General features: G+C 39.6%; 3 protein-coding genes across 5 annotated transcripts; 1 reads left to right on the top strand and 2 right to left on the bottom strand.

Annotated features, from left to right (window-relative positions):
• Positions 1-7,998: 7,998 nt before the first annotated feature.
• GNG11 (G protein subunit gamma 11) lies at positions 7,999-13,018 on the bottom strand. The gene is given in 2 exon segments (NM_001024523.1): positions 7,999-8,422; positions 12,698-13,018. Coding segments are annotated over 2 exon segments (222 nt in total). The 5' UTR covers positions 12,794-13,018; the 3' UTR covers positions 7,999-8,296.
• A 7,313-nt stretch (positions 13,019-20,331) lies between these two features.
• GNGT1 (G protein subunit gamma transducin 1) lies at positions 20,332-45,380 on the bottom strand. Of its 3 annotated transcripts, XM_024990465.2 has the most exons (4): positions 45,281-45,380; positions 29,125-29,209; positions 26,302-26,407; positions 20,334-20,602 (listed from the first exon to the last, which is right to left on the bottom strand). In XM_024990465.2, the coding sequence occupies exons 2-4, from the start codon at positions 29,130-29,132 to the stop codon at positions 20,474-20,476; spliced, it is 243 nt and encodes an 80-aa protein (XP_024846233.1). In that variant the 5' UTR covers positions 29,133-29,209; positions 45,281-45,380; the 3' UTR covers positions 20,334-20,473. The 3 variants fall into 3 exon arrangements, with proteins under 3 accessions (NP_776752.1, XP_024846233.1, XP_010802285.1); NM_174327.3 differs by lacking the exons at positions 29,125-29,209; positions 45,281-45,380 and adding an exon at positions 26,496-26,555 and having other exon boundaries at positions 20,332-20,602; positions 26,302-26,404; XM_010803983.4 differs by lacking the exons at positions 29,125-29,209; positions 45,281-45,380 and adding an exon at positions 26,496-26,582.
• A 1,782-nt stretch (positions 45,381-47,162) lies between these two features.
• TFPI2 (tissue factor pathway inhibitor 2) lies at positions 47,163-51,471 on the top strand. Its single transcript, NM_182788.1, is given in 5 exon segments — positions 47,163-47,313; positions 47,567-47,749; positions 48,958-49,137; positions 50,301-50,471; positions 50,833-51,471. Coding segments are annotated over 5 exon segments (705 nt in total). The 5' UTR covers positions 47,163-47,225; the 3' UTR covers positions 50,916-51,471.
• The last annotated feature ends 20,618 nt before the right edge of the window (positions 51,472-72,089 follow it).

The following is a 72,089-nucleotide window of genomic DNA, read 5'->3' as shown; positions in this document are numbered from 1 at the left end:
ATCAAATTAAAATGAATGGTTTTAAAATATTTGAATTACTCCCTGCTCCAAAGTGAAAAGTCCAAATATTAATAAATATTATTCTATCTTACATCTGCTTTTATATTAAAATAATATATGTAAATAAGAATGAGTTGAAAACCCAATAGCATACAATCTTTCAACAATTACTTAAAACAATAAAAGAAAAGGCAAGTCTGAACATCGGCAAAGAGTAAGTGCATCCTTATTGTATAATTGACATGTGACTTTCGTTATAAAGAGGTAACATTTAGCAAGAATGGTCTCTGAAATATTTTTAACTAATCAGTGAACTATATCAGTATTTATCAGAATTTTCAGATGATGTTTTTGAAGTATTTAATATTGGTTTAAATGTCTCTTTCCTTTCCTCTTCATTTTGCTCCCTTAAACTGAGACACATGCAGGCTTCAACACTATTTCAAAACATCCAATAAGCAGGTTCAACTTCTTTTCCTTCTCTGTACTCTGAAAGTTGGAGTGACTATGCCAAGTCTGTAGAATAGGTATGTTCTATATAAATTTAATCTAATTACTTCCAAATGGGATTTGAAGGTGTTTGTTGATAAATACTGATCATTGCCAATACATGAGGACTTTTTATGAATTTAAGGAACTCTAACCTCACTAGTCCAGGTTCCATGCATGAGACAGGGTGCTCAGGGCTGGTGCACTGGGATGACCCCGAGGGATGGGATGGGGAGGGAGGTGGGGTGGGGGTTCAGGATGGGGGACACATGTACACCCATGGCTGATTCATGTCAATGTGTGGCAAAACCACTACAATATTGTAAAGCAATTAGCCTCCAATTAAAATAAATAAATTTATATTAAAAAAAAGGAACTCTAACTAAGACAGGCCCATGAATTCCCAAACCGGCTCTGTGAAGTTTGTGTGTTCACATTGTCTGTCTCGAGCTGGCTAATAAGAAAAGGCTGAGATGACTCAAGCTAAAGCCAATGGCTCTCTTTACTGAAGAGCTCAGTTTACAGGACTGAATTGATGACTTTGAACAGATTCTTTGGTACCTATAGACAGTTCTCTAGGGCTGACTATCACTAATAATGCTAATATTTTCTAGAAAGTCTTTATAGATAGAGTTTGATTTCTCTCTTCCTGGCACTTTACCATAATTCATGTAGCTTCTATCAGACAAATTTTGGTACTAACTTATTATATTATTCAGCAAAAGAGCAAATCTTTATTTATCATTATACAATTAGAGTTCATCATTGTTATAATAATTTAGAGTTGTGATATGACTTTAAGAAAGCAAACTGCACCCATTGGATAAGTTAAAATTGTTATGTTAAGTTGTAATTATAAAAAATCAACCAACAAATAAAAACAATTAAAATGAGTGACTTAAAACTCTGTTTCATACACCAGGGCTAAAATTTCTGAGGCTATAGTAGCTGGCTACACCTATGCCAAAAGTTACATCACATAGTTGTTGAGCTAATAGTTCTCTTCACTCTATAAGAGAGGTACTAATTTCAAGAATTTTACTATTTTATACATTGCTCTATGTCCATTAACTAAAAAGTACCTGGAATATAGTAAGTGTTCACTAAATAACTTTTGAATGAATGACAAAAAAAAGAGAGGTACTATTGCATAATGTTTAAGGAACAGTCTCTGTTTTACTAAACTAGGTATATGATTTTGTGAATTACTTACCCAATACATAAGGCACTTGTGAGAATTAGCAGACATAATCTATGTAAAAAGCTTACGCCAGTGGCAGACAAATATTAAGCACTTCATATGTATAAGCCATCATCACCACCATCATCATAATGTATGTGTATATGTGTTAGTCGCTCAGTCGTGTCTGACTCTTTTCGACTCCATGGACTGTAGCCTGCCAGACTCCTCTGTCCATGGAATTCTTCAGGCAAGAATATTGGAGCTACCATTCCCTTCTTCAGGGGATCGAACCCTCTTACATCGCAGGCAGATTCTTCACAGTCTCTTGATCGGGTAGATCCCCTGGAGAAGGAAATGGCAACCTGCTCCAGTATTCTTGCCTGGAGAATTCCAAGGACAGAGGAGCCTTGTGGGTTACAGTCCACTGGGTCACAAAGAGTCAGACATGACTGAGCGACTAACACATACATACATACATACATCATAATATCCTCTGTAATTTCCACCTATATGTGAGTAAGTATAATTTCTGTAAAGTCCATGTTCCTAAGGGCTTTATCTACTTCACTACTGTATTCTTTAGGACTAAACCAGTGCCTGGTACATAAAGGAACCTCCAAATTTTTGTTGTTGAATAAATAAATGCATACATACATTTACATGTATGTCAATACGGATTCTTTTTCATGACTGTTCAATTTTACAAGGATCTGTTTCCTTCACTTTAAGAGTAACTTTTGCACAAGAACTTTGGATCCAATTTCTGAAGTTTATAATCCACTTAGTTTCATCCCTACATGAACATGAACATTTTCATGTTCAATGAAATTATGCACTCTTTAATATTAAGTTTTTATTTTTTAAAGAAAAACAAGTCATCATTTAATGTGTGTGAACCAAAAGGAAAAGAAAGCAACGGCATCAGTGAGTCTCAAGTTTCTCCCAGTGTCAGTGAATGGTTTTTAATAGTCTATGGATTCATTGTTTCAGACCAAGTGTAGCTTGAGTGGAAAAGGTGCTGATGATGCCCTGGGTCTTCCTTGGATGGGGCAGCTCAGTACATAGAGTAGGGTATGAGATCTTGTCCTAACAGGAGACAGCCCCCAGCACTTTCCTTCTGTGACCATCCCACTACTTCTATCAAATAAAAGATAACTTCTCATTGGTCCCTGCTCTCCCAGACTGTTCTGCTAGAAATAGGGGCTCACTTCTCACTGATTATCATCCTTCTAAGACTAAAAATAGAAGGGATAACAGTGAAGTATAACTGTTACTGACTCAATATCTTTGTTTTACTTAGTGGGATAAGCTTAATAGATCAAAATGCATGATGGTTAGTCATATCATGTTGACTATACAAACTTATTCCTGGTTCCTATAATATTAATACCCACATATACTTACTTTTGGGCTTCCCTGGTGGCTCAGAGGTAAAGAATTCACCTGCCAACGCAGGAGTCGTGGGTTCAACCCCTGTGTCAGGAAGATCCCCTGGAGAAGGGAATGGCAACCCACTCCAACATTCTTGCCTGGGAAATCCTGTGGCTAGAGGAACCAGGTGGGCTACAGCCCATGGTGTCACAAGGAGTCAAGCAAAACTGAGTGACTAAACAACAATATTTGCTTTTAAAAGCCTATACATAGAAATATGAATCTTGTTCTATTTTAAAATTATTTTTGCCTCTTAAACTAGATAATATATTTGCCAAGTCCCCACATCAAAATTTTAGAGAAAAATATACAATGAGAAAACTCAACATCATGCTTTCCCACCTGGCACACCCAACATTTGTTCTAATACATAGCAATTTTTATTAGTTCCCCGTTTAACCTTCCAAAGTTTATTTAAACAAAGCAGACACAAATAGGTATAATAAAATGTGCTCAACGTGACTAATCATTAGGAAACTGCAAATCAAAACCACAAAGAGATATAATCTCACACCTGTTAGAATGCCTGTTCTCAAAAAGACTATCAACAACAGTGTTGGTGAGGATGTGGAGAAAAGGGACTCTTCTGCAGTGTTGGTGGGAAAGTGAATTGGTACAGAGACAGAATAACGCTTCATCAATAATTAAAAATAGAATTACCACACAATCCAGCAATTCCACTTCTGGGTGTTTATCCAAAGAAAACGAAACTACAAGCTTATAAAAATATAAGCATTCCCATATTCATTGCATCATCATTTACAGTAGGAAAGATATGGAAATAATCTATGTGTCCATTGATGGTTGAATGGATTAAGAAATTATTTTATAGATACATGATGAAATTATTATTCAGCCATAACAAAAAAAGGAAATCTTACCATGTAACAACATGGATGGAACTTGAGGGTATTATGTTAAGAGATATATCAGACAAAGACAAATATTATATGATCTTATTCACATGTGGAATCTAAAAAAAAAAAAAAGAAAATGAAACTCATAAATACAGAAAACTGAGTCACGGTTGCCAGAGGTGGAGGGTCAGGGAGGTGAAATAGATGAAGATGGTCAACAGGTACATGAAAATCTGCCTGTAAAACTCACAGGAAATCAAGAAAGTTCAAATTTAGATAATAATGAAATACCAGTTTGCATTCAACATACAAAATAAACTGACTTGAAATAGTAAGGATGGGTGAGCTTGGTAATGTTAATCCTGCCTAGAAACAGAGAAGTCAATTTTCCTAATATGAGTTCATAGACTCTAAGTCTCAAAACACAAAACCCAGTAACTATTTAATCAGATACCAAATGATTACAGAACTAGATTCTTGGGAGAAATTGAACACATGATTTAAATCCTAACAAATTCCTACTTGCTGAAGGTTTCTTTCATAATATATCTGAATATATGGTTTTCATATTTTTTCATTTTCTTTCTAATACATGCTAATACATTTTTAGCAGCTGAACACTCTAAAATCAAGATGATTTTATTGCAATTCTATAGGTCTGCTGAGTTACCAAGATGAAACAGTGAGGGAAAAAAGAACATAATTATATTTAGGAGAAACATCTATGATATAGGATACTTATTAAGGAAGAAAACAAAAGTGGACTGACCAATTTGTCATATGGCTGCAGGTGGGTGAAGAGAAAGCTCTAGGCCTCGGAAGCATACGTGACTGCACAGGCGAATGTGACAGAGAAATTCAGCGTCAGCCTTGTAATCCACGACTCTCCAGAAGTTAGAGGATACACGAGAGAAGCAAATGATTTGATCTAGTGGCTCAGCTGGTGAAGAATCTGCCGGCAATGCTGGAGACCTGGGTTTGATCCCTGGGTCAGGAAGATCCCCTGGAGGAGGGAATGGAGGCTCACTCCAATATTCTTGCCTGGAGAATTCCATGCACAGAGGAGCTTGTCTGGGTACAGTCCATGGGGTCACGACTGAACGAGCAACACACACACACACACACCCCTTCCCAATAACCAGAACAGATGTTTGCTTCCCTAAACAACAGAAGAAAACCTTATGACTTGAAAGAAATGAAATAGCTCATTAAAGTTTTTCAAGCACCAAGTGTACTAATTCCATGCCACCTTAAATGCAAATAGTAGCAATACATCCCAAATACTGGTTGTTCCATGGCTGTTGGAAGAGATATATCATTACATTTTTTAACTTCACCATGGAGTAGATCGTGCTTTGGGATAAAAATATCTCAAGACTCCCAGTAATTCCCACTGACGTCAACACTTGGAAAAAGGCAGGAAACTGCAGGAAATGGGTCCTGCTCTTGGGTTGCTGTCACCTCTCTTTCAAAAGCCTGGGTATCCTGTTCCTTCTCTGAGAGGGGAAAGAAAGTAATTTTGGAGTGAGGATGTTGATATACCTCAGGAAACTAGTAGAGTTCACTGGCACATCTCTGGTATAATAAGGTTCACCTATGCATCTAAGCAATTCAATGGATATGAAGTTGGGCAAACTCTGGGAGATAGTGAGGGACAGGGAGGCTTGGCATGTTGCAGTCCATGGGGTCGCAAAGAGTTGGACATGACTTAGCAACTGAACAGCAACACACATCTAAGTAGGGGTTTCCCCAGTGGCTCTGTGGTAACAAAGCTGCCCACAACGCAGGAGACACAGGAGATGCAGGTTCAATTCCTGGGTCTGGAAGATCCCTGGAGAAGGACATGGCAACCCACTCCAGTATTCTTGCCTGAAAAATTCCGTGGACAGAGGAACCTGGTAGGCTACAATCCATGGGGTCGAAAAAGAGTCAGACATGACTGAGTAAGAGCAAGCATCTTAAGCAGGAGGAAAGATCTCACCAAGGAGAAACCTGGGCTTCTATGCCACATTTAAAATTGCACGTTAGTAACTAAACCCATTTGAGTTGGAGCTAACCTGTCAGGGTTTGGCTTCTCTTCCTTCTTACATCAACCTGGAGCAATCTGCATCCAAAAACAGCGGGAAAGGAGAATACGCTCAAAGAAAGGAAGTCTCCTCTCTTTGGGGTTGTGTTCTGGTGCCTTTATGAAAGATGGGAGGCGGCCGTATACTATGCTGTTTTTTGTTCATTTGTTTCCAACAATAGAGACATCAATGGTTTAAAGAATGGGAGACTTACAAGTCTAAAGCAAGGTCCTGGAGCAACAACCCACAGTGTGCAATGAAGGGTAGGCAGCACACAGCAGCAGCCTTTGCCGAAGCAGGAGGGGAAGAAAAGAGGTTGCCAGTTATAGGGGAATTGATATAAGGTGGGTTCATTAATTACCGGGGAAACCAGTAGAGGGGTGCACCTCTCACAACCCCCTTTGCTGAGAATGAGCACTAACTGGGGCCCAGGGCAAGGTCATGGGAAGGTCAGTTGGGTGAGTAGGGTATAGGCGAAGCAAGAAAACAGTCAAGCAGGGGACGTACAGAGAGCAACAGAACAGCCATCCTGAGTGGCCTGATCCTACACTCCACCCCTATATACCCCGTAGGACCCTTACAATCATAGTCTGCCCCTTTTCCGAGATGGTTTCCCTGGTGGCTCAGCTGGTAAAGAATCTGCCTGCAATGCAGGAGACCCTGGTTCGATTCCTGGGTCGGGAAGATTCCCTGGAGAAGGGTTAGGCTACCTACTCCAGTATTCATGGGCTTCCCTGGGGGCTCAGATGGTAAATAATCTGCCCGCAATGCGGGAGACCCAGGTTTGATCCCTGGGTTGGGAAGATCCCCTGGAGGAGGGCATGGCAACCCACTCCAGTATTCTTGCCAGAATTCCATGGACAGAGGAGACTGACAGACTACAGTCCACGGGGTCATAGTCAGACAGAACTGAGTGCCTAAGCACAGCGCACCTTTTCCGAGATCTCCTTGGGGCCAGGCAGTCTTCTTTGGTGTGCTGCACCCTTAGACTCATTAGGACAGCTAGGATCCCATGGTGAAAAGTTAAGCTGTGGACTGGGAGAAAATGTTCATAACACCTGTCACCAGCAAAGGATTGAGTGGCCAGAAAAAAGGAAGAATTCCAACTGAGCAAATGAGAAACAAGGCAAGCTAATTTTAGAAGCTGACAAAAGATTGGTTTGTTCCTTTGGAGAAAGAAAAGAAGTAAGCTTGGCACGGGCCTGCTGGAAAAGGCTGGTTGGCATGGGCACAGAGCCAAGCATCTGTGCCAGTGCTCAATGCCACAGAACTGGATGGTTGCCATGGAAAGACCTGGTGATCACATGTGAGACATGCCTCCCTGTGGGAGGCAGAGCAGGGCTGGACCCAGAGGGGCTCCTCTGGACTCCCTGCATTTCTCCAGCCACCATCACTATAGCAGCACTCTGAACAAAATCTGTACGACGATAAACTGGGAAGTGCTTGAACTAGACGAGGCTTGGTCTAGTTCCTGACTCAATTATCTGACTCTGTCAACATTAAGAATTCTATTCATTCAGTTGTGTGTGTGTGTGTGCTCAGTCATGTCTCTGTGACCCCATGGACTGTAGCCCGCCAGGCTTCTCTGTTCATGGGATTTTCCAGTCAAGAATACTGGAGTGGGTTGCCGTTTCCTTCTCCAGGGCATCTTCCTGACGCAAGAGCAAAACCGTGTCTCCTGCGTCTCCTGCATTGGCAGGAGATTCTTCACACTAGCGCCACCAGACTCACTCAGTTCTCTACTAGTTAATGCTAGATGAAAACATTCTAGGAGTCAGAACTCAGTGCTGTAAACCTCCTGAGATTCGAAGCAGAGAGAGCTGGATCTGAGACCTGGTCTGTCAAACCACTTCATCTTTAGACAGGTCCCAAACAGCTGAAAGGTTATGGGGAGAAGTATCAAAGGTAATACAAAAAAAAAAAAAAAAGAGGGAGAGAGAGAGAAAGCGTTCTGAAGTTGCCAACACTCTTTCTGCAGAGATAAAACTTTATTTGAGGCGTCAAGCAATATACTGAAAGAGGTGTGTCATGCACAAGTGGTGTCCTTATTCCCATAATCGCACATCAGATGCTCTCTGTCCTCTTAAAAGGGGTGTGTGGTGCACAGGGATGAGAGGCATACAGCTTTCAGACAAGACCACATCTAGGTGAGCGCTTAGGAAAGTCTCATTTAAATTTCATTGTTACTCCTTTAAAAGGGGGTTGGTTTTATTTTGGAAAACGACAACAAACGACCTCTTCCACTGAGGAGGAAGTGTCTCCCCAGTTATTCATGAAATAATGCAGCTGCCTTTTTCTTTAAAGGGATTCTTGTCTTCTGGAATTCCTTTCACCAGAGGATCCTCTCTAGAACGTTCTTCAATATAGTTCTTTATTTCTTCTGAACATTTAGACACCTTAAGGAGAAAGGAGGGAAGGAAGAAAAAGAATCAGGATTGTTCAAACTTTGTCACCACCCTTTAGTGAAACTGACATAACTGGATACAACCAGCATTTTAAAAATCAAATAGAACAGACGAAAATATTAGTGTGCAGCACAGAGCCTATACAATATATATGAATGATATAGTCTATATGAAATAGATTTCTTACTACAGTAGCATCAAGAAAGTTTGAAAGTCACTGTATTAAAAATATTATCCCCAGCAGTTTCTATCCACTATGTCTCATGATTTCCTTCCTCTGCTAAAATATAATGATGGCAGGTCCACAATATTTGAGGAACTGAAACATACTCCACTTTCAATTTTCCATGCTAATGAATTGTTGCAGTGCAGCTACTCCCCAAATAGCTTTTGGGGTGTTTCCTGCAAAAATTCTCACTTTACTGAGTATGTGCCAGGTTCTTCAATTTCACAGAATGATAGAAGCATTGGAGAAAGTCTGATCTGGAAAAGTTAAAGTTTGTCCCAAAGTTTCCCCACCCCACGTGCAGCACCCCCAGATCCCTTCATCTTCCTCTCCCCCCAACCCTCCACCTGTGTTTCTGTGCAGAACTGATCATAAGAAAAGGCTTATCTGAGGCTTGTGTTTATGTAAGTAGTGTAAACTTTTTCTGAGTGGAGAAAGGATTGAACAGTTTCTTCAAAAAGCCTATCCTTAAGAGACAGTTTGTAAGAGTGATTGAGGGGAGTAAAAAGGCAAGGAGGAAAAAAAAAAAGATTACTGCTTAATGAGGATCTGCATTAACTAGTAAGAAATAAGTAAAAATTATAGACGTTCCAGAAAATTCTAATGGAGTCCTCTTTTTTTAATTTTATTTTATTTAACTAACTAGGCAATGTTCCCACTGATTTTGTTATCTAGATTAGTAATCTCCAAACTGTTTCAATGTTGATCGCTAAAAAATGTCTGCATATGTAGCCGAGAATGTACATAATTATTCACTTATACCTAAGTGAAGTTACTACTGTGTTAATACATCATGTATAACCATAAAACACAAACTAGAAATTATTAAAAGATCAGACTTTAAGACAACCAAAAAGACATCATTTTGCAATATACACACATATCAAATCACTATGTTATATGCCTAAAATTATTCACACAATGTTTCACGTCTATTGTACTGCAATTAAAATTTTTAAAAAATAAAAAACATTTTACTCTCACACCTCAAAGATTTCTTGGTACATCAGTGTGGAAGCCTCTGAAAATAAAATTTAAAACTAGGCAACACAGTTAAAATGTGGCAAAATAAAATCCTTACAAGTATCATTCTCTCGGGTAACATTTACGGACAATCATTGTGCGGGAATTTTAAGTAAATTCTCAGAGGTGATGACATAAGTATCCATAAGCTGCGCTCTGTGACCACTGAGAAATTTGCAGGTAAGACTCATATTGGGACTTCCCTGGCAGTCCAGTGGTTAAGACTGCCTTCCAGTGCAGGGGGTACAGGTTTGATCCCTGCTTGGGGAGCTAAGAGCTCACATGCCTCCTGGCCAAAAAACCAAAACATAAAGCAGAAGCAATACTGTAACAAATTTAATGAAGACTTTTAAAAATGGTCTATATCAAAAAAGAAAGGCTAAAAAATAGTTTTTAAGAAAATTAGACTCATGTTTCCCTAAATGGTTATGTGTTACCGAGCCTTCTTCATTAAGTGTCCAAAAAGATGTGTAATCTCCAAAAGTGAACAATGGCTTCTCTGATGTATTTCCTTCCATGATCAAGAGGATACGTTTGAACAACAATTAGCTACAAGCCAGAATTCAGCCTGTGAATCTGGCCTGAGCAGAACACACAGCTCAGATATTAACAGTTTATTGACTGGGCATCAGAAGATATGTGTCTTAGTGTTTTAATAATGTCTCTATCATTGTCTCTGGGGTCTCAAATAAGGAGCTAGTTAGCCTTCTTGGAATTCAGGTTGGTTTTTTAATCCTTCAAAGTGAAAGGGTTGAATGATCTCTAAGAGCCATAATGTTTTTCTAGCATGGACATGTTATAATTCAAAGTGCATAATAAAATGGTGGAATCTTACTATTAGGACTTAGATGTTTCTCCCTCTGTCCTCTAAGGTTTCCCTGAAAGTTTTCTTCCTTCTCTTCCTTCTCCCCAAGAAAGTAATTCCAGTAGTATGTGTCCTAAGGAGTGGAGGTGGAGAGCTGGAAGGGGGGAACTGCTGACGAACGATACCTCTAACTTCCACACAGTCTGCTGCATTTAGTGAAGTGTGCAAGTGTTAATTGCTCAGTTGTGTCCAACTCTTTGCAACCCCCATGGACTCCTCTGTCCATGGGATTCTCCAGGCAAGAATACTACAGTGGATTGCCATTCTCTTCTCCAAGGGATCTTCCCCACCCAGGGACTGAACCTTCATCTCTTGAATCTCCTGTGTTGGCGAGCAAGTTCTTTACCACTGCGCTCCTGAGAAGTCCGACAACAGGAGAGATGAGAAATCCTGGACAACTAGGGTAGTAGTAATGATGCGGAAATTACTTCTTGCATTTCTGGTGCCAATGAAGGGGTACAGAACTGAGCAAGACTTTATTTCCTAAGTGGTTTAAGAGACTGTCCTACCTCTGAATGATTTATAAATATATGATTCATTGTCCTCTTTACTGGTAGTTGTTATGAGAAGTGTGGGCAGACCCAGGTCTCCCACATTACAGGCAGATTCTTTATCAGCTGAGCTACCAGGGAAGCCCTAACTGCATCTAGACCCTTGCCCAATTTCTAATTTGAAGCTTTAGGTAAGTGGAGGACACATCTCTTTTTTTTTCCCCCTATAAGTTCTGCATTGTGATACAAAATATTAAAATATTCCAATTTGGCACAGACAACGCTTTACTTCAATCCATGCAACTCTGTTTAATATGTAACCTCTACGATTCACTGTGTCAAAAAGATCTAAGTGGCTAACAGACGGGTTTTGCCATACACAAAATGGGTCTCTTAAAAGTTTCAAGAAACAAGCCTATTCACTTTGTCCTATAACTTTGGTTTTTCCTTTAAACACAGCAGTATTTTTAAAGCTACAAAAACTTTCAACATGTACAGAAAGGACTTTGAACTTCAAAATTCTGGAAGACTAGGGATTTGGAAGTTACAGATTACATTTGAGAAAGGAAGTGTATTAAAAATACCCCCCCAAAGCCTGCATCTTCCAAATATTCAAAATGTGCCTTCTGAATAAAAAGACTTGTCACGAATAGAGTTATCGTAACTAAAGCAGGAAGGTAAGTGAACATATTCTCCATACCCACTTCCTTTCCATTGTTTTCCTTAACTTTTTCTAGTATTAAACCACAAAGTCAGTTTAAATTCTTCTTGCTGGGGAGAAAGAACTACATCATTTATCTTAAAAAATATCTATCCAAAAACCTTTTCCTGGACTACAGGTTGCCTGATTGAGGAAAAGGGGAAGGAATGAAGGCCTGTATTACCAGTAAAAACTTGAAATAAAAATGACAAAGTCTCCAACAAATTTCAGTGGAGACTTCTGAACACTGGCACATACATTCTCACAAAATCTGTGATCACTTCAGTGGTCTCTAAAATTTCTAATCATAATAACAAAAAAGAATGTTTGTATACAGTATATGTATAGTTATTTATAAATAAATACAGATACTACTGTATAGGTATTAGTTCACTGTGCATACTTACAAACCATAAAGTGGAAATTATAAAGGGAAGAAGTTTATAAACAAAGATGGATACTGTAATGTTTTGCTCCCAAGTCCCAGTGGACTGCTCATCACACTGGAGACCCCTGATGAAGACTCAAAACTAGATAATTCAAGACCCATTGTGATTAAGAAAGCCAAAGCCAAAACAAACAAACAAAAACCCATCTAACTTTTAAAAGCTATTCTTTCCCATTATGAAAAAGATCAAGGAACTAAACAGCCATCTGCCTTTTCCCTACAGCTTGGGTTTTTAAAATCAACTATCTAATAGCTGGCAGAATTTCTCGCTTGTTCTCATCCTCAAACATTTGGCTTTAAATTACTCATGATATCCTTGCTCTCCTTAACCTCCTATGATCTCCCCACATCAACAGGCAATTCTCAAGCACCACCGTAGAAACAAACAACTCTCCCCCCCACCCCCCACACCCACCCAAGAGCCAAGAAACTATTTGTTTTACTGCAACAAACTGGACAACACCAATCTTGGTTCATTTCACATAAGGAAATATTCTGGGACATCCAACTTGCCTGCTGTCTCTGCAACTTAACTTCTTTGCGAAGTTGCTCAACTTCCATCTTCAGCTTTTCCTTTTCTGGCAGATCTTCGATGTGAAGAGCCGGCATTTTCGCCCTAGAACTGGGCTCAGGGACAGCTCTGGAAGTGGAGCGGCTGCAAGTGCCGCAAACCAGGGCGCGTCCCGAACTAACTGTGCTGCCTGCGCGCCCCGCCCGCGCAGAAGGTGACCGCCTCTCCCAGCGGCGGTCCCCAGCGCCCGGACGAGATCCCCCCACGCCAGCTCACCCTAGCGTCCCAGGATCTTAAAACTCCTGCCCTTTTGGTCAGGTCCTCACAACACCAGGAGATCTGCCCCTGGGAGCCCGGGGAGGGTTGAGTTTGCAAAGGCGGCCCGAAGAGGCAGAGAGGCTGCGCACTGAGCGGTCTCCCGCGGGGATGCTGGCCCGACCCGGCCGGGCTCCCGACCCTGCCACGCCCGCGGGAGGACCCTCCTGGGCTGCGGCCCAAGGGTAGGAGTTGAGCTAGTCCACTTTCCTGGAGAAACAACAAAAGTTTTACTTTTTGTTCCTTCCCCACCTCCTCTTTTCCCAAGTCACATCCGGGTTTTGTTCGTGAAGCAAGAAAAGGAGGACACTACCAGGCAGGAAATAACGGCCTCTTCACTTCTCCAAGAGTTTCAAAAATACACAGCATGTAACTTTCCCCCCAGCTACACACATGTTTACTGTGGGGAAATGCGGACGCTTAAGAAAAGTCCCAAGAGGAAATCGAAACTGAGCTATAATCTCCGAAACGCGCACCACATCTGTTGATGTGAACACAACCAGTCTGCTAAATGCCTGAAATACATTTACAAATTTGGGATAAAAAGGGCATTGGGATGTGAATATTGTTTATGGCTCTGACGTTAATAAATTGGCATCCTCAAGAGCAGGGATTTTATTCTTTTTTCAGGGGAATGATTGTAGTGTTTGAAGTATAAGCAGATGGTCCTGGAGAAGACCGAAGTAGCAAATTTAAAGCCCTACCAGAAAGTATTTCTCCATTCCCTATCTGTCAAGGTTTGGATGACACTTGACACCAAGGGTTTTGAATTCCTGGCTCAAGCATCTTCCCGTATGTCTGCAGTGGATCCACTTAGTTTTGGTTTTTCCACTTTCTGGAAAGCCATATGAATCTCGCTGCTACTTTGTAAAGCCAGGAAGAAGGATGTGACAAATGTTTGCCTGCCATACAAAGTTACCCTTTAACTATCTAAAACCTTGTTAATGATGCTCAAAAGACTAGAAGAAAAATGAAGCGTGAAGAAAGGAAAATAAAGTATCTCAAGTGGTCAGATGCATATTTCCTTCTCCCCGGAAATGACCTCCTGCCTGTAGAGTCAAATTCAAGTTGAATGGACCTGGGGAGAGGGGAGGAGAGGATGAGATGTATGGAAAGAGTAACATGGAAATTTATATTACCATATGTAAAATAGATAGCCAATAGGAATTTGCTGTATGGGTCAGGAAACTCAAACAGGGGCTCTGTATCAATCCAGAGTGGCGGGATGGGGAGGGAGACAGGTGGGAGTTTCAAAAGGGTGGATTATATGTATACCTATGGCTGATTCATGTTGAGGTTTGACAGAAAACAGCAAAATTCTGTAAAGCAATTATCCTTCAATAAAAATTAAATAAATTAAAAAAAATTCAAGTTGAGTGTAGGCATTAACTGAGTATCTCAGAGTACTTGGCCTTAGACACCATAGCCATTCTCTGTGATGTAAGCAGAGGTTTTTCTGTTCATAATTCCTCACTGGGCTCTACCCACTTATCCTCATTGAATCTGTTAGAATGAAATGAATCTTTGATGACCACCCATGAGTTCCAGTCCTTGCTCTGCCACTGGCCATCACTAGGAAAAGTCACTTATTTTCTTCTGGATTTTGGTTCTCCAATTTGTGAGATATGTGATGGAGTAAGGGAGGGGTGAACTAGCTAAAGTGTGTTTCATTTCTAACTGTTTTTATGTATCTACATCTGATAAACCACTTTCACAAAGAAAAATATTTAGGAGCTTCATTTTCTATATTTGAAATATTACACATTCTAGGAGCTCCCAGGCTCAAAGAAAATTAGATGAACTGCGGGAGCTTTCCCTGTTAGCAAGCAATGAGCCAGGACAAAAAAACCCGAATCTGTCTTCAGAACTGATTCTTTTTTTTTTTAATTTCCCTATTGCTTAAATTTAAAAGCTTGGTTAAAAATAGCTTAAATAAGTTAGTGAAAGTAAGTTAATGTGGCTTGAATTAAATAAGCTCAGCACCCAAATTAAATAGGTTGGTTAAGTAAATTAATGCATGCCTGTTCCAAATCATAAAAGGAGGGTTATTTTGGCCTGGAAATTTCTTCCCTGTGAAATCATCTAGTTGTGTGCAGTGATAGTTATAAAACCATAATGGTTCTTTAACTTTTTCCACAGTATTATCAGACTTAAGTTAGAGATGAAGTGCATATTAGTATACTTAAAAATTCATAGTTTTAATTAAAATCACATGCTAATATCATATTAAGTAAATTGATTACACTAAAATGAGTTGGAAAGTGCTGAAATCTCATGATCACACAGCATTCTGAAAAATGTTTTATTGTTGTTGTTTGATTTTACATGGTAAAATGATGGGTACTTAAAATAAGAGCGGGTATCTCCCCATTCCTAAGCATGGCAATCATCTCTCAGAGAGCAACCATGGTAAGCAATTTCTCATAAATTCTAAAAACATATTTTATCAAGCAAAGATTTTGAATAGACAAATGTTAAAATCCATTATTAATTGTATCCAACTGTAGTGTTGATTTTTACTTGTATATATTACTTTTAATAGAAGTTGTTTTGCAAAATAGTATGTGTAGAAACCATTCTTCAGTGAAGATGACAGACATAATCAGAAACAAACCCATATCAGCCCAATCGCTCCTGACAAATGTTTTAAAGAATCTGACAAAAAAAAAAAAAAACCATGTGGTTATTTTCACTTTTAAAGTATAAAAGGGCAAAGACTATGACATATGTACCTTGACATACAAAGAAAGGGAAAAAGTTCTTTGACTGTTTTTCTAATGTATGCTGTTAAAAATACATATAAAGAAAAGTCTATAAGAAAATATTGAAGTTAGTTGTATTGGAGTTGATTTAATACTAAAGAAAGTGAAGTCGCTCAGTCCTGTCTGACTCTTTGGGACCCCATGGACTGTAGCCTACCAAGTTCCTCCATCCATGGAATTTTCTAGGCAAGAATACTGGAGTGGGTTGCCATTTCCTTCTCCAGGGGGATTGAACCCAGATCTCCAGCATTGCAGGCACTTTACCAGCTGATCCACCAGAGAAGTGATTTAATACTAACTTGAACTCAAAAAAAGCAGGGTTCTTGTTTTGTTTTGCCTTCTAATTTTTATAAGATGTGGATCCTCTCTGCATCTATTTTGTAGGTATAGCTAAAACTAGGTTATCTCCCAAATTCTTCCCTTCTAAAATTTAAAAAGTAAATGGTGACTCTTTAGGTCGTTAAAATGATTGTTTCTTTCAGGAAAATATTTAACCCACATTTGATACACTCGGTTCATTTGATATTGGTTCAATTTATTATAAGATAAGATTCTTCTTCTAAATGAAAAGAATAGGAAATCACAGGATGACCAGGTCTGATACTCCGATTTTCATTAACAGTTACTTATGATTCACGGTATCAAAATGATTTATCAGTCTTGTTCTACTGCATTTCATTTTCATTACTCAGTTTACTGTTTTCCTTGTGGCAATATATTCTTTGAAGAATTTAGGAAGTTTGAAATTAGCCTTGTTTGGAAATCTGGCTAAAGTCAAATCAATCTAAATTAAAATAACATTGAGGTTTTTTCTTTTCCTTTCTTTTTTTTTTTCTGGCTACAGTTTAAACTCACTTAAATGTACAAAACATCAAAGTTCAAGTATCTCGAATGACATAGTAAAAATGTGTACTTAACCCATTTCCACGAATATTAGGAAGTTCTGTTGAAGAGCCAAATACTAAGACTCTGGAGCATTTTTTTGATCATTCCTTTTTAATTCCTTTTAATTCCTTAATTTTTGTTCATTCCTTGGCCCTGAAATAATTTCTGGAAAAAACCCAGAGTCACTCACCACCAGATGTAGCTATGTAGGCTGAGAAACAGTCATGATCTTATTTCCCTCTTCCTGGACCATCTTTCTCTATATTTCCTTCCTATAATTTTTATCTTATTCAAATTTCTGCTGATAATCTGTATTTTAAAGCAACAGGAATTTTTAGTCTCTGGTTGGTTTCATCATTAGATAAGCCAATAGGAATTCTAGATTATCCAATATAAAAAGCACCACCCTTGCCTGCTTTTAATTGAATTAAACACTTATTACGTTAATTAAACTGTACAGACAATTTATTAGTTGTTATGGTAGTTTCAAAGATGAACAGAGCTTCTGGCTTGAGAAATTTACAGTATAGCATTAATACTAAGACAACCATATACATTATAGTAAGAGAAAGCAAGGTTATGTTAAATGACTTAGGAGATATACTCTGGGTATGGAGCGAGAGACAAAGATTGCTTTTAGTGACCATAGAAGAGGAGTAGGATTTATTACCTTTTTCCTGTATGTTTATCTCCTATCTAAATGACTTGAAATAGTCACATAAGGATCCATCTTAATCCATTTTACAAAGTTCAGATGTTGAAATTACTTACCTGAAGGTCTCAACTAGAAAGTGGATTAGTCAGGGTTTTAATTTAGAATCATCTGGCTCCCAAATCTATTTCCAGTTGAGAGATGGACGGTAAGGATGTTGTTAAAACTATACATGTCAGTAAATGCCAAAGCCAAGACTTTGTTTTTTTTTAATCAAGAAAAAAATTAAAAGATATATGGAACACTTAACGAATATTAAATGGCACATGGGAAAAGAGTCTAGAGATAGACCACAATTAAACAAATAGATAAAATATGTAGGATGCTAGAAAATGATGGGTGCTATGGAGGAAAATTAGAATAGGAAAGGGAGATGGGCGGTACTGCGGGGGAGGGGTGTTGGAGAGCGTTTTTATTATTTTCCACAGAGGGGAGAAAAGCCTCTGCAGAAGAAAAAAAGATGAGACTCCTGTAGTCTATCTTGGAATCCCTTAATATAAAAAGCGTATTATATAACGGGGCTTCCCGAGTGGCTCAGTGGTAAAGAATCTGCCTGCCAATGCAGAAGACCAGAGTTCAATCCCTGAATTAGGAAGATACCTTGGAGAAGGACATGGCAACCCACTTCAGTATTCTTGACTGAGAAATCCCATGGACAGAAGAACCCACTGACAGAAGAACCTGGCAGGCTACAGTCCATGGGGTCAAAAAGGAGCTGAACACGACTTAGCAACTAAACAACGTTATGTAATAGGGAAGAACCTTCTGTATTCTATCAACACACAAGAGTTAATCTCTAAAGGGATGTTACCTGTGAACTGAAATTACACAGACTGGCCAATCTCTGAGAACCCTGCCTCCCAGGTAATGAGCATTTAGGGAAAATACTTTTGTTTAGCTTACAGGAAGCATCCTGACCAGGCCCACCTACGGATGACTGCAGGAAGACAGACATGAACACATCCTCTCCAGAGGCTGACGGGAACCAGGAAATGTTTGACTTTACTCTCTCCCCTTTAGTATAAAAGAAGCCTGAATTCTAACTCAGGCAAGATGGTTCTTTGGAGTACAAGTCCACTATCTTCTTGGTATACTGGCTTTCTGAGTAAAGTTGCTATTCCTTGCCCCAACAACTCATTTCTAGATTACTGGTCTGCTGTGCGGTGAGCAGTATGAGCTTGGACTCAGTTTGATACATGTTAAGAAAAAGGGACTGGACAAGAGTCAGTAGCTCTTTGTTGAGCATTTACTCTGGTCAGAGTAGGAGGTCACTGTAGGAGCCAAACCTGAAACAGCCTTTGTGTGCGTGGGGACTCAGTCGTCTCTGACTGTTTGTGACCCCAAGAACTACAGCCCCCCAGGTTCCTCTGTCTATGGGATTTCCCAGGCAAGAATACTGGAGTGGGTTGCCATTTCTTCCTCTCAGGGATCTTCTTGACTTGTCTTTTATGTCTCCTGCATTGGCAGGTGAATTCTTTACCACTGAGCCACCTGGGAAAGCCCTGGAAACAACCTTCGGATTCCCTTGCAGCCCCAAAGGTCTTTTACCTTGTTTTTAAAAGGATGACAATCAATTAGCATTTCTAAGTATTCTGATGTTGATGTATTCAAAAACAGCACTGTAAACGTGGGCTAGCAACAACAACAAAAAATAACAACAAAAATAGTTTCCGAGTTGGAGTAAAAATAGTTTTCAGGTTAACATTCGTCATGTGTTACAGAAGCATGGGCGAGTTATCTCTTAGTCATCAGCACAAAGATGGTGAAATTTGTTTTATGAAAACTCAGTAAGATGCCAGGAAGAAACTGATTAGGAAGATAGTGCAGGTGATAGCTGTTATTCTATCATCTTTACACTGCCACAGAAAAAAAGGACTATATTGGTGAGTCTTCATGGGGAGGGCAGGGAATAGCATGTATCTTAAAGGATTCTGAACATTTTGTCTAGTTCTGTTTCCAGGAATAATACTGGTTAACACTTACTGGATCTTATTACATGCCAGATATTATGTTAAATACTGTAGCTAAACTAGTATATTTTGTTGTTGCTGTTCTGTCCCCGTGGACTGCAGCACGCCAGGCTCCTCTATCTGTAGTCCTCCACTATCTCCTAGAGTTTGCTCAAATTTACATCCATTGAATCTGTGATGCCATCCACCCATCTCATCCTCTCCCGCCCCCTTCTCCTTTTGCCTTCAATCTTTTCCAGCATCAGGGTCTTTTCCAATGAGTTGGCTCTTTATATCAGGTGACCAAGGTATTGAAACTTCAGCTTCAGCAACAGTCCTCCCAATGACTATTCAGGGTTGATTTGCTTTAGGATTGACTATAAAGGGAATTCATTATCCCTATTCTACAGTAGAAGAAACTGAGATTTAGAAAGATTAAGTAATTTATCCAAAGTCAAGAAGGCAGTAAATTGCCAGAGCCAGACCTTTCCAGTTTCTCATAAGCTTTATACATGTGCTGCTTAAATCCACCGTGCTCCATGACCACAGACTGCACACTTAACCCAACTGGGATTCTGGGGGAAAGTCATGTTATTGCTGACAAGTACAATTGGTAATAATGTAGAAAGAGGTTATGTTAAAGCCATTGCTGCTGACTAGGGGTTCAGAAAGGGACACAAAAACCATAGCATCAACAATAAACATCTTCATAGCACACATTCTGCCAATATAGGTCTTCCATGATTCAAAAGAATAGACTTCCTAATCACCCAAGGAAGAGAAAAGTTGAGGAAAATATAGGTCTAACCAGGAAATTTCTAGGTGGAATATTAAGGATGTTGAAAGGGTAATGGATAAACATAAAACATTTACTATATGCTGGCATCCAGAATAATATAAACTCATTATAAAACACATTATTGTTAAAGAAAGGGATCAATCAATATTTGTTGTCAATTATGTGTTAAACCCTGTGGTAAGTACTTTAAGAAAACCATAGACTCACACATTATCACATTCCAAATTTTATTAACCACTTATATTTATAATTTTAAATTTTATGTATATGCTTAACCATATTATTACATGTGACCAAACATTAGTACATCATTAAAGCTCAAGATATTCCACGGGATTCAAAAAAAGAAAAAATTCTTATGAAATCACACAGCCTCCTTTGAGCTCCTTGAAGGGATTTTTGTCCTCTGGGATACCCTTTACTAATGGATCCTCCCCAGATCTTTCTTCAACATAATCCCTGAATTCTTCACAACATTTGGACACCTTAAAGGAAAAAAGAAAGAGATGATTCATTTGGTTTAATGGAGAATACTTCAGAACCCAAGAATGCATTTATAATAACCATTTGTGTGTGTGTGTTCTATCTTTTTAATGTGACTCTGCTTTCGGCCAACACACTCATACTTTGTACAAGAGAAGAAGAAACATTGACAGCGGCTCCCTCCTCTGTCCTTGTGGATATCTTAGAGCAAAGACTAATCAGCTGGCCAAACACCAGCTAAGGGTTCTCAGCAGATACTGCTTCCAGCCTCTTTAAAGGAGACAGGATCCAGGGATCAGAACACGGCTGACAACACAAGTCAAGAATGTTACCAGAGTAAGCATTGATTAAATGTTTTTCCTCATTCCAAAAATGTGACCTGTGAAGGTGGAAGGGAATGAATCATTGTTAAATTCCAGGCTTATCACCACTCCTGGATTCTCAGAAGGATACACTTGTAATTTTATTTTAAGCTTGTCTAATGATTGATCATGATTGTGAACTTGAAGGTAAGCTCCAAAGGGAGCTGACTGACTTGTTCACATGTATCGCAGGCATCTAGAACAGAACCTATTTATTTGTGTGTGTGTATATGTGTGCTCAGTCATGGCTGACTCTTTGCAACCTCATGGACTATAGCCTGCTGGGCTCCTCTGACCGTAGAATTTTCCAGGCAAGAATACTGGAGTGGGTTGCCACTTCCTACTCCAGGGGATCTTCCCTCTCCGTGTCCTGCATTGGCAGTCGGTTCACTATGCCACCTGGGAAGACCCTTACATTTTACTGGTGTTCAGTAAAAAAATAATGGCTGAACCAAATCATTTGTTTTGTTTATGAGCTTGCTCCTTAGTCATCTGCAACCTTATAGTAATGACTTTGTGAAAAATCAGGCTTTAGTATTTTAATTAATGGACTCAGTCAAAGCCTGTTAATGTACCATATAACATACTGTTTAGAGAGAGGCAAAGTTCTATACATGTGTAAATATAAGTGTGTGTGTTGTGTATATGTATACATATGCATATACACACATGGGGCCACGTTATTCATTCCTTTTAATTGTCAACTTGTTTTGTTTTCACTTAATACATCATCATGATATTAACACAAAGGTGTTTTATTTTTGGCAGTCCAGGAAGTAACCATTCTGCAAGTTATCTAACGAATTTATTGTTTTGTTTTAATAAAATCTTCATGCTATTTTTTTTCATGGAAGTTCTAAGCAACATCAGACAGAAGACTTAAAACTACTTATAACTCTGCAAACTCATTATCTGCATATTAGAACAAATCATTTCTAACTGGGGGCCGGGCACTGGTCAGGTGGCTCCTTCATAGGATGATACTTGGAGTTTATGCACACATTTGAACAATATCAATTTGAAATATATAATGATTTAGAATCACATTTTTTCCTCCTCAAAATTCAAACTTGAGATTTAGATTCACTTTTCCCCCTTCTTCCAAACACCAGCTCTTTGGGCCCCAACTGGATGTCAGCAACAGGAATCAGTGAGGGTTAGTTCTGACAGTGTCTGGTTAGGATCTGAGAATACTGAGGAGCAATAATTACCTACAATCCTATGTGAGTGTATGTGGTTCAAAACTCTATTATATACAGTTTAATACAAGTTTACACAGCACGGTGGAAAGAACATGGACACTGGATTCAGGAGATCCCAGGTTTGATTTTGGCTCTGCTCACTTACCAGCTGTATCCTTATTTAAAACAGTTTATCTAAGGTTTAACTACTTCATCTATGAAATAGAAGGAACATAGGTTGCATTAAATACCTGGCATAGATAGTGAAGCAAATGGTAGCTATTAACTACAAAGACTGCCTTTCATTTTTGCTTATTATATTCACTTAAAGTCATCACACGGAGAAAGCAATGGCAACCCACTCCAGTACTCTTGCCTGGAAAATCCCATGGACGGAGAAGCCTGGTAGGCTGCAGTCCATGGGGTCGCTAAGAGTCAAGTACGACTAAGCGACTTCACTTTCACTTTTCACTTTCATGCATTGGAGAAGGAAATGGCAACCCACTCCAGTATTCTTGCCTGGAGAGTCCCAGGGACAGAGGAGCCTAGTGGGCTGCCGTCTATGGGGTCGCACAGAGTCAGACACGACTGAAGCGACTTAGCAGCAGCAGCAGCAGGAAAGTCATTACAAATCTTTTTAGAAGTTGGATGCCAAGAGTTGTCCCAGTTTGACAATGCTGCTGTTTAGTCACTAGGTCATGTCTGATTCCATGTGACCCCATGGAATATAAGCTGCCAGGCTCCCCTGTCCATGGGATTCTCCAGGCAGGAATATTGGAGTGGGTTGCCACTTCCTCCTCCAGGGAGTCTCACAATGCTACCACCTTGATAGCAAGGTTGAGGCATATTATGGATCAGTCTGGTTCATAGATATCAATAATAATTTTTAAAGTAATAATAATTACCTATTGTTACTATTCCCATTTTATAGAAGAAGAAATTGGCATAGCTAAGTTAGCTAACTTAAGTGAATGTTACACAGGGAGAAAGTTGTGGAGCCGGAATCTGAGTCAGATATGGTTCCGGAGGAGACACACTTAACCATACTATGATGGACACTATGCCATCCTATGTCAGAGTTCTGGGTTCAGGCCTGGAAAGTTCTGAGTGTGTGTGTGTGTGTGTGGTTTTGGCAGTCTGATACTAAATTAAATTGACTTCCAAGAGCAAAGACACATTATGTAATAGGAAAAGGAACCAGAAAGCCTGACAAAATGGGGATGTATGTGATGTTTATCCAAAACAATAATTCCCAGGTGAACCTGCCACAGTGAACAGTAAACATGAAGATGACCAAACTGCATATAAAACAATCCTGGCTATATAAATAACAAAACAGCTTTTGGATGTTTCACGTATAAAAGAAAAAATCATTAACTCCTTTATCTCAAAAGTTTATTTTCCCACAAATTATAAAGATAAGGGTTTTAACTTTTTTGGTGTATGTTCCAAGCTTTTGTGCTGTTTAAAGATTTAATTTTTATCTTTACAACAAAGTATGTTTGGCCAGTATGGAAAGGGCAACAGGGAAGTTTGAGACAATTATAAACGTAAGAGAAGCCAAAATTCCAACTTTTACTGGGAGTGAGAGTTTTGAGCAAAGTTTGAAGATAATACAAACTCCTTTTTTCACTTTGGCCTGATAAAACAAGTGTTTTTAAGAAACATGAAATATACTCTTATGACTTGTGGAGGAGTTTTTGTTCTACTGATGTTTCTAAAACGAAGAGATCTGAAATACATATCTACATTTTCCAAGCATCAGTCACTGTTTGTTGGGTGGAAAGCTTTATTTCTTTGCCATTTCTGCTCCTTCTAATGGGAGAGGACTTTGGGTAACGGTTTTTAAGATCTGAGAAATGTTTGTAGGAGAAACCAGCGAGTTCTTGTGCCTGACCTCATTTTTATTTTCAAAGAAGGAATAGAATGTACTCATTCATTACTGGCCGTGACAATGCTGGAGGGGATGACGTCTTGGCTAAGAGCATTTGAACAATATCAAGTAAAGAGAAACATCAATTTAGTAAAGTAAAAACAAAATGCCTATATGCATTGCTTTACTTTATTGCTTAGCTAAAAAATATGATGTCTCATATTCTTCATTTTATTTTTCTCTCTCCACTCCCTTTAAAAAAATAATCTATAAAAATGTAAAAACATTTTAGTTTAGCACCATACAAAAACAAAAACAGGCCAAGGGCTGGATTTGGCTTATGGAACATAGTTTTCCAGGCTGTTAATTTTAACTCTAAATCAAAAGATAATTATGATTATTAATTTTCTTAATTTCTGATGAATTTTATCTGAACAACTTATTTTCAACTATACTGAGCTTCTCCAGTGAGTGATGTGAAAGAGGAAAAATAATTTTCCCTCTACACTTCTAGGTTCTTAACTGAGATTACTCTGCAATAAGAAAGGCAGATTAACAGGAGAAAAACAAGTTTAAAAACATGTATACCCTCTGTATACAAGGGAGAAACTCGGGAAAACTGAGGCACTTCCTGAATTAGTTCAAGTCACCACCTTAAATACTGCTACAATGAAAGACAAAATAAGATGGTGGGTGTGGATGACAGGGGTGTGGACAGCCACTTAAGAGCCTAAGATAATTATCAGACCCTTACCCGAAAAAGTCCCTGGAGGCTCATATGGTAAAGAATCTGCTTGCAATGCAGGAGACTTGCATTCAATCCCTGGGTTGGGAGGATCCCCTGGAGAAGGGAATGGCTATTCACCCCCTCCAGTATTTTTGCCTGGAAAATCCCGTGGACGGAGGAACCTGGCAGGCTATATAGTCCACGGGGTCTCATAGAGTCGGACACAACTAAGCAACTAACACTTTTCATTACCTTAAAATAATTCATGACAACCTATCCCTTAAGGATAAATATTTCCCTTTCTTATGTCAGAATACAACCTCTTAGCTAAGCCCTCATAAGCCCCTGACTTTCTCTTCCCTGGAACACTCTTCAAGTTTTACCCAAATCTGTCTCCTGAATTGTAATATTTAAGAGCCCCAAATAAACATTTTTCGTTAAAGAAAAAAAGGATAAAAGAAAAGCACAGTGTCAAAAAAAAAAAAAGAATAAAAACAACAGGCCCAAATGGAGTCACTTGTGCTAAGCCCCACATCAACAAACCAAAACTTAATATCTAATTTAACTGCAGTTTCAATGTTTCCCAAGAGTAAACCTAACACACCGGAATTTCCCAGTCTGCATGAGCTAATCTGCATGAGAGACCTCCTACCCTTCCCCCAAAGGAAGTTGTTCCTGCCTGAAATAATTGTTTCTTTGTTTATGACTTTCTTGTCCCGCCCCTTTGTCCCTATAAAAACCTTCCATTTTGCACAGCTCCTTGGTGAGCCTTTCTACTTGATAGATGCAATGCTGTTCAATCCATGAATTATTTAATAAGGCCAATTATGTCTTCAAATTTACTCAGTTACATTTTGTTTTTTAACAACAGTAAACAAGGGGATGGTGGTTAAGCAGATTTAAATCCTTTTGTTCCCCACTGATAAGAGTTTCTAGCAACTTAAGAGTCATTCTCAGAGAAGGCAATGGCACCCTACTTCTGTACTCTTGCCTAGAAAATCCCATGGATGCAGGAGCCTGGTAGGCTGCAGTCCATGGGATCGCTAAGAACGACTGAGTGACTTCCCTTTCACTTTTCACTTTCATGCATTGGAGGAGGAACTAGCAACCCATTCCAGTATTCTTGCCTGGAGAATCCCAGGGATGGGGGAGCCTGGTGGGCTGCCATCTATGGGGTCGCACAGAGTTGGACACGACTGAAGTGACTTAGCAGTAGCAGCAAGAGTTATTCTTCTCCTCCTGATACAGAGGAGTGAGTGCTTGTATGCATGCTAAGTCGCTTCAGTCATGCCCGACTCTTTGCAACCCTATGGACCAAAGCTCACCAGGCTCCCCTGTCTATGGGATTCTCCAGGCAAGAATACTGAAGTGGGTTGCCATTTCCTTCTCCAGGGGATCTTCCTGACCCAGGGATCGAACTCACATCTCTTATGTCTCCTGCATTGTCAGGCAGGCTCTTTACCACTGGTGCCACCTGGGAAGCCCCACAGAGAAGGAGACACCCTTACCAATGGAGATGTCCCTTACAAATAAAATTCAAAAGAGGACAGCAGTTTACCAGCATTCTTTCCAGCGTCACTTCTTTCTTGAGCTGGTCGACTTCCATCTTCAATTTGTCCTTTTCTGTCAGGTCCTCAATATTGATCACTGGCATCTTCTGCCTGCTGAAAAAGTATAAAGTTTTATACACCTGAATTGTCAGACTCCCTTCAAGTTAATGTAAGCCAAACCTTTCTTCAGCTCTGAACTTACTAAGCAAACTGTTTGTTTTAACTTCCTTTGATAACCAATTTCTCTTGAATCCCTCCAAACAATACTAGCCTACGCACTAGCCCTGAGATTTTAAGGCTTTCTTATAATCTTCACTAATATGATTAAGTATTTAACTCTAAACACCTGCTAGTAGGTGTGTGGAGAGGTCAGTTTAGTCAGTATATAATCTTAAATATCCAGTCCTTTTCCCTGTTTCTTGGCACAGTGTATAAACTGAGGTTCCAACCCTCATCTCCAACTCCAAAACCCTCCATTATATGATTTATGCCATTTAGGTTAGTTTGAGGTCACTGAGGACTGCCCATTAATTCTCTAAATCACTAGAGTATTTAATCTGGTATTAACAGAAAAACATGCAAAAAGTATCATTATAAGTCCCTTATAAATAATGGATTGACATATGAACCAACAGGATGAAAATACACCAACAAATGATCTTGCTAATTAGGAACAAACTAGTATCTTACTTAGATTATACCCAGAATTTTTTTTTTTCTTTTTGTATATTACTGTCACAATGAATTGGATAGCAATGATGAGCAAATGCAGCAAGTTAAAGGGGACGTGGTGAATTCTGATCTCCCGATGTGTATTATAAAAGAATTAGGGCAGTAGCAATATCTTCTTCTTCTTAATTAGATCAGTGGGCAATGGGAAAGACAGTATAGTATTTTGCTGATTCCTTTATGAAACTGCCTGGAAAATATTTCACTGTATCCAAGTGGCATCATGCTTTGTGATCTGTCCTCTTTCAGTCTTGTCTTTCCTTTCGTGCCTCTAATCCAACTTCTATGATGACATATTTTTATGAAAGTTAGATACGCTCGGGTCATATGCTATTTTAGAAAAGCGCTTAAAGTCATACATATACATAAAAATATGCTGCTAATCATATGTTAGCAATTAACTTATTTCCTTGTATTTATATAGTATTTTCATTTCCAAAACATTTGAGGAAATATTATTTTCCTTCTTAGTTTTATAATACTCTGTTCTTCTCTGAATAAAAGAGATAGTTTAGCCTATTTTCAGGGATAAATGCCTACTGATGCCAACAGAGAGGTAAAAGAGAAAACCCAATGGACATGCGTGTGTGTGTGTTAATCACTCAGTCGTTGTCTGACTCTTTGTAACCTCATGTACTGTAGTCTGTTAGGCTCCTCTGTTCATGGAATTCTCCAGGGAAGAATAATGGAGTGGGTAGCCATTCCCTTCTCCAGGGGATCTTTCTGACCCAGGGATCCAACCCCAGTCTCCTGCATTGCAGGCAGATTCTTTATAATCTGAGCTACCAGAGAAGCCCACCCAATGGATACCCAAAGCCAGTATTTCCTATACTTTTAACTTTCATTTTGCATTTTTTATTTTTTTCTATTCTACGAATCCCACTGTGCAATTGTTGTTTGGTATTTGAAAGCCGATTCTCAATTTTATTCTTACCTTCCTTCTCACCTCCTTTAGACTATCTGCAAAAGTTCACAAGCACATCTGTTTCTCCTGATCATTTTTATTTGTTGACATTGTCCTTTGCAAAACTTTTCCCCATCTCGGAAAATGTTTTCCACTTGGCAATGGCTTTGAAGACTCACTTTAGGAACTTGTTGAAACAGAAGCCCAACTTAGGTTTTGATTTAGGGTAGGGCTTAGAATTTCATTTTCTCTGTTGCGGAGAAGGCTTACGATATATTGGCAATAAAATGATCATCCACTAGCACTTGCTAGCTGTGTGGTCCTGATCAAGTTCTATAACCTCTCTGTGACTCATTTTACTAGGAAATAGGAGCAATGATAGTATCTACATTGTAGATTTCTTTGCTTGAGAAGAATGAAGGTTGTATAACACTTGGAGCATGGAGTAAGCACTCAGTCCACGGTAGCTGATGTGACTCACTTACTCTGTACCTCTAGACTCTCACATTGTGCTGTTATACCTGTCACTTGCTGATACGTGGCTTTAAAAGTGCTCTTAAAGGATATCACGCGGACACGATTTAGGTCCTGTAGTACCACGTGTAGTAGATGCTGTTGGTGCCCTTTCCAGACTCCTCTTTCTCTTTCCAGGGTGGGTTATTTGTCCCTCTAGAAGCTGTGGGTATTGACACACACCTTTTCTTATGTTTTCCCTTGGCTGATGAAAACCTTCAACAGATGATACCTGGCAGATTATGACAACTGGCCCCTGTGAGTGTTCTGTAGCAAATGGCTGCCTGAAGTGGGGTTCTGATAGTCCAGACCACTGCCTCTGGGCTGAAAAGCCTTGATATAGCTGAGCTGAGAGCCTTCCTGAGCATCCCATGGGTTCAGGATGAAGCTAGACTTCTGAAACTACATCTTTTCATACCTTCTCCTCCTTCAGCCTGCTTTCCTCATCAGAGATCTCTCCTGAGCACTCACCCTCAATAAATCACTTGGAAAAGGGCCCCTGTCTTAGGATCTGCTTCTGAGACACACTGAAACACAATAGATTATAAGAACCTTTACAACAGCACCCATTTCTTTTATAACATATGTCCTTACCACTCTGTATTGTTTTGTATATTGTTCAGATGCAGAAGAGAACCATGAAGTACTGATAAAGCCACTTGCAACCTATGTCAGAAATATTTACCTCGACATAGAGAAAAGTGCAAGATGTTGTAGAGGAGGAAAAATAATTTTCTCTCTACCCTTCTAGGTTCTCGGCTGAGAAAATCCTGTAATAAAAGATTAATAGAAGAAAAATGAACAGAAGTTTAGTAACACATATACCTCCTATATACATGGGAGAGACCCAGGAAAACTGAGTAACTTCCTCAAATGGCCCAAGCCACCACCTTAAAGACTGCTTCCTGCTAAAGACAAAAGAAGATGTTGTGGAGGGGGAGGAGGAATCAGTTATGGGAGGTATTCAGGCAAAGCACAGTAAACGAGGGCTATGAGATATGAGTTGCTGTCTTCTCCATTGATAGAGTTTTTAGAGATTTAGACTCCTCCTCCTCTTTCTGGTACAGAGAGGGAGACACCATTACAAATGGAGAGTTCGCTTAGAAATATAAATGTCTCTTATAAAAGAATAACTTCTACTTGATTTTCATGGCTTCTCCTATGTCTGCTGTTTCTTAAAAATAATCAGCTCAAAATACCTCTTATGCCAGAGAGACGTATTGTGAGCTGGCATCTTATTCTCCCTTCCAGTACCTAACTCCACGTTATTAACAAATGATTTCTTAACTCTAAAATGCTCTGATTCACCATATTTAATAACAAGTTAAGCAAAACACACTTCATTTGATGTGAATCTTAGAAGGTGAATCTTCGACAATTTGAGAATGCTTGCCAAATTTGATACCACAGGTCTTGTATGGAAAAATTCAAAGAGTGAAGATCAAAACTCTGACCACCCTCAAGGACACCTAGATACACAGTGAAGCACAGCCTATATTATCTGCATGGAGATATATATATATATATATATATACACACACACACATAGATCTCTCTCTCTCTCTCTCTCTCTCTCTCTATATATATATATATATATTTATGTATATATCTCCATGCTCAGAGTTGTATTGAAGTCAAAGATTTAAAAGCATTTAGATATAATATCATAGAACTACTTTTTTAAAAGCCTTATTGGCGTATAGTTGATTTACAACGTTATGTTAGTTGCAGGTGTACAGCAAAGTGAGTCACTTGTAGACATACATATACCCACTCTTTTTTGGATCCTCTTTTCCCATATAGGTCATTACAGAGTATTGAGTAGAGTTCCATGTGCTCTACAGCAAGGTTCCTATTATCTATTTTTCCATAGTAGTGTAATTTTCAACAGCAATCTCCCAATTTATTCCTCCCACCTTATCCCCTGGTAACCACAAGTTTGTTTTCTACATCAGAAATCTACTTCTGTTTTGCAAATAAGTTCATTTGTACCTGTTTTTTTTATTATTCCATAAATAAGTGATGTCATATGATATTTGTCTTTCTGTGTCTGATTTACCTCACTCAGTATCACAATCTCTAGGTCCATCCATGTTGCTGAAAAGGGGCATTATCTTGTTCTTTATTATGACTGAGTCATATCCATTATATATATGTACCACATCTTTTTATCCATTCATGTTTTGATAGAATTAGCTGGCTTCATGCCGTGGCTATTGTAAACAGTGCTGCAGTGACCACTGGGGTGCATATATCTTTTGGAATTATGGTTTTCTCCAGGGAATAGGACTGCCGGATCATATGGTAGTTCTATTTTTAGATTTTTTTAGAAATCTGTTCTCCATAGAGGCTGTACCAATTTACATTCCCACCATCAGTGTAGTGAATTCCCTCTTCTCCATAGCCTCTCCAGCGTTGTAGATTTTTTTTGATGATGACCATCCTGAGCAGTGTGAAGTGATACCTCATTGTAGTTTTGATTTTTATTTCTCTAATAACTAGTGATGTTGAGTATCTTTTCATGTGCTTTTTGGCCATCTTATCATCTCATTACTATTTATCCCATTTGCAGATGAGGCAAAGGAGATCAAGAGAACTGACGTGTCCAAAATCACACTGTTGTTAAGAGTAGAGCTGGGGTTATAACACAAGTGTTTGTTTTCTGGTCTGGGATGATTTCCATTCTTGCAAACCACTTCCAGTTACCCTCTTCAAACTACTTTAAAAGACTGGATTTGCTTTTCTTTCATGTACTCCATTCCCCCGGAATTACTTAGAGAAAGAGAGCACAGACTTGGCAGGGAGGGCTGAAGACTCAGAACAACAAGCCCAGGTAGCAGGTACAGCTAACTAACTCAGGGAAGAAAGATACTCCCATCAGGTAGAAGATACATCACCTTTTACCTCTTCTTCCACCCTGCACTACCAGGGTAGCTGTTGCTGCTGCTAAGTCGCTTCAGTCATGTCCGACTCTGTGAGATCCCATAGACGGCAGCCCACCAGGCTCTCCCGTCCCTGGGATTCTCCAGGCAAGAACACTGGAGTGGGTTGCCATTTCCTTCTCCAATGCATGAAAGTGAAGTCGCTCAGTCGTGTCCGACTCTTCGCGACCCCATGGACTGCAGCCTACCAGGGTCCTCCGCCCATGGGATTTTCCAGGCAAGAGTACTGGAGTGGGGTGCCATTGCCTTCTCTGATCAGAGGAGTTAAGGTCCAAAAAAGCCAAGAGGAGTAGAGGCGGGGGAGACAGAGCAGTGGTTCTCAATGGGAGCAATAGTGCCCCCTAGGGGGCCTTTTGAAACCGCCAGATTGTCTATGGTTTTCACTGGTTTTGTAGGTATGGGTGAAGGATGTTGAGGACAGAACAGTGTAGAGTAGCTTGTTGTTTTAGTCGCTAAGCCATGTCTGACTCTTTTGTGGCTCTGTAGGTTGTAGCCCGCCAGCCTCCTCTGTCCGTGGGATTTCCCAGGGAGGAATACTGGAGTGGGTTTTCATGCCCTCCTCCAGGAGCTCTTCCCAACCCAGGGATCAAACTGGCATCTCCTGTATTGGAAGATGGATTTTTTTTTTTTTTTTTTTTAACCACTGAACCATTGGGCTTCCCAATAGAATAGAGTAGCTTCAGTTCAGTTCAGTTCAGTTGCTCAGTCGTGTCTGACTCTGTGACCTGATGGACTGCAGCATGCCAGGCCTCCCTGTCCATCGCCAACTCCCGGAGTTTACTCAAACTTATGTCCATTGAGTTAGTGATGCCATCTAACCATCTCATCCTCTGTCGCCCCCCTTCTCCTCCCACCTTTAATCTTTCCCAGCACCGGAGTCTTTTCAAATGAGTAAGTTCTTTGCATCAGGTGGCCAAAATATCAGAGTTTCAGGTTCAGCATCAGTCCTTCCAATGAATATTCAGGACTGATTTCCTTTAGGATGGACAGGTTGGATCTCCTTGCTGTCCAAGGGACTCTCAAGAGTCTTCTCCAATGCCACAGTTCAAATGCATCAATTCTTCTGCACTCAGCTTTCTTTATAGTCCAACTCTCACATCCATACATGACCACTGGAAAAACCACAGCCTTGACTAGACGGACATTTGTTGACAAAGTAATGTCTCTGCTCTTTATCTCTAGTTTGGTCATAACTTTTCTTCCAAGGAGCAAGCGTCTTTTAATTTCATGGTTGCAGTCACCATCTGCAGTGATTTGGGAGCCCCCCAAAATAAAGTCTGTCACTATTTCCACTGTTTCTCCATCCATTTGCCATGAAGTAATGAAACAGGATGCCATGATCTTAGTTTTCTGAATGTTGAGCTTTAAGCCAACTTTTTCACTCTCCTCTTTCACTTGCATCAAGAGGCTCTTTAGTTCTTCGCTTTCTGCCATAAGGTTGGTGTCATCTGCATATCTGAGGTTATTGATATTTCTCCCAGCAATCTTGATTCCAGCTTGTGCTTCATCCAGCCCACGTTTCTCATGATGTACTCTGCATATAAGTTAAATAAGCAGGGTGACAACATACAGCCTTGACACACTCCTTTTGCTATTTGGAACCAGTCTGTTGTTCCAGGTCCAGTTCTAACTGTTGCTTCCTGACCTGCATACAGATTTCTCAAGAGGCAGGTTAGGGTCTGGTATTCCTGTCTCTTGAAGAATTTTCCACAGTTTTCAATAGAGTAGCTTAAGGTCTCATTAATACCTTTCAGAGTTTCCATAGGTTTCTTGACATTTATTTAGAATTAAAGGAAGATCCCTTGTTGTAGAAAATGGCAACCCATTCCAGTATTCTTGCCTGGAGAATCTTATGGACAGAGGAACCTGGTGGGCTACAGTTCATGGGGTCATAAAGAAGTCTAACATGACCTAGTGACTAAACAATGACAAGGACAGTGTAAAGTTAAAAGGCTATTTGTCTTATGTTTACTTTTAAACATTATAGATTAGAGTATTTTGAAGAAAACTTGACTAATAAAACAATTAACTTATAAGGACTATATTGGAGAAAATTACTACAATTAATTTTTAAAAGTCTTTTGTTTTTTACAGAGAATCAATCACAGATTCTTTGAAATAGAAATGCTGTTCAGTTCAGTTCAGTAGCTCAGTAGTGTCCGACTCTTTGTGACCCCATGAATCGCAGCACGCCAGGCCTCCCTGTCCATCACCAACTCCCGGAGTTCACTCAGACTCATGTCCATCAAGTCGGCGATGCCATCAAGCCATCTCATCCTCTGTTAGGGCACTTCAAATATGTTGATTCATAAACATTCAGTTTGACACATTTTTCAGACACAAATCCACTCTGTTACGTAAACTTGTAATCATGGGTATAAACTTTCTCTTCTTGTACTTTTCTTTTTCATCTTGACATTATACTTGGGACTATTAACGAATAATAGCTCACATTTTTATTCATTTGTTCAATAAATATTTACTGAGTTCTATTATGTGCCATATAGTATTCTGGATTCTTGAAGGTAGAGCAGAGAAAAAAAAAATTAGAATACTTACATTCTCATGAGGGAGACAAACAATAAACAAGATTTAAGAAATTAAATGTAGCAATATATTGTGAAAAGTGTTAAGGGGAAAAATATAATGTGGAAGGAAAAGGAAATGTCAAGAGAAGTTATTTCAGTCATTGAGAGAGTGGCCAGGGCAGGCTTCTCCGAGACAGTGCTATTTGAATGAAGACCCGAAGGAGTGATGGCGTGTCTAAGAGAACACTGCATGTATCCAAGAGAAGGTGGCTCCAGGGATCAGTAAGTGCAAGGGCAGCAGTGAACCAGCATGAAAGTGATGAGTCAAGTGAATGTGGGAGAAGAATAGCACGTGGTATCAGGACTCGAAGGGGTCTTTCAGGCCACTGTAAAGATTCCGGCTTCATTATGAGTGACAGGGAACACGGGAGGGTTTTGAGTAATAGAGTGATATTATCTGTCATATGTTTCAGCATCATGATTCTGGCAACTATTTTGAGGTTAGAACATAGAGCGCAAGGGGAGAGGCAGAGATGAGGCAATTTTGGTAATTAAGGTGAGACACGATGGTGACTAAAATCAGAGTAATAGGTGCGGAGGTGGGGACATGTGATGAGATTCTCAATATATTTTGAAAGTAGAAATAATAGAACATGCTGAGAGATCAGATATAGGAATTAAAAGAAAGAAAAAGTCAAGGTAACTCCAATGATTTGAGTCTGAACAACTGAAAAAGGAATCTGCTATTCAGTTGGTGTAAAAGTAATAGCAGTTTTGGACCCTGAATTTTAAATATAACTAAGGTCAAATACATCTTATTAATCAAAGTAGGAACAGTGATAGTCAACACATTTTTGCCAATCAGAAGTCATTATGTATATTCCTGTAGCAAAAAAAAAAAAAAAAAAAATTATTATCCGTGCTTCAGGATTTGACGAACTCTTGGAAATCATTTTCTGCCTCCTGCTGGTCTGGTCATGGAAGCATTTTCCCTGTAAAATTTTGTCAAGATGCTTGAAGCAGTGGTTGGTTGGCAAGAGGTCAGGTGAATATGGCAGATGAGGCAAAACTTCGTAGCCCAATTCATTCAACTTTTGAAGCACTGGTTGTGTGACATGTGGTCAATTATTGTTGTGGAGAAGAATTGGGCATTTTCTGTTGACCAATGCCAGCTGCAAGGCTGCAGGCATTGCAGTTTTTGGTGCATTCCATCGATTTGCTAGGTGTACTTCTCAAATGTAATGGTTTCACAGGGATTCAGAAAGCTGTAGTGGATCAGACCAGCAGCAGACCACCAGTGACCATGACCCTTTTTTGGTGCAACTCTGGCTTTAGAAAATGCTTTGGAGCTTCTCGCTCCAACCACTGAGTTGGTTGTCATGTAAAATCCCATTTTCATCACATGTCACAATCTGATTGAGAAGTGGTTAATTGTTGTTGCATATAATAAGAGATCGGAGAAGGCAATGGCAACCCACTCTAGTACTCTTGCCTGGAAAATCCCATGGACAGAGGAGCCTGGTAGGCTGAAGTCCATGGGGTCGCTAGGAGTTGGATACGACTGAGCTACTTCACTTTAACTTTTCACTTTCATGCATTGGAGAAGGAAATGGCAACCGACTCCAGTGTTCTTGCCTGGAGAGTCCCAGGGACGGGGGCACCTGGTGGGCTGCCATCTATGGGGTCGCACAGAATCAGACACGACTGAAGCAGAAGATGACACTTTAAAATGATGATTTCTTCTTTTTTTGAAATGCAGTCAGTTCGTGAGGCACCTACTTATCCAGCTTTTTCACCTTTCCAATTTGCTTCAAATGCCAAATGACCATAGAATAGTCGATGTTAAGTTCTTGGGCAACTTCTCATGTAGTTTTAAGAGGATCAAGATTTGATGATGCTCTCAGTTGGTCATTGTCAACTTCCGGTGGCCGGTCACTGCACTCCTCATCTTCAACGCACTCGTGTCCTTTGCAAAATGTCTTGAACCACCATTGCACTGTACGTTCATTAGCAGTTCCTGGACCAAAGGCATTGTTGATAATTTGAGTTGTCTCCGCTGCTTTATGACCCATTTTGAACTCAAATAAGAAAATCACTCGAATTTGCTTTTTGTCTAACATCATTTTTCCATAGTCTAAAATGCATATAAAATAAACAGCAATAATTCATTAGCAAAAACCATAAAGAAAGAAATGTGTATTAAAATGATGTATAACATGGCCACATTTATTTAAGAATGCATTCCAGTATCAAGTGGCAAAGTTCAACAATGCAAAACTGCAATTACTTTTGCATTGTAAAAGTTTAGGGGAAAGGCCAGAGCTTAGCAGACAGCCAGAAAAAAACAGAAAAGAGAAGAGAACAAAGGCTTAACCTGAACCCTCTAAAGTGAGGAGATGAGATGAAATTAATAAAGGAAAATGAGCTTGTTGTGATGAGGATTAATTGGTTAATAACTTCTGAGCACTTACCGTGTGCCAGACACTGTGTTGAACACCCATAGGTATCCCTTTATATCTGTGTATCTACTCTTTTTCCTCTTTCTACATGGGCCAGTAAAATGATAGCTACTAACAAGCATTTATTTATTCAGCAAATATTTATTAACTCCCAGGGACCAGGTGCTCTTGATTGCTAGGTGTGGAAGCAGCAACAAAATCAACTTTCTTATCTCTTACGGTGTCTATACTACATCCTTCCATAAATCACTCTTTTTCTGTTGAGAGTTTTTTTCCTATTACATAAAAGATAATTTGTGTCTGGGTTTTTTTTTCTTCCGTCTAATCAAGTTGATTACACATTTTATCATATTTGGTTTTTCAAAGCCAGTTGCTTTTGTATTTGTTGCTATTTTTATTACACGGATTGCATACCAATCTCTTTCAACCTGTAGCTAAGCACAAGTGAGCCTAGACATTCAAATAGATTCTATGACAACTCGCTTTCTTCTCCAGGGCAACTCTGGTTCTCTGTTTCTACTGAGCAAGTTGGGTTTTTAAGACACTTGAAAAGAAGTAGGAGAGTGGTAATAATAAAAAATTGTTTATTCCCCAGATACTTATGAGATCCTACTTTCCAGGTCTTACTAAATCAACTAAGTAGGGAAAAACCAAAAGAATATAGTATGATGAAGACTAAAAAAAGGGATTTTGAGAATGATGAAGGATTTGAAATTGTTAGCTACTGCTGAAAGGTTAGACAAAATATAGTTGGGAAAATGTGGTCTCTGGTGACCTTGGAGCCAGCTGCTTTCTCATATGTATTGGGAGGTCCAGTAGGATGTGGCAACGGGATGGGTTGCCCTTGACAAGAGCACTTTTTCTTCCTCTTCTCAGGGCGAAAGCTTACTGAATGGAATGTGGGGAAAAATGGGAGATGAGGAAGTGGAAGCAGAGAGTGAAGATAACATTTCTGAGAGGTTCTGCTGGGAAAGGGAGTGGTGAAGTCGGGTCCTAATAGGAAAGGGCCATAGAATCGAATGTTAACTGCAAGTTTGGGATGAAAAAAATCAGAGATAGAGCACTCCAAATGGAAATTTATAACCTGGGTATTTGTGCTGAAGGATGAGAATGGGTCAGAGCTGATGTCACAGAGGGGTGAGAAAGCAAAAGAAGAAAGGACCCAGAAAAGCGGCTAAGGGGTTGATCTCTGACCAGGGCATGTCCTCTATTGCAAGAGAAAGGAAGATAGAGAATACAGGACAGTCCGTTGACCAGTAGGAACAACTCACCCTTCTCTGACTCGTTCAGTATATCTAGTCCAGACTAGTACTCAATTCTCTTCTAATACAAACATTTCAGTTCAGCTCAGTTTTCCTCTCACTAACAGTCAATAAGAGGGAAAAAACAAAACAAAACCGTGAGTGCTAGGAGATGCATGTGAAATGAAAGTCACTCAGTCATGTCTGACTCTTTGTGACTCCGTGGACTATATAGTCCATGGAATTCTCCAGGCCAGAATACTGGAGTGGGTAGCGCTTTATGCTCCAGGGGATCTTCCCAACCCAGGGATCAAACCCAGGTCTCCCACATTGCAGGCCCCTTTCAAACAGCAGCTCGCGTCTCCTTCTGCCCCCAAATGGGCAGGTTGTCCCCACTTTGTGACTTAATACACAAAACTTTTCTACATAAAGCTACAGCAAATGAACGTTTGAATGGCTTATTATGACACATTAGTAAGTAATGTATACCCAACATGGGATCTGGGCTAGAGTATAAAAATAACAAGACTTTCTCATGAAAGTGTATCTTTATACTTGAAAGGTCAAGACCCATTACTCTCTGCTAAATATAACCCTGAAAATAAGGTCTTTAGTGGTTAACTCTCCCAATCCTCTTATCTGATTATCAACTTCGGCAGATGTTTCTCTTAGAGCCTTAGAGCAGTGCATTTAAATTGTAGTTCTCTGCTAGTTCTCAATTATAATTTCATACTTGAGGAGAAAGGAAAACTGAGATAGAGCTGCCCAGGTACTGAACTAGGGTCATGAGCATATGTTCTGTTAAATGAGTCTGACTTTAGTCCCCATGAATGTGGAAGAAAAGGATGTGGGCGCAGTGAGGCCAGGGGAACCAGAAGCCAGACTGCTTGTGCGACTTGTATATGTAGTTTTGGCCAAGTCACATATCTATCAAAAGCTTCAGATCCTCATTTGCAGAGTGGGGAGAAAAAAGTATTTTCCTCAAGTGGTTATTGTGGGAGCATTTAATGAGTGCAAAGTACAATGCAAATTCTGAACAGACATTTATTGCTACTGAGGATCCTACATGGTGTACAAGAGCTCAGGGAAATTTTTCCTTCCTTCCCTCATTCTTAATCTGCTGCTCTTTCTAGTGGATTGGTAACCTCAGCTAGAATTCTGGATAGGTGGTGAAGCTGCACAATGCTAAAAACTTGGGTAAAATAATTCAAAATCTGTCCCAATCTTCTCGGTGCCCTACACAGTTAAATGTCCAGCAACCTGGATGAGAAAAAAGATGGTCTGCATTCCAAGTAGGCATGATATTTGATGGAACATACATCTAGGAAGAAGAGAAAGAAGGGTTCTGAAATCCTGCCTTCTTGAGGAGGGTAATGCTTTGCTATAACCCCAGCTCCTAAAAGAACCAACCAAAGCAACTAGCTGATGAAGAAAAGAGCCTGTGTCCCGCAGACACAGAAGACGCAATATGAGATACATTGACCTGGATTGGTTTTTATTGTGAATTGAGCTCTTGCTTAAGTTTTGATTTCTTCCTCCATGGTCCCATAGAACCTTGTACAGATTTTTAATATTGTACTAAGAACACTATATTGCAACTGGGTCACAGAGTGTTTATCTGTCTACCCTATTTTGCCATGAGATACCTACTGTGTTTATCATCTTTGTATCCCAAATGTACACAAAGGCACAAAATTGGACACACTTTAAATGTTTAATCTGCTTATTTTTAAAATAGGTGAATGAAAGAATGACCACGGTAAAAGACACATAATATACTTCATTATCTAGTTCTGCTTAGGGAGAAGGAGAATAATAAAATTAGGCATAGGGAATGTCTCATGCTTTTAAGTGACTCCACCTTATTATGTAACACTGATAAATGCACTCTGTGTCCGACAGAGGGTGCGATAGAGCAAACATTTCCTCCATAGCCCAACCCACTAGAAAATTGTCTAGCTGGTGAAGGAACTGTCTAAACTTTAACAAAACTCGCGTGACCACTGACTCACTCAGAAGAGATTAGCTGCCTTTCTTTGCAGATGTGCAAACTCCTTGTTATTGCCAGCTGGATTCATTTCAGATTTTATTTTAACAGGGCTAAACTAACAGGAAGCAAGTTCAGTTCAGTTCAGTTCAGTCGCTCAGTCGTGTCCGACTCTTTGCGACCCCATGAATCGCAGCATGCCAGGCCTCCTTGTCTATCAACAACTCCCGGAGTTCACTCAGACTCACGTCCATCTAGTCAGTGATGCCATCCAGCCATCTCATCCTCGGTCATCCCTTTCTCCTCCTACCCCCAATCCCTCCCAGCATCAGAGTCTTTTCCAATGAGTCAACTCTTCACATGAGGTGGCCAAAGTACTGGAGTTTCAGCTTTAGTATCATTCCTTCCAAAGAAATCCCAGGGCTGATCTTCTTCAGAATGGACTGGTTGGATCTCCTTGCAGTCCAAGGGACTCTCAAGAGTCTTCTCCAACACCACAGTTCAAAAACATCAATTCTTCGGCACTCAGCCTTCTTCACAGTCCAACTCTCACATCCATACATGACCACGAGAAAAACCATAGCCTTGACTAGATGGAAGAAAGTAGGGAAAACCACTAGACCATTCAGGTATGACCTAAATCAAATCCCTTACGATTATACAGTGGAAGTGAGAAATAGATTTAAGGGACTAGATCTGATAGATAGAGTGCCTGATGAACTATGGATAGAGGTTCATGACATTGTACAGGAGACAGGGATCAAGACCATCCCCATGGAAAAGAAATGCCAAAAAGCAAAATGGCTGTCTGAGGAGGCCTTACAAATAGCTGTGAAAAGAAGAGAAGCGAAAAGCAAAGGAGAAAAGGAAAGATATAAGCATCTGAATGCAGAGTTCTGAAGAATAGCAAGAAGAGATAAGAAAGCCTTCCTCAGCGATGAATGCAAAGAAATAGAGGAAAACAACAGAATGGGAAAGACTAGAGATCTCTTCAAGAAAATTAGAGATACCAAGGGAACATTTCATGCAAAGATAGGCTCGATAAAGGACAGAAATGGTATGGACCTAACAGAAGCAGAAGATATTAAGAAGAGGTGGCAAGAATACACAGAAGAACTGTACAGGCAGCAAGAACTTTCTTTACTGACAAGTTATCAATGTAACTTGGAGAAGGAAATGGCAACCCACTCCAGTATTTTTGCCTGGAGAATCCCAGGGACAGAGGAGCCTGGTGGGCTGCCATTTATGGGGTCGCATACATGCATTGGAGAAGGAAATGGCAACCCACTCCAGTATTCTTGCTTGGAGAATCCGAGGGATGGAAGAGCCTGGTGGGCTGCTGTCTATGGGGTTGTACAGAGTCGGACACGACTGAAGCAACTTAGCAGCAGCAGCAATGTAACTCCTTAAGTGGTGATGTTATGTTATGATATGCATCCCCAAATCACTGAGTTAAATTAATTCTCCTCATTCATTCAAAAGTTAGACAGGTCACCACTCCCTCGGGTATCTGACAGAAAGGAAGACCATCTGCCTGAATCCTTTCCTTAAATTCATGGTCACCTTTGAGGTCTGTGGGGTGCTCAGAGGATAGAACAGAATGCTCAAAACTTGGCAATTCTAGAAGCAATTGTGTTCCAAATCAACTGCACATCCACTTGTTATGGGGCCAAGGTGGGGGAGGGTGTGGGAAAGAACAGAGGCAAGGATCTGACATACAAATGCTGCTCCTGAACCCACAGGAGTGTATGTGCGCTCCAATTCTGGTATTTACGTGGACACTAAATACTCTAAGGGCTTCCCTGGGGGCTCAGATGGTAAAGAACCTGCATGCAAAGCAGGAGACCTGGTCGATCCCGGGGTTTGGAAGATCCCCTGCAGGAGGTCATGGCAATCCACTCCAGTGTTCTGGCCTGGAGAATCCCCATGGACAGAGGATCAGACCATGGGGTTGCAAAGAGTTGGACATGTCTGAGAAATGAAGCAGAAAATACTCTAAGGTCCTGACACAGTGGAAAGAGCCTCAATCTGGCTATGTCAGAAAGAATCCAGGGCTGACTAAGTATCAGGAATGTGGGTTCTAGGCTCAGCTCTGCCAACAATGAAGGCAAGTGAACATGACCAACCATTTTATCTTTCTAGGCCTCAACTCGTAAAGGTAAAATAACAATACTGGAACAGATGGTATTGACAGTTCTTTTCAGCATTCATTCTATAAGAATGGGGACTTCAAAGGTTTCTCAGTGGTAAAGAATCTACCTTCAATGCAGGAGATCTGAGTTCAATCCCTGGGTTGGGAAGATCCCCTGGAGGAGGGTATGGCAACCCACTCCAGGATTCTTGCCTGGAGAATCCTAAGGACAGAAGAGCCTGGTGGGCTACAGTCCATAGGATTGTATTTGTCAGCCCAGTTGAGTTGGACATGACTGAGCACTCATGCATGCACCATAAGAATGTACGAACTCCATGCCTTATTTTACAGATCTCTAAGCTATTTTGAGCCTCTGTCTTTAGCTGCGCCATTAGGGCTGTCACTTGGTCTGGCAATGACAAATCAATCTGGGTGACTGTTCTTCCCAGTTCCCTCCAGCCTTGCACTTCCTGTTGACTCGGATAAAGGAATTCTGTTTTTCGGCTGTGCTGTGCTAAGCTTTTGGCCTAGATACAGGTTTAAGGAGATAGAAGTACTATGGCATCCGTATGGAGGCTGATTGTAGTGGTCACATAGCTCCTTTCCACATGGTCCTAAAAATAAATTCAGCAATTTAAAGTAGTCCCAGGAATTTTAGCTTCCTCTTATATTGGAAAAGATCTTTTTTAGGGATATAGAAGTACTCAAGGGTTTTGCAACTGAGGGGTAATGTTCTTCCTGATCACCTGTATTGACAATTTCACACTCCTAACTCCCCCATGTGTTCAGTTGTCCTTCCCTGTCCCTGCTCAGTGGTCACAGAGCTGTTAGAGACATGCTCCATTTGGGACAGAGCAATGAAGGAAACTGGACTTTTCAGGTGGCTCAGCAGTAAAGAATCCACCTGCCAGTGCTGGAGATGCAGAGACGTGGGTTTGATCCTTGGGTCAGGAAGACCCCCTGGAGAAGGAAATGGCAACCCACTGCAGTATTCCTGGCTGGGAAATCCCATGGACAACAGAGGAGCCTGGAGGGCTACTGTCCATGGAGTTGCAAAAGAGTAGGACACAACTGAGAGACTAAACAACAACAAAGGAGGAAATGGACATGTCTAGAGCACCTCTGTGCACAGACTGCAGCCTGAGTCCATAGCCTCTGTACCTCAAAGGGGTGAAAGGTCTGGTCTTGCCCTCGTGTCCCTCCATCTGTTACACAGCAGGCCGGAGGGCAGTGAGCGCCTGCTGGGGCTGATGCTCACCTCCCCAGAAGAGCTCCTCACAAAGCAATATCTGACTGTGTGATACCTTCTGAAGTGGAGAGGTGACCTCTGAGCTCAGCCAAAGAGGAAATCTGATGGGAGCAAAGTCATGGGTTGCAGTTCTGCAAGGTCAATTCGTGGTGCTCTGCTTCTCAAATGTGGTTGGTGCTCCATCTTAAAATGTTGTGCCAAGGCTTTCATTGGGAACTGGGACATGGGGTGTCTCTAGTGGATTCTGTGCCTGTGTGTGAGGAGCTGAAGCTCATCTCTCTGAGTTCCTAGGTCCTTTCCTTTTAATCCTCATGTGTGTGTGTGTGTGTGTGTGTGTGTGTGTTAGTTGCTTAATTGTGTCTGACTCTGAAACCTCATGGACCATGGCCCTCTAGGCTCCACTGTCCATGGGATTCTCCAGACAAGAATACTGGAGTGGTTGCCATGCTCTCCTCCAGGGGATCTTCCAGACCCGGGACTGATCCCTTAAGAACTGTGCATTTTGTCAATTCTAAGACACTCCTTTTTTCTTATATTATCTCTGAAGTTGGAATGCATCTTATATTCAGCATGTGTGTATATGTGCTTAGTCATGTCCAACTCTTCGCAACCCCATGGACTGTAGCTCACCAGGCTCCTCATGTGATTTCCCAGGCAAGAATACTGGAATGGGTAGCCATCCCTTCTCCAGGGGATCTTCCCAATGCAGGGATCGAACCTGGGTCTCCTGCTTGAAGGCAGATTCTTTACTGTCTGAGTCAAATCCTCACAGCACACTTATAAGGGACAGTTAGTATATCCATTTCACAGGTAAGAAAACGGAGGCTCTAAGAGTTTATGTAACTTTTCCAAAGAAGCAAGAAAGAAAATCCAGGTACCCTCTGACTCCCAAGTCTGCTTTCCCACTGCACCGTGCAATTCCCCAAAATAATCTGCCCTAATTCAAAATATTATTCTTTCTATTAATACATGAAGCAAAAAGTGATCACAAATTGCTAGCAGCTGAGAACAAAGAACAGAATTGACAATAGTCAATGCTGAATGGTAATTGTGTCTCAGTCTCAATCCTTGAATCTGTTTTTAGTCCATTTGGGAGACATATTTAAACAGATTCAGAAGAATGCAAATAAGTTACCTTTGAAGTTGAATTAGCTGTTCTTCTCAACATTGTTGTTGTTGTTCAGCCACTCAGTCGTGTCTGACTCTTTGTGACCCCAAGGACTGCAGCAAGCCACGCTTCCCTGTCCTTCACCATCTCCCAAAGCTTGCTCAAACTCATGTCCATTGAGTTAGTGATGCCATCCAACCTTCTCATCCTCTGTCATCCCCTTCTTTTTCTGCCTTCAATCTTTCCCCAGCATTAGGGTCTTTTCTAATGAGTCGGCTTTTCCCATCAAGTGACCAAAGTATTGGACTTTCAGCTTTAGCATCCATCTTTCCAATGAATATTCAGGATTGATTTCCTTTAGAATTTACTGGTTTTGATCTCCCTGCAGGCCAAGGGACTCTCAAGAGTCTTCTCCAACACTACAGTTCAAAAGCATCAATTTTTTCGGTGCTCAGTCTTCTTTATGGTCCAACTCTCACATCCATACATGATTACTGAAAAAACCATGTGGACCTTTATCAGCAAAGTACTGTCTCTGCTTTTTAATACTCTGTCTAGGTTTGTCATAGCTTTACTTCCAAGGAGCAAGCATCTTTTAATTTCATGGCTGCAGTCACCATCTGCAGTGATTTTGGAGCCCAAGAAAATAGTCTGTCACTGTTTCCATTGTTTCCCCATCTATTTGCCATGAAGTGATTGTCTCAACATGATCCTGGCTAAATGTATGGTAAAAGTTCCCTCCCCTATTAGTATTTGGGAGGTATTGGGAAGATCTAATCTGATTCTCAGAGGAGTATATATTTCCAAAACCAGCTGGCTGCCTCAGTGTTGGACTTGCTGGAGCCAACTCATGTTGGCTCTGGTGAACTCGATTGTATTCATTAATTTCCAACTCTGGTGGTTTGGAATCAGCCATAACTGGGAGCATTTATGCCATGGAAACCAGTAAAATATTCAAACCAACACACCCTTCCCCCATTTCTTTTTTCCTTCCTGGCAAACTGGTTGTTCACTTTATCCTTATAACCCTGTCACTCTTAACCACAGGTATCTAGCAATCTGGCAGTATAAGTGACACAGAGTATTTCCAGACCAGGCTAGTTTTCCTAGGAATATGGTTCGTTGCCATGATACCAGGAAAACCGAGAACTGGCCCTAGGCGTTATATGTGGAAATATCCCAGATCACTAACTCACCTTGAGCAGAGAGATTTTCCGAAACTGGAAAGAACTCTTGTAAACTCCCTTCAGTATCTTTGGAAGCAGCCAGGAATAGTTACTCTCTAAAGAATATTAAATAGAGCAAAAGGAAAAGGTGGAGGAAGGAAATACACAGTCATCAAGAGAACCCATTAAAATATTCTCCAAAAATATCCTTCACATTTCATATAAAACCCCAGGGTAGACCATTTGTTTTGTATAAACAAAAGGCTAGGCTCAGGCTATTATGTCAAAGCACCACTGAATGGTAATAGACAAACTGACACTGAGAAATGTATGGGAAGCAGCTGATTTGGTCAAAGCTTCAGGATCTACTCACCACATCCCTCAAGGCCATTGCTTTTTGGATTTTCCTGTTCCGGGTCCAAAAGCACAGTTATAACTCAAACACATGGCTGACAGGGGTGGAAAATCATTTTGGAAAACTATTTGGCAGTTTCTAACATTTTAAAGTATTTTATTCGAGAGTAATAAGAGTTGTTTGCATACACAAAGCAGCTTTATTCATAGTAGTAGCCCCAAACTAGAAATAACACAAATGTCCAGTAACAGGACATTTGTTGTATACTCATACATTGCAAGACTACTCAACATTTACAAGGAACAAACTCTGAAAGAGCATGTGAGTATGTGTGTTAGTCGCTTAGTCGTGTCCGACTCTTTGGGACCCCATGGACTGTGACTCGCCAGGCTACTCTGTCCGTGGGGTTCTCCAGGCAAGAATACTGGAGTGGGTTGCCATTCCCTTCTCTAGGGGATCTTCCCAATCCAGGGATTGAACCTGGGTCTCCCACATTGCAGGCAGATTCTTTACAATTTGAGCCACGAGGGAAAGCCCCTACAATAGCATATGTGTGTCTTAAAAACAGTACAGTGAAGTACAAAACAGTACATATTTTATGATTCTGTTTGCATGAGATTTAGAACAGGGAAATCAAATCTATGCTGATCAGAAGAGCTATTGTTCCTGGCCTAGGGTTGGAAGGATGGACTGGGAAAGGGTATAAGAGAATGTTCTGGGGTGATGGAAATGTTCTAATTCTGGATTGGAGTGGTGATTACAAAAGTATATATAATTGTCAAAATTGATCTAACTATACACTTAGACATATTATGAGCCCATGAAATGTAAATTAGACCTCTACTGAAATATGAATATGTGTGAAAGTGTTAGTCCCCCAGTCATGTCTAACTCTTTGCGACCCCATGGACTGAAGCCTGCCAGGCTCCTTTGTCCATGGAATTCTCCAGGCAAGAATAGAGTGGGTTGCTATTCCCTCCTCCAAGGGATCTTCCCTACCCAGGGATTGAATCTGGTCTCCTCACTGCAGGGACATTCTTTACTATCTGAGCCGCCAGGGAAGCCCATATCTATGTATAAAGTAAATAGATACGCATATGCTTACATTTGTAATCTAATTAAAGGATATAATGTAATAAGCTCCGCTTCCTTGGGCCCTAGGAGTTTCACACTTTGTACCCGGCAAAGACATAGACTTTGTGCTTTCAAAGTGTGGGTTCAGGCCTCTGCGTGATGCTGCACGTTGGAACCTTGTGCAATCACACCCAGGTCATTTCCCTCAAGCCTGTCGACTTCCCATCTCTGACACAATGCTTCATCTGGGTCATCCCCGCAGAGCCACGGGAGAAAGTTTGGGGCCAGGTTCAGCTTGGCGGGGAATTCCTCTCCCCCGCACACACTTTCCAGCGCAGGGAGGCGGCCGGGTCACAGAGCTCACGGGGCATGAATCAGCCTCCCCTTCCAGGCTCCACGAAGGCGCGCTCCGCCCTGTCCCGTCTCTGAGGGCCGCTAACCCTACAAAAGCAGCGGCACCCACGGCTGGGATCCAGACCGCCTGGAGGTTGGACGCTGTGCACCCTCCTCCCCTCCTCTCGCCGGCAACGTCTGAATCCGGACACCATGGACTCGGTTCGCCCCCTCTGGCTGATGCTTCTGTCGCTGCTCCTCGTGGGAACTGCGCTGGGTGATGCCTCGCAGGCGCCGCCAGGTACCCCACCAACCCGCGCCCAGGGGACCCGTTTTCGCCCTGGCCAGGCGGCAGGGGTTCCGCGGACCCCTGCACCCGCTCTCTGCGCCCTCCTTCCCCCTAATTCCTGTCGTGCACCGCAAGTTTGCACTTTCTGTCTCTGTAAGGCCCTTCTGCTAGGCTGGGAAGCTGCTGGGACAAACCTCCCCACCCCCACTACCCCGGGAAGCCTCTCCCTCCACGGAGATGCGGCTGACCTCCTACCCCTCCGTAGGAAATAACGCGGAGATCTGCCTCCTGCCCCCGGACGACGGGCCCTGCCGGGCGCGGATCCCCAGTTACTACTACGACAGGTACACGCAGAGCTGCCGCGAGTTCATGTACGGAGGCTGCGAGGGCAATGCCAACAATTTTGAAACTTTGGAGGCCTGCAACGAAGCGTGCTGGAAGATTGAGAGTAAGTGCTCTCTCCCACTCCCAGAACTCCAGTACTGCGGCAAAGAAGGGCTAAGTGGGAAATGAGCTTATTTTTCACATCCCATTTTCTATAGTAAGTTTCATCCTTGATTTTCTCGGATACTAAGTTAGGCTTATTGCTTTTCAGTTGACTAAAAGTGATCATGAAACTTCCAACGACAAACATTTCCTCTCCCCTAACTGGCATTTATCATAATTCAGTGTGTGTGCAGACTTCGGAAAGATTTCTCCTAAGGCATAAGGATGCAAGAGTGTCCTGTATTAGGTGCAACATAAGTGCCTGTCTGTATTTATCATTAGTTCTAAACCTATGGTTTTTATGCCTCCTTGAGAGGGCATTTTTCTCTTGTCCACTGTGTAGCGATCTGAAATACTTTCAGTGGATTTTGTTATTAACGTCTGAATTTAGCTAATTATAACCTTACTTTTGTCCCTTGATACCCAAAGAGATCTTGGGTTAGTATAGAGATATAAAAAATATAGAGATTCACAATGCTGTTTGCAATTTTATTTTAATTATGTCTACTGTCTCTGTGAAGGCCTGTAATAGAACATGGGGCTCAGCTGTTAAAGGAACTGAGCCAGGGAAAAATATGTATTCCTATGAATAAGTTTGATTAATTTCATACATAGAAACAATCAGAACACTCTGAGAGAATAATCTTTCCAGTAAGCATGAAAAATTTATCATAGCTGAATCAGGTCTGGAGACACTGTTAAAAAAAAAACAGAAGCTGAATAGAGTTGTCTCTCAGTGTCTGCAGTGACTGGTTCCAAGACCCCAACTCTCCGATGCCAAAATCCACAGTATTTGCATATAACCTGTGCACATTCTCCCTTATACTTTAAATCATCTCTAGATTCCCTACCAGCATAGGACAAATTCAAGCTTTGTTTTTTTTTTTTTTAATGAACTTTCAGGAATTATTTTTTCCTGAATATTTTCTCTCTGGGTTGGTTGAATCTGTGGAATGCTGGACCCAAGGATACAAAATCTTGTTGTAGCTGGACTAATGGGCACTCTTTTGGGCGTTTACTAGCCCAGCACTAAATATCATGCCTCCCACCCCCCACTGCCACTCTACTCCTGGCCACCACCAGTGGCTTCTGAAAATACAGTTAAGTTTTACAGGAAGAATAAGAAGGCTAATTTTTGACTAACATTGTTTTATGCCCTCCTTTTCCTAGAAGTTCCCAAAATTTGCCGGTTAAAAGTGAATAAGAAGCAGTGTGGGGAGCTCAGAGAACAGTATTTCTTCAATCTAAGTTCTATGACATGTAAAAAGTTCATATCTGGCGGGTGTCACAGCAATGAGAACCGGTTCCCGGATGAAGCTACGTGTATGGACTTCTGTGCACCAAAGAGAGGTAAATACTCTCTTTGTGGTGTCTGTACTTCATTTCTTTATTTAGACTTTAGGGTGAAAACATTAATAATTTGATATGAAATTAAGCTGGTTTGCATTCTGATGATTTCACGTATAATATGATACCAGTCTGCACACTACTGCCCCGTGAGGGAGTATTTTTACATGTGAGAGTGTGAGCTAGAAGGTTAATAACTTGCCAAGTTCTCAGGGCTGGAAAGTGACGAAGCTATGATTCAAGCTTTTACTTCCTCTTTGGCATTGTTTCTTTAGAACTATTTCTCATCTATTTAACTTGCACATAAAAAAACTACAGTGTTCATTAATGAATCACATGCATGAAATCAGGTATGTATATGAGATAGTGTGATAGACTTAAGCTGGTGAAACCTGAAGATTTCTAAACTTTTTCTTCAGATTTCTGTGTTCTTTAGTAATTACAGATTGTAACACAAATTGATCTCTCCTCCCCATGTTTTACCCACATACCCCATGCGATCCCTAAAATGATGGGTTATTTGGGTAGTGGGTAATGTTTGTAGAGACAGTCCAGGTGTTTTCCGTAGGCACAGCAGAGACATGTACACATAGATAAGTTCAACAAACAAGGAAAATTTGCTTTGGCAGTCTGTGATAAAGCTCTGTAGCTATACCGTGTTGAGTATGCAAAATCTTGAATTAATGAGGAGTTGCTTGTTGCTGGTGTTCTCTTAAATTGTTTATGTAAATTTAAGTGTTCCAGTGGCTACCTGGGAATTAGATATATGTATTCTTCCTTAAGAATGGAAGGAGAGCTGACAGAAACATTGAAAATAAAACTACCAACACAAGAGAGTATGCCAAAGCATGTCACATATTTTCTCTTGAAACATAGCTCATTTTTACCTGACCATATGATTTTGGGGTTTATTTCTTTACACATTCAAATGATACAAGATATAGCTTGAAATTCCATAAGATAAATTATAAATTCCATAAGAATTTATAATTAACAAACTATGTGTTTGAAATTTAAGGCACACTTTTTAAATGGCTTAGTATAATATTTTGGATTCAGAAAGAAGCTTCTATGGGATTAGATGTTCTTCAGTTACTTCAGTAATCAGCACAGCTTATTATTTCCAGTATTACTGCATTTCTAATTTTATTTTCTTTTCCGTTAAGCTCCAGTATTTTGCTACAGCCCAAAAGATGAGGGGCTGTGTTCTGCTAATGTCACTCGCTATTATTTTAACCCAAGACACAAAGCCTGTGAGGCCTTCAACTATACTGGGTGTGGAGGGAATGACAATAATTTTGTCAACTTGAAGGACTGCAAACGCACTTGTGTAAAAGGTAATGTTTTGGGTTTTTTTCTTATTCAGTTTTTAAACTAACTTTATACATAATTCATAAACAAAATTATTTTATGTACCCATTTTACTAATAGCATATTGCCATTTCTAGACTACTTCTACATACATAGCACTTCAGTACTGATCCGTTTTGTCTAAATGCTTACACAGGCTAACTACAGTCGGCAGTAGCTGTATTTTACAGGTAGAATGTTATTAACTTAGTGGATAGTGAGTAAAACTGACTTCATACTGATTAAAAGTAAGACGAGGTGGGTTTGTAAGCATGTCGGAAATGGTGATTTATAATGAGTCTACAGACTGGGGACATATGATGTTTATTTTTATTTTGTTGATCTTAGCCTTGAAGAAGGAAAAGAACAAGAAGATGCCAAGACTTCTCTTAGCCAATAGAAGACTGAAAATTAAGAAGAAGCAGTTTTAACCAGCTTTTTTTTTGTTGTTTTTCTGTATGTCATCTTGTGAATGTCCTTATGGTTATATCTGAAGGACAACATGGTAACACAGGCAAGCGAATCATTAGTGATTTATTCACCAGTTCTTACCTGTTACATTTTTTATTTGTGTATTTTTTAATACATAAGTAGCTGCTATTCAAATGTGAATCTATTGTTTTTAATATGCTATTCAACTATTTTTTTATGAGGTTAAATTCTTGCTGTGTTTAAGATATAAAAGCAAATATGACTCACTCAGTTCTTGGGGTTGCTCTCCCTGATTTCAGAAGATGATTTAACTGAAAAACATAAGACAATATAATCATATTTTTTAACATATAGGATTATAAAAAGGATCAGCAAATATATTTAATTTTGCATTTTAAAATTAGATTATATTTTAGGCCCAAGGAGACAAATTTGAAGATGTACCAATACTTCAAAAAATGTTAAAATGCTATTATGTAGGTCCTGCTAACTTACTTCCATTTCTGTTGTGTCATTTAAAAGATAATAAAGTAATGTTTTTGACTGAATTAAAAAGCTAGTACATTAATTATATCAGAAATGGTCTCCTCGGAGGGGGAAAATTCTCTCTGCTCATCTATCCATCCATCCCCATTCAGCATATGTTGTTAAAATTTTTGACCTGTATTTATATCAGAGACAATTCATACATTTAATAATTTAAACTCCACTAATATTTCTGATAAATATGATCATTTCATTTAAACAATTTTTTCTTTCTCTGTAACAACAAGATTTTTTTTAAGAATTCCTGCGTTTTCTTGGCAAGAGTAATATTTAAAAGTATGCCCCTGATCTGGCAAAAGTATAAGTACATTTGTGCTTTTCTTTTTTTTTTTTTTAATTTTATTTAATTTTTAAACTTTACATAATTGTATTAGTTTTGCCAAATATCAAAATGAATCCACCACAGGTATACATGTGTTCCCCATCCTGAACCCTCCTCCCTCCTCCCTCCCCATACCATCCCTCTGGGTCGTCCCAGTGCACCAGCCCCAAGCGTCCGGTATTGTGCATCGAACCTGGACTGGCATCTCGTTTCATACATGATATTTTACATGTTTCAGTGCCATTCTCCCAAATCTTCCCACCCTCTCCCTCTCCCACAGAGTCCATAAGACTGTTCTATACATCACTGTCTCTTTTGCTGTCTCATTCACAGGGTTATTGTTACCATCTTTCTAAATTCCATATGTGCTTTTCTTAAACAATCCTTCTTTTAAAAATCTATCCCAAAGGTATGACAACAAAAACAAAAAATGAAAATGCTATATGCTGTGGTTGATGTATTATTTGGAATAACACCGAAAACGGGAAACAAATGAGACACTTATCATTAGGGGGTTGGTTGAAGAAATTATGGGTGAAAAGTGAGCAAATTCTTTATATGTGAATATCATCTGATCCTCAGAATACATTTTAAAAAACAGGGTCTAGAACAATGTGACTAAATACACACACACAAAGAATAGAAGATACAAAGATATTATATTAAAAATGGTTACCTATAAGATGAAGGAAGATGTGAATGTACCTTACTATATAGTTTTGATCTTGGACCATGTAAATTTTTGTGTCATTTAAAACCAAAATTAAATTTAAAAAATAAAAAGCATTTTTCTAAAATTGGAAACCAACCTAAACAATTGAACCTAAATAAATATTAAATGATGGCATAACTGTGAAAAGGGTATATGATTAATTCCAGTGACTTTCAAAACTAGTAATTTGACTATGTATCTTTTGGAAAATATAATCCAAGAGTCAAATAAATTCTGAAAATGCATTTTGTAGTGTTATTTTGAATGTATTATATATAGAATATTATATATTCTATAAAAATGTGTCTCCCACCCTTTCATCACAAAGTCTTTGGATCAATGACTATCCAGCATTAGTAGGTACAGCTACTGTCCAGATTATAATCACTAAAAGAAACCAGAGGTCTTGAGAATAATCGCTGAGTGTAGGTCTCGGACAAGAAATCTGAAAGATGAACCTGGGCCATTTCATAAATTAAGTAAGGAAACTATAAAGCCTAATGAGTCCTATCACAGGAACAGGAGAGTACCATTAGGGAATGAGGCAAAATGAGCATCAGAACAAATATTGACCACAATACAGGTAAGTATATAAATATGAATATAACATGAGTTGATCATCACACACACACACACACACACACACACACACACACACACACGCGCGCACCTCCTTGGTGACTCTCGAGGGTTGCTAGAGCGCTATCTCATTACTTTGAACACTAATGAATTAAGAGAAATAATAAAGGACTTATTCTTTTTTATTTAGTCTTAAAAACTAAATAGTGTATGAGAGAAAGTTACTCACAGAGGAATCCCACCTAATACAGGCAATAAAATGTTAGAAGATACCCCTAGTGAAAGTGTGCATCTATTTGGCAAAACCAATACAATAGTGTAAAGTTTAAAAATAAAATAAAAAAAAAAAAAGAAAGTGTGCATCTAGGTAATGATTATCCGTGCATGCTGAAACCAGGGCATGAAAGATTGATGGAGAACAGTTTCATGGAGCAATGAGACTAATGGACAATTTTAACCTTACTAAAAGTGTGCCAACACATATTATTCACTTCTGGATATGAGGTAACAAGAAATGGACATCCCATCCAATGAAGTGATCTTGCAGACAGAAGGAGAGAAAAAATTAAGCCTAAAGTTAAGCCAGTCTCTAGATCTCCTTACCTATCATTGTACTGCCAGATTGTAAGGCACGCTTGGGGATAAAGGAGCAAGTTCTAAGAGACCAGGGAAAGTTAAATCAGTCAAATCCATAATACTGGACACTCCACAAGACAAACATCCTAGTTTCTCCAACAAACCAAAGACATTTTTAAGAGGAGGAAAAAGAGGAGGAGGCTTTTATAGAGTATGAGATGTAACAACAACAAAAAACATGTCATTAAAAGTTTTCAGTTGAGTAAGGCCTATATTTAGGACTTTACTGGTGGTTTCTGAGAATGATTACAGCAGAAGGATCTTGTCTGTGTTCTGGGATTGTTGAGTGAGTGATACAGAGTCTTTGCGGGGGACTTGGGGAGTTCCGAGAACTACAGGGAAAACTTGATTTGCTATTCGTCGCCTTTAACCCAGGTTCATGGACGTGACTTAGCTTACAGCTGCAGTTTTCTATTCAGCAAGGGTCAAAAGTGGACTTTTATACAACTGTTCTAATACTCCAAATCTCTGCAATTTTAATTCAGTGAAGTAACAAATAAAGCTGTTGTAGGACGTTCTGCTGCTGCTGCTGTTGCTGCGAAGTCGCTTCAGTCGTGTCCGACTCTGTGCGACCCCAGAGACGGCAGCCCACCAGGCTCCCCCATCCCTGGGATTCTCCAGGCAAGAACACTGGAGTGGGTTGCCATGTCCTTCTCCAATGCATGAAAGTGAAAAGTGAAAGTGAAGTCGCTCAGTCGTGTCCGACTCTTCGTGACCCCATGAACTGCAGCCCACCAGGCTCCTCCGTCCATGGGATTTTCCAGGCAAGAGTACTGGAGTGTGGTCATATCGTCTTCTCCATTCTGCAGTTGAAGGGAAATTCCTTCTTGCCACAATCAGCCTGAAGACAAGTCACTACTGTGGTTTCACCAGACAGACTGATTAAAAGAAATGTCCCAGTCTGTGACATGAAAAAGGAATGGGCTAGCTTTTAATATGAATGTGAATTCACTTACTGAAAAAAGTTATTATGGACTACCACCCGTGTATACATATTGTACATGTTCACTCATAGAAACTGTACCTGGAGCCTTTCAGAGGATTCTTGAATCATAGTACCTCCAAAGTGTTAGTCACTCCGTTGTGTCCAACTCTTTGTGACCCCATGGACTGTAGCCCCCCAGGCTCCTCTGTCCATGGATTCTCAAGGCAAGAATACTGGAGTGGGTAGCCATTCCCTTTTCCAGGAGATCTTTCCAACCCAGGGATTGAAGCTGGGTCTCCTGCATTTTAGGCAGAATCTTTACCTACAATCTGAGGCACCAGGGAAATCCTAGTATCTCCAAGTGTACATGCTATTTCTGCCAAAAGTCTTGTAGCCATTTAGGCAATGATGTTTATCAGTGAGGGACTGTCCTTTGGCATGGCCTTCCTTATATTGTAACAACGCTTGTAGAAGCTTGTCTTTACAAGTGCTGTGTTTCTAAAAGAAAAATATTGGTTTTGGATAAAAATACAAAAAAATAGAAAAGTGAAAATTGCAAACTTTAAATATTCATTGCCTATGTATTGTTATAAATTTAGAGATGGAGGCAAGCAAATGCAGAAACCAAAATCATCTAAAGGTATTTCTTCTCCCTTCACTCACATATTCAATTGGCTGCCAAGCATATCTACTCAATCCTGTTCTGTGTTGTGTGTGCTCAACGGAGTCTGACTCTTTGCAGTTCCATGGACTGTGGCCTGCCAGGCTCCTCTGTCCATGGGATTCTCCAGGCAAGAATATTGGAGTGGGTTGCCATTCCCTTCTCCAGAGGATCTTCCCAACCCAGGGATTGAACCCGTGTCTCCTGTGTCTCCTGCATTGGCAGGTGGAGTTTTTACTACTAGTGCCACCAGGGAAAGAAAGAAAGTAAAGTCGCTCAGTCATGTCCAACTCTTTGCGAGTCCATGGACTGTAGCCTACCAGGCTCCTCTGTCCATGGGATTTTCCAGGCAATAGTACTGGAGTGGATTGCCATTTCCTTCTCCAAGGGATCTTCCCAACCCAGGGATTGAACCCGGGTCTCCCGCACTGTAGACAGATGCTTTACTGTCTGAGCCACCAGGGAAGCCCGTGCCTATTTTAAGCCTCCTTATTCCAGGAAAATTAAAACATTTTCCCAAGTTTCCGCTCTGCCTATATCTGCTCCATATCCAATCATTCACACTGATGCCCCAGAAATATTTATAAAAAAATCTTATCAGTTTACTCTTCTGCTTAAAACTCTTTAATGATTTTCTGTTGAATCTTCACGTTACTGTCCAAGCCCCTGTGTGTCATTTAAGACTTCTTACAAGTAGCCCATAGTATTCTCTTCCAGATTGATCTACCCCATTCCACCACCATCTGTAACCTACAATTCAGCTGCACTAGATTATGTTCAGTTTCCAAAACACGTCATACTGCCTTATTTTTGTATAACATGGTTATCAAATTTTGTGCATTAGAACCATCTGGGCAGCCAGGCACGTATGCAGACTTCTAAGCCCCATGTCCAAGTGTTTTGATTTAGTGGTTTGAGTTGACACTCAAAAGATGTACATTAAAAACACTGACTCCAAATGATTAGGGTGAATACTTAAATCACTCATTGAGGAACACTTGGCAAGTTGAATTTTCTTGTTGGCACAGAATTCCTTGACCCACCTCAAGCAAGTTTAACCGTTTGTCCCTTGGGCTTTGCTATACCTGATACAACTCCTAGACACACTAATACAGTATTTATTTTCCTAGGAGTTTTATTGTTAGAGTGTTTGGGTTTTTCAAGAAAATTAAGAGGATTTTCTTTCATTTTAAAATATATTATTATACCCACTGTATACTATACAGAAAATAAAAGAAAAATATAAGGATATATAAACAATCTAGTATTTCACCATCAAGTGATTAATAAAAATGTTTGTCTCCTTAAGGTGGAAATAACTTAGTCAAGAGGTATGAGCATTTTTATGCTCTCAGTATATACTAACAAATTGCATTACAAAGTTAAATCAATTTATCCCCACCTAAGAATCTAAGAATGCATGCAAATGCCCAACAAATAGGTTTAAAATAAACATAAAAACCACTTAGTTATAATTGCTGCTAAGTCGCTTCAGTCGTGTCCGACTCTGTGCGACCCCAGAGACGACAGCCCACCAGGCTCCCTGGTCCCTGGGATTCTCCAGGCAAGAACACTGGAGTGGGTTGCCATTTCCTTCTCCAATGCATGAAAGTGAAAAGTGAAAGTGAAGTTGCTCAGTCGTGTCCAACTCTGTGCGACCCCATGGACTGCAGCCTACCAGACTCCTCCATCCATGGGATTTTCCAGGCAAGAGTACTGGAGTGGGGTGCCATTGCCTTCTCTGAAGTAGTATCTAATCATTATTGGATTATTAGGTATCTAATAACAGACTATTTTGGTCATAACCAGTATTTTGGTCATCGACTCACTGGAAAAGTCCCTGCTGCTGGGAAAGACTGAGGGCAGTAGGAGAAGAAGGTATCAGAGGATGAGATGGCTGGATGGCATCACTGATGCAATGGACACGAACTTGGGCAAACTCTGGGAGATGGTGAGGGAGGCCCCGCATGCTGCAGTCCATGGGGTCACAAAGAGTCGGACATGACTGGGCAACTGAACAACAACAGATTATTAGACTAGCTTCCTTGCTGGCTCTGAAGGTAAAGAATCTACCTGAAATGAAGGAGACCCAGGTTCAATCCCTGGGTCAGGAAGATCCCCTGAAGAAGGGAACAGGTACCCAGTCTAGTGTTCTTGTTGAAAGAAGCCCATGGACAGAGGAGCCTGGCAGGCTAGAGTTCATGGCATCACAAAGAGTCAGACACAGTTGAACGACTAACACACTTAATCATTATTTTAGTTGGTATTTCCAGGATTATTACTAAATGTTGCACTTAAAATTATTTATTTCCTCTCATTAAAGGTTATATTTTCCTTTATACTTAGCTTATAATGTTAACATAAAAATAGCGCTAATATTTTTATAATTTAAATTTTAATCATGAATTGCTTCAAACATATAAAAAATTACAGAAAACAGTATAACTGACCCAATTTAAAAAACATGATAGGAGTTTGCCAAATCTGTTTCAGTTGCTTTTTCTGTTTTCAGAAATGAAATGTTGCAAACAGAGCTTAAGATTCAAATGTTCCTCTGTCATCCTGTCTCTGCCTCACTCTCCTGAAAAGTAACTGATCTCATAATATTGGAGTATGTGCATATTTTAACGCTTGTATTATAAATATATTCACCCAGAGCAATATGAAGTACTGCTGTACGTGTCTTAAAATTATGTATATGGTGTCACATGCTGTGTATCCATTGTCATCGTGCATTGCTACCACTAGGTTGTAAAAATGAAAGTGTCAGTCACTCAGTCGTGTCCCACTCTTTGCAACCCCATGCACTGTAGCCCACCAGGCTTCTCTGTCCATTCTCCAGGCAAGAAGACTGGAGTGGGTTGCCATTTCCTCCTCCAGGGGATATATTTGACCTGGGGATTGAACCTGGGTCTCCTGCACTGCAGGCAGATTCTTACTGTCTGAGCCACTAGGGAAGCCCATCATGTTTTAGGTATAGTCTATAAATCCACATGGTTTCGTGTAGAACTGCTTCATTTATTTTGACTTCATAATGTTATCCCAGTACATAAACATAGTACAGTATATTCATCCATTTCTCTATTGGTGGATGTTTCCAAATTTTTGCTTTTATAAACAATATAATAACAAATATTTATATACACATCTCATTGTACACATATATGGACCTAGAAATGGGGTTGCTAGTTAAAGACATGTTGATATTAGTACCATTAAGCAGCAATGTATACAAATTTCTATTTCTTCAAGTTTTTGACAACACTGAGTAATGTCAAAATCTTTAATTTGTTGCCATTCATATAACTGAGAAATTGTACCTCACTGTTGTTTAATTTTATTCTCCTGATTAATGATGATGTTGAAAATCAGTTTTTACTATTTTGTTGACCATTGTCATTTCCTCTTCTATAAGTTGTCTATTTGTATTTCTTCCACTTTTCCATTTGACTCTGTATTATTAATTTGTATATCTTTATGTATTCTGGGTAAGAATCCTTTGCTAGTTACATGATTTACATACATTTTCTTCCAATTTGAGGAAGATGTTATTTTTATTTTCCTCTGCAAGTTGAATTGTGATGCCATATTATTTCATGATGTCATTAAGCAGGGTTCATTTAGCATTTTCTCAACTCCTAAATTGATTATGTGACATCCTTACAAGTAAAATGATATTTGTGCCAAAGCCCAGTAGATATTTCCTCAAAACACAGTAACATTTTGAACAAAGCTATAAGAAAAGTTCTATGTACTCCACCCATAGGATTTTCCAGGCAAGAGTACTGGAGTGGATTGCTATTGCCTTCTCTTAATAATTAATATAGAGAATATAAAAAGAAGCAATATTGGAAAAATTACTGGTTAAGAGTTTCTCCTAACTAAAAACATATGACTATATATTCAAGAATCTCTACATACTCCAAACAGGATAAATCCAAAGATAAATACCACTGGCCACATCTCAGCCAAACTTCTGAAAATTAAAGTCAAATTCATTTACCTAGAAAAAACAGAGATAATATCCCCAAATGAGCATCAAAAAAACTGGTGACTGATATTTCAACAGAAACCATGAAAGTCAGAGAACTACAGACTAACATTTTAAAGTGCTAAGCAAACAAACCCTGCAAACCAGTAACTGTATAACCAGCAAAAATATCCTTAAAAATGGAAGGATAAATGAAGATGTTTACATATAAACAAGATCCAAGAGAACTTGTCAGCAGATTTGTACTACAGAAACATTAACGGGAATTCTGAAGAAAAATGATCCCAATGGAAGCATGAAAGTGCAAAATGAAATAAATGAGAGCACTAGCAAATATGTGTGAAAAACTATAAATGAATATTTTGTTTAAAAGTCTTGACTATTATATCTTATGCACTTAAAACATATAGGTTTTAGATACATGGAATTATTAGCACCAAAGGTGGGAGTGTTGGTTAATGGAATTAAACCCTTTCCAGGTTTTTGTATACTTTGGGGACTATTACAATTTACTAGCTAGAATACATATAGTAATCTAAGAGAAAGAATAAAAAAATACAGAGAGCTAAAGAGGAAAAGATAGACTAAGAGGAAAAATGGAATATTTAATCCAAAGGAAATCAATAAAAAAAAGAAATGAAGAAACAAAAGATGGGACAATTAGAAAACAATGGCAAGATAGTTGACTTAGAACCAACTATCTAAGTAATATTATTAAATATAATTTGGCTAAACATTCCAATTAAAGGAAGAAATGGTCATATTGAATTAAAAAACAAAATTCAAGATCCAACTCAATACTGTTTACAAAAGACAAGCTTTATATACACATCATAAACATCTGAAATATCTGAAAATAAATATAGAATGGTATACCAAATAAATACTAACTATAATAAAATACTTTATTAATCTCAGACAAAGACTTTGAGACAAGGAGAAGTCAAAACAAAAAGGGACTTTCACAGGAATAAAAGGGTCAATTTAAACAATCAGTTCAGTTCAGTTCAGTTCAGTCGCTCAGTCATGTCTGACTCTACGACCCCATGAACCGCAGCACGCCAGGCCTCCCTCTCCATCACCAACTCCCGGAGTTCACTCAGACTCACGTCCGTCGAGTCAGTGATGCCATCCAGCCATCTCATCCTCTGTCATCCCCTTCTCCTCCTGCCCCCAATCCCTCCCAGCATCAGAGTCTTTTCCAATGAGTCAACTCTTCGCATGAGGTGGCCAAAGTACTGGAGTTTCAGCTTTAGCACCATTCCTTCCAAAGAAATCCCAGGGCTGATCTTCAGATTGGACTGGTTGGATCTCCTTGCAGTCCAAGGGACTCTCAAGAGTCTTCTCCAACACCACAGTTCAAAAGCATCAATTCTTCAGTGCTCAGCCTTCTTCACAGTCCAACTCTCACATCCATACATGACCACTGGAAAAACCATAGCCTTGACTAGATGGACCTTTGTTGGCAAAGTAATGTCTCTGCTTTTGAATATGCTATCTAGGTTGGTCATAACTTTCCTTCCAAGGAGTAAGCGTCTTTTAATCTCATGGCTGCAGTCACCATCTGCAGTGATTTTGGAGCCCCCAAAAATAAAGTCTGACACTGTTTCCCCATCTATTTCCCATGAAGTGATGGGACCAGATGCCATGATCTTCGTTTTCTGAATGTTGAGCTTTAAGCCAACTTTTTCACTCTCCTCTTTCACTTTCATCAAGAGGCTTTTTAGTTTCTCTTTCCTTTCTGCCATAAGGGTGGTGTCATCTGCATATCTGAGGTTATTGATATTTCTCCCAGCAATCTTGATTCCAGCTTGTGTTTCTTCCAGTCCAGCATTTCTCATGATGTACTCTGCATATAAGTTAAATAAGCAAGGTGACAATATACAGGCTTGACATACTCCTTTTCCTCTTTGGAACCAGTCTGTTGTTCCATGTCCAATTCTAACTGTTGCTTCCTGACCTGCATATAGATTTCTCAATAGGCAGGTCAGGTGGTCTGGTATTCCCAATCTCTTAAAGAATTTTCCACAGTTTATTGTGATCCACACAGTCGAAGGCTTTGGCATAGTTGATAAAGCAGAAATAGATGTTTTTCTGGAACTCTCTTGCTTTTTCCATGATCCAGCGGATGTTGGCAATTTGATCTCTGGCTCCTCTGCCTTTTCTAAAACAGCTTGAATATCTGGAAGTTCACGGTTCACATATTGCTGAAGCCTGGCTTGGAGAATTTTGAGCATTACTTTACTAGCATGTGAGATGAGTGCAACTGTGCGGTAGTTTGAGCATTCTTTGGCATTGCCTTTCTTTGGTATTGGAATAGTTTGTGTTAAAATTAATCTGATTAAAAAAAAACTAAAACAAACAGCATATTCAATATGAATGCTGAAGCCTGGCTTGGAGAATTTAATCAATTGGAGGATATAATAATTATAAATGTCTACATGTTTAATATAAAATTTAGTACATGAAAGAAAATCGAGATAATTAAAAGGAGAATTTTTCTTTCATTAAAAGAGAAATAGACATATCTATAATTATAGCATATAATTTGATATTTAAATACATTTCCTTCATAAATGAAAAAGTAGGAAAAATTAATGAAATAGGAAATTTACACAACAAAATACTACACCTAACACATTCAGAATAAATAACGGTTTTAAGACTATGTGGACTATTTACCAAATAGACTTGCTGATCCATAGGTAAGTCTCAAAATACTCCAAATAATCCAAATCCCCTAGAATATATTTCCTGATTACAAAATGAAACTAGACATTTATAACAGAAAGATAGGTGGAAAACCTCTGACTGTTTGGAAATTCGGTTCAGTTCAGTCGCTCAGTCGTGTCCAGCTCTTTTCGATCCCATGGACTACAGCATGCCAGGCTTCCCTGTCCATCGCCAACTCCCGTAGTTTACTCAAACTTGGTCCACTGAGTCAGTGATGCCATCCAACCAACTCATCCTCTGTCGCCCCCTTCTCTTCCCACCTTCAATCTTTCACAGCATCAGGGTCTTTTCAAATGAGTCAGTTCTTCACATCAGGTGGCCAAAATATCGAATTTCAGCTTCAGCATCAGTCCTTCCAATGAATATTCAGGACTGATTTCCTGTAGGATGGAAGGGTTGGATTTTCTTGCTGTCCAAGGGACTCTCAAGAGTCTTTTCCAATACCACAGTTCAAAAGCATCAATTCTTCAGTGCTCAGCTTTCTTTATAGTCCAACTCTCACATCCAAACACGACTACTGGATAGCTTTGACTAGACAGACCTTTGTTTGCAAAGTAATGTCTCTGCTTTTTAATATGCTATCTGGGTTGGTCATAATTTTTCTTCCAAGGAGCAAGCGTCTTTTAATTTTATGGTTGCAGTCACCATCTGCAGTGATTTTGGAGCCTCCCAAAATAAAGTCTTTCACTGTTTCCACTGTTTTCCCATCTATTTGCCGTGAAGTGATGGGACTGGATGCCATGATCTTAGTTTTCTGAATGTTGAGTTTGAAGCCAACTTTTGCACTGTTCTCTTTCACTTTCATCAAGAGGCTCTTTAGTTCTTCTTCATTTTCTTCCATAAGGGTACTGTCATCTGCCTATCTGAGATTATTGATATTTCTCCCAGAAATCTTGATTCCAGCTTGTGCTTCATCCAGCCCAGCATTTCTCATGATGTACTCTGCATATAAGTTAAATAAGCAGGGTGACAATATACAGCCTTGATGTACTCCTTTTCCTATTTGGAACCAGTCTGTCGTTCCAGGTCTAGTTCTAACTGTTGCTTCCTGACCTGCATACAGATTTCTCAGGAGGCAGGTTAGGTGGTCTGGTATTCCCATCTCTTTAAGAATTTTTCACATTTAATTTGTAAATTAAACACATACTATTACATAAGAGAATATATTTCAACTAAATGTAAATAAAAATCTGACATATCAAAAATCAGGATGTGAGTTAAAATAGTGATTAAAGGAAATTTTATAGCTCTGAATTAGTAATCAAAAGGAAGAAAGAAGGCTTCCTTGGTGGCTCAGTGGTAACAAAACCGCCTGCCAATGCAGGAAACATGGGTTGGATCCTTGATCCATGAAGACCCCACATGCCATAGAGCAACTAAGTCCATGTGTCACAACTACTGAGCCTGTGCTGTAGAGACCAGGAGCCACAACTCCTGAAGCCTGGGCATTCTAGAGCCAAGCCCATGCTCCACAACAAGAGACGTCAGTGCAGTGAGAAGCCCACACACCACAGGTACACAGCACCCTTCTCTCTACAATTGCAGAAAAGACCGCACGGTGATGAAGACCCAGCACAGCCAAAAATAAATAAGTAAGGAAAGTTAATTTTTAAAAGAAAGATTTAAAAGTTCTAATCTTCCATCTCAAGAAATCAGAAAACTTGACCATACTAAACACATATTTAAGTACCCCAAAAAGTGGAGAAGGAAGTTAATAAAATAACAACAATAATGAAAATATTTAGAAAACTGACACCAATTTCAAGAAAATAGTCAAACTTTTTTCTTTGAAAAGATGAATCAAATATTTTGTTAATAGCAAGATTTCAAAGAAAAAAAAGAACATAAGTTATTACTATCATCAATAAAAAAGCAGGCAATGTTATAAATTATAAAGATGTTAAATATTACATTAATGGATATTATTAACAAATTCATAACAATAAATTTGGCGAGTTAGATGAAACAGGCAAATCCCTTTAATAATAAAAATGACAAAATGTGAATAGCTATATAATTTTAGAGGTCCAGAACAAAGTGACAATGAGAGAATCCTTGTTCAAACACTAATTAAGAATTTAAAAATGGTTACAATAAAAGATTAAACCAAGGGCAGAACCCTTACACATGCATGTGACCACATGGGCTGCATGCCCATTAAGCTGGACCTGTTTCCAAAACTAACATAAAAACAGGAAGGCATTCTGCACATTCCCATCTGTTAAAGAATGTGAAGCCACAATTCCACTTTAGCACAAAGAAAACTTTAGGCTCAGATGGATACCTCGGTGAATTACTCCAGACATTTAAGAAGAAATAATCCCAACTTCCAAAATCTCTTCTAGAAGATAAAAAAGAAATAATTCCCAATTTCAAGATAAAAATCATTGGTAAAGTATTGCAAGGAAGAAAAATTACAGGTCAATTTCTTCCTCGTGAAAGATGCATAAGACGTGAACAAGCAAGTACAAGGTTAAATCCAGTAATATACAACACATCATGAGTAACTGACGTATATCCTACTGGCGGTGTGCAACAGTTGTAACATAAGGCAATCAATCATTGTAATTGATCACATTAGCAAAATAAATGACAAAGCACGTGATCATTTTAAAAGATGCACAAAAGGCATTTGATAAAATTCAATGTCAATTCACTGTAAAAAGAAACTCAACAAGGTAGGACTAGAAGAGATCCTCCTTCACCTGAAAAAGGGTGCCCACAAAAACCTACAGTTCACATCATAATTAATGTTGAAATCTATGAAATTTAAGCTACATGAAGAGAGGAAGCAAAGCATCAAGGGGAGAGAGTGAAAAGGTGGTAGGGCCAATAGACTGGAGTATTTGTTGTTCAGTTGCCAAGTCGCTGACTCTTTCTACCCCATGGACTGCAGCACTCCAGCCTTCCCTGCCCCTCACCATCTCCTGGAGTTTGCCCAAGTTCATGTCCATTGAATTGTGATGCCAGCCAACCATCTCATCCGCTGTTGCCCTCTTCTTCTGCCTACAATCTTTCCCAGCATCAGGGTCTTTTCCAATTACTCAGTACTTCGCATCAGATGGCCAAAGTATTGGCGTTTCAGCTTTAGCATTCAGTCCTTCCAATGAGTATGCTGGGTTGATTTCCTTTAAGATTGACTGGTTTGATCTCCTTGCTGTCTGATGGACTCTCAAGAGTCTTCTCCAGCACCATAGTTTGAAAGCATCAATTTTTTGGCACTCTGCCTTCTTTATGACCCAGCTCTGACATGTGTATATGTCTATGGAAAAACTAGTAGTCTTGACTCTATGGATCTTTATCAGCGAAGTGATGTCTTTGCTTTTTAACATACTGTTTGGGTTTGTCAGAGACTGGAGTATATTGCTATTGAAATCTATTGCTGATATTTGTTTTCCTCTGTGACAGTCTTTTTGCCTGAAACCCCAGAGGATTTTTCTTTAACTTTATAGTCTAATAATGTACTGAGTAGTATATAAAAATTGACCAAAATTTAAATATTCTACAGTTGTTTTTCTTCTTGCCAGGCCACTTACATTATTTATACATGAACATGATTTGGCTTTGCTGATTTTAAGCAATTTTGCTTATTTTAAAATCTTAAGTATAAAAGCTCAACATTCAGAAAACTAAGATCATGACATCTGGTCCCATCACTTCATGGGAAATAGATGGGGAAACAGTGGAAACAGTGTCAGACTTTATTTTGGGGGCTCCAAAATCACTGCAGATGGTGACTGCAGCCATGAAATTAAAAGACACTTACTCCTTGGAAGGAGTTATGACCAACCTAGATAGCATATTCAAAAGCAGAGACATTACTTTGGCAACAAAGTTTCATCTAGTCAAGGCTATGGTTTTTCCAGTAGTCACGTATGGATGTGAGAGTTGGACTGTGAAGAAAGCTGAGTGCCGAAGAATTGATACTTTTGAACTGTGGTGTTGGAGAAGACTCTTGAGAGTCCCTTGGACTGCAAGGAGATCCAAACAGTCCATCCTAAGGAGATCAGTCCTGGGTATTCTTTGGAAGGAAGGATGTTAAAGCTGAAACTCCAATACTTTGGCCACCTCATGCAAAGAGTTGACTCATTTGAAAAGACTCTGATGCTGGGAGGGATTGGGGGCAGGAGGAGAAGGGGACGACAGAGAATGAGATGGCTGGATGGCATCACCAACTTGATGGACATGAGTTTGAGTGAACTCCGGAAGTTGGTGATGGACAGGGAGGCCTGGCGTACTGCGATTCATGGGGTCGCAAAGAGTCGGACACGACTGAGCAACTGAACTGAACTGATACTTATATATAAGTATATATTTTATACTTATATCTAGTATTTTCCTTTTGAATAGTTCATGTCTTGGATGTTCTTGGTTTAACAAGAATGAACATCCTTATGGAGTAGTATGAGGGAGGGGTTTGGGGGGATTGGGGAGTTTACTTGGGTTCTTAGTTTAGGAATACTCTTCTCTGTTGGTGCACAGAATTGTAAAGACTTTACATGCTGGTGTGTCTTCTACTTCTGTGATTCTTGTACTTTCTGTGAGGTTCTTGCTTTCCATAATTTTCTTCCTTTTTTCCATTCACTATTTCTTCCTTATTTCCATTCGAGCCTCTAAAGGATACTTAAACTTCTTTTAGATTGCCTCACTGTCATCCTGGGCTCCCTTGTAGTTCAGTTGCAGTCCATGTGATGGCAAAGTGTGGGAGATGACTGAGCGCCTTCACTTTCACTTTTCACTTTCATGCATTGGAGAAGGAAATGGCAACCCACTCCAGTGTTCTTGCCTGGAGAATCCCAGGGACAGGGGAGCCTGGTGGGCTGCCATCTATGGGGTTGCACAGAGTCGGACACGACTGAAGCGACTTAGTAGCAGCAGCAGAAGCAGCAGGGGGCGCAAGTTCAAACCCTGGCTTGGCAAGATCCCCTGGAGAAGGAAATGACAACCCACTCCAGTATTCTTGCCTGGGAAATCTCAGGGACATAGGAGCATGGTGGGCTACAGTCCACGGGGTTGCAAAAGCCATGACCTAGCGACTAAAACAGCAACAACACCGCCACTTTAAACTATGCCTTCCCACGACTGCCACCTTTGGGTTTTCACTTTCCATCTTTTCTCCTTCCCAGTCCCCTAATAGTCATGGCTTTGATCCACCAGGTCTCAGACTCCAGTTTGGGTAAAACCCTCTTTTATTTTCTTGGTGTAATATTATCTGTATTTCATTAACTGCAGGAACCCACCACACTCCCCTTTTTTTGGCACAATCTTCACATTATTTCCTCAGTTACATGTGAACTGAAGTTTGTGTAGTCCCTTTTTCCTAATTTTGCTCTAGATGTGAGTTATGGATGGTTCTTTTATATCTCTTTTATATATAAAAGAGATATATCTTTTATACCTTTTATGGATCCATACATCTTCAGAGGGTATGTGGAAAAATTATTACTTAAGTAACCACTATTATCCTAGGGAAAACTGACATCCAAAACATCATTTTAAAACTGAAATAATCAAGGTTTAAGAACCATAGATCAATTTTCCTTTGATATCAGAAATAAACCTATTCTGATATTTATGTTCATAACTCTTAATGTATACAGAATATAAATTACAGTGACTCTTGGAACAACACACATTTGAACTGCACAGGCCCATTTATATGCAGACTTTTAAAAATAAATATACTACCCATATTTTCAGTTTACAGATCTTTGAATTAACTATGTTTGGGGAAAAGTTTCTGTTTGACTGGAGATCACATTATGTGGAGTCGAAAGAACTGGGGTTTCAGTTCTGATTCTATCTAACCTTTCTGCTTCCTGCCCTTGGGTTAATCATTTATTAATTCCTTTGTTTCTGAGGCAGAGAGAGTAGTACACAGATTTTCGTTTGCACAAAAGCAGGTGCTCCTAATCCCTGAGTTGTTCAAGGGTCAACCCTATATGTTGACACTATCTTCAGAACCTAAGCACCTTAACCCCACGAATCCATGTATAACTTTATCTTACCTATTATTCAAAGCTAATAGAATCTTCAGTGAAGATAGAAATTTGCAGTGGAGGCCAGCTGTTCCCCTCTGAGACTAAAATGGAGGTTAATCTTATTTTAATTTTATATTTTGCTTTAACAGTTCTTTTGATATTTGATACTAAAGATGTCTGTCTTAACCATCCTCTCCTGAGAGTTTTTCATTTGAATCACAGCACTGTAATTGTCATGACAAATTGATATTCTGCATTGTGTTTTAATCTTTTCAGAAAACTTCTACTTGTAAATTACATTTTGTTTTATATAGAGGTTGTTCAGCTATAATTTTAAACAAGATATTCTCAGTCATTTTTTGTTTCTTGAGCTTATTTGAGTGAGATGAATGACGGTATACCACCAATTTAATTATTACCTGCTAAACAAAACTTTTGTTTTAAATAGTAGTCTACAATTTTAAGTGAGCAACCAAAGCTATTTACAACTTTTTAACAAATATTGCTGTCTATAATAAAATGTTATGTTATAAATCAAACTTTTGTATGCAAATGTCACTTCTTGTAACTAATAATCAAGGCTAGCCTTATCTCAAGATTACTTGTTATGCTTCAAGGAGGTAATTATCTTTAAAATCAGGATATTTCTGAATTATTGTCATTGGTTTAAACATTTAACTACTGAAGACCAGTATTTGCCCTTCTTAGAAAAAAGACAAAATTTCTTGACTTTCTTTTCTAAAGATTTATATTAATTTTTATAACAATATCACAGCATTTCATTCCTCTTTTTCTTCACTATATTGATACATTTATTTTCCAGGTTAATTTCAAAATCTGTTTTTCAAGCTAAAAATACTCCCATCCCATTAGTTGGGTTTGCATAGTATCTACACTTTCATTTGCAATAGAACTGTCATCTGTAATACAAGAAATCTGTCAATAACACAAAGTATGCAGTTAGGGCCATGTATCGGAGAAAGCAATGGCACCCCACTCCAGTACTCTTGCCTGGAAAATCCCATGGACGGAGGAGCCTGGTAGGCTGCAGTCCATGAGGTCGCTAGAGTCCGACACGACTGAGCGACTTCACTTTCAATTTTCACTTTTCACTTTCCTGCATTGGAGAAGGAAATGGCAACCCACTCCAGTGTTCTTGCCTGGAGAATCCCAGAGACGGGGAAGCCTGGTGGGCTGCCATCTATGGGGTCGCACAGAGTCGGACACGACTGAAGTGACTTAGCAGCAGCAGCAGCAGGGCCATGTATATTTTTTTATCTCCTTTATATTATAAAATCATAGTATGACTTTTTTTTCCAGGTACTATTATCAGGACATAGATAGTCCAGTACAAATCTATGAGAATTCTTACTTCACTTGAGTAATGGGAGCTAGAAGCCTTCCTCACTTACAGATGAGAGTTCTAGGTATCCAACTTTAGAGTCACGGAGAAGCCGCCTCTCTGTCCCTGACTCTTGTTATCCTTTTATAAAATAGGATGTGCTATCGGCAATCATCTGCAACTCCACCTGGCTTCTCTGTGCTTTAATGTGGCTTTCTCAGCCATTGTCCAAATCAACTGGCCCTACAAAGGAACGTGGGCTCAGATCACATCTGTATCCTGTTGCTTCATGTTGAAGTCAGGGATACTCCTCTCCGAGGCACACCCAGGCATTATGGGCTCACTCACAGCCACCTTCTCCTGAGGTGTTCTCTGGAGATGCTGAGTCTGAAAGGAATAAGATATTTTACAAGGAGGATGTCTGTAATCCCTGTGCCAATAATTCCCCAGGATTCCATGCATTTCTTAAGCCCTATGGAAATAAAAGGCTGACAAAACCCTCTCTTCCTATAATGTAGTTAGGTTAGACAGTCTAAGGATAGCTATGATAAAAGCATGCATCTCATTCCTTTCTAGGGATGACAACCCTAAACACCTACCCACTTACTTCAAAGGTACCTTTACTTTTACTCTCTTAAAGATGAAGAAAGGGGTGAGACACATAAAGACCTCTCGGGTAGGGCATTATATCAGAATAATAAAAATCACTCCTTGGTGCTTCATTATTTACATTTAAAGTTTATTTTTCATGTTTTTTTTTTAAGTTTTGTTTTTTTGTGTAAGTAGAGCATCTTATAATTTCCACATTTCAACTGGTAATTACTGTTAAATAGAAAAGATATGATTTTGGCCTAGTTATTTTTTCTTTTTTTTTTAAATTTTATTTTATTTTTAAACTTTACAATATTGTATTAGTTTTGCCAAATATCGAAATGAATCTGCCACAGGTATACCTGTGTTCCCCATTCTGAACCCTCCTCCCTCCTCCCTCCCCATACCATCCCTCTGGGTCGTCCCAGTGCCCCAGCCCCAAGCATCCAGTATCGTGCATCAAACCTGGACTGTTGACTCGTTTCATACATGATATTATACATGTTTCAATGCTATTCTCCCAAATCTCCCCACCGTCTCCCTCTCCCACAGAGTCCATAAGACTGATCTATACATCAGTGTCTCTTTTGCTGTCTCATACACAGGGTTATTGTTACCATCTTTCTAAATTCCATATATATGCGTTAGTATACTGTATTGGTGTTTTTCTTTCTGGCTTACTTCACTCTGTATAATAGGCTCCAGTTTCATCCACCTCATTAGAACTGATTCAAATATATTCTTTTTAATGGCTGAGTAATACTCCATTGTGTATATGTACCACAGCTTTCTTATCCATTCATCTGCTGATGGGCATCTAGGTTGCTTCCATGTCCTGGCTATTATAAACAGTGCTGCGATGAACATTGGGGTACACGTGTCTTATTTTTTCTTTTTAAAAAAATTATGGCCTAGTTATTTTCTGATTAATCAAACAAGAAAACTTACTATTTCAGTTGATTTTTAAGTTGTTCTACAGAGATTCACAAAGTTTGCAATAATAATTGTATCTCCTTATTACTAATATCTAAACTCCTTGTTCTTTTTCTTGCCTTGTTGCATTAGCTGAAATTTCCAGAAACAATGATACATAATACTAAGTAAATATATTTGGTTATTTCTGATCTTTATCAACATACCTTTTGTGTCTTATAGTTAACTATACATTGATTACAAGTTTGAATTAATATTATTTATCAGATTAATGAAACATAATCATCTTCCTAAATTACTATAAGATTTTTCTTAATGTGAAGAGATAATGGATCAAGTTAGACAGATTTTCAGCAAATAAATGTGACATTTTATCTCCCTTGAAATTTGATATTAATAGACATTAATAGATTAATAGATAAATTAATAGATAAATTAATAGATATCTTAACATGAGCTTGCCTATAATTTTTTTTAAATTTTTATTGCAAGATATTTGCTTTACAGTATTGCTGGTTTCTGCCATACATCAACATGAATCAGCCACATACATACATACATCCCCTCCTTCTTGACTCTCCCTCCCATCTCCCACTGCATCCCACCCCTCTAGGTTGTCACAGAGCACTGGGTTGACCTCCCTGTGTCGAACAGCAAATCCCCACTGGCTATCCATTTTACATATGGTAATGTACATGTTTCCATGCTGCTCTTTCAATTCACCCCACTCCCCCTCCCACACTGTGTCCACAAGTCTGCTCCCCATGTCTGTGTCTCCACTGCTACCCTGCTGATAGGTTCATTGGTATTAGCTTTCTAGATTCCATAACATGCATTAATATACAATATCTGTCTTTCTCTTTCTGATTTACTCTGTACAATAGGCTCCAGGTTCATCCACCTCATTAGAATGCATTCTTTTTTAAAGCTGAGTAACATTCCGTTGTGTATATGCACCACAATTTCTGTATCCATTCATCTGTCGATGGACATCTAGGCTGCTTCTGTGTCTTAGCTGTTGTAGAAAGTGCTGCAGCAAACACTGGGGTACATGTGTCTCTTTCAGGTATGGTTTTCTCAGGGTATGTGTCCAGTCGCCGGACTGCTGGATCATATGGTATTTCTACGCTTAGTTTTTAAAGGAATCTCCATACTGCTTTCTATAGTGGTTGTAGTCTATAAATTCTTAAAATAAACCATATATAAACATTAAAACTTTAA

This window comes from Bos taurus, chromosome 4 (genome assembly GCF_002263795.3).
Source record: "Bos taurus isolate L1 Dominette 01449 registration number 42190680 breed Hereford chromosome 4, ARS-UCD2.0, whole genome shotgun sequence".
NCBI classification, from domain to species: Eukaryota; Metazoa; Chordata; class Mammalia; order Artiodactyla; family Bovidae; genus Bos; species Bos taurus.
The sequence above is the reverse complement of the archived record's forward strand: the minus strand, read 5'-3'. Positions and strand labels throughout refer to the sequence as shown.

What these genes read in the sequence shown, in the direction of transcription:
- GNGT1 (XM_024990465.2), bottom strand. An exon ending in TGACGCTGGAAAGAATGCTG is followed by an intron (nt 20,603 to 26,301) that starts GTAAACTGCTGT and finishes TTTTCCTTTAAG; the next exon opens with GTGTCCAAATGTTGTGAAGA.